The sequence below is a fragment of the Doryrhamphus excisus genome, chromosome 9, assembly GCF_030265055.1.
Source record: "Doryrhamphus excisus isolate RoL2022-K1 chromosome 9, RoL_Dexc_1.0, whole genome shotgun sequence".
Taxonomy (NCBI): domain Eukaryota; kingdom Metazoa; phylum Chordata; class Actinopteri; order Syngnathiformes; family Syngnathidae; genus Doryrhamphus; species Doryrhamphus excisus.
The window spans coordinates 17,215,179-17,276,126 of record NC_080474.1 but is presented as its reverse complement, the minus strand read 5'-3'; the positions used below and the strand labels follow the sequence as shown (position 1 = coordinate 17,276,126).

The 60,948-nt window shown below is 39.4% G+C and overlaps 4 protein-coding genes across 6 annotated transcripts; all 4 read right to left on the bottom strand.

Annotated features, from left to right (window-relative positions):
• Positions 1–917: 917 nt before the first annotated feature.
• Positions 918–14,048, bottom strand: LOC131136258 (inhibin beta B chain-like). The gene is made up of 2 exons (XM_058082924.1): positions 13,236–14,048; positions 918–4,189 (listed from the first exon to the last, which is right to left on the bottom strand). The coding sequence occupies exons 1-2, from the start codon at positions 13,723–13,725 to the stop codon at positions 3,372–3,374; spliced, it is 1,308 nt and encodes a 435-aa protein (XP_057938907.1). The 5' UTR covers positions 13,726–14,048; the 3' UTR covers positions 918–3,371.
• Positions 14,049–14,338: 290 nt separating this feature from the next.
• Positions 14,339–24,529, bottom strand: si:dkey-3d4.3 (actin-fragmin kinase). Of its 3 annotated transcripts, none has more exons than XM_058082948.1 (8): positions 23,780–24,225; positions 22,529–22,721; positions 21,493–21,575; positions 21,299–21,377; positions 20,419–20,465; positions 19,210–19,330; positions 18,897–19,086; positions 14,341–17,380 (listed from the first exon to the last, which is right to left on the bottom strand). In XM_058082948.1, the coding sequence occupies exons 2-8, from the start codon at positions 22,686–22,688 to the stop codon at positions 16,753–16,755; spliced, it is 1,308 nt and encodes a 435-aa protein (XP_057938931.1). In that variant the 5' UTR covers positions 22,689–22,721; positions 23,780–24,225; the 3' UTR covers positions 14,341–16,752. The 3 variants fall into 3 exon arrangements, with proteins under 3 accessions (XP_057938932.1, XP_057938931.1, XP_057938930.1); XM_058082947.1 differs by lacking the exon at positions 23,780–24,225 and adding an exon at positions 24,235–24,529 and having other exon boundaries at positions 14,342–17,380; XM_058082949.1 differs by lacking the exon at positions 23,780–24,225 and having other exon boundaries at positions 14,339–17,380; positions 22,533–22,682.
• Positions 24,530–28,264: 3,735 nt separating this feature from the next.
• On the bottom strand, positions 28,265–31,922 carry slc10a2 (solute carrier family 10 member 2). The gene is made up of 6 exons (XM_058082535.1): positions 31,270–31,922; positions 30,875–30,993; positions 30,715–30,803; positions 30,472–30,647; positions 30,009–30,166; positions 28,265–28,780 (listed from the first exon to the last, which is right to left on the bottom strand). Exons 1-6 carry the CDS (start codon positions 31,665–31,667, stop codon positions 28,587–28,589), a joined length of 1,134 nt encoding a protein of 377 aa, XP_057938518.1. The 5' UTR covers positions 31,668–31,922; the 3' UTR covers positions 28,265–28,586.
• A 3,965-nt stretch (positions 31,923–35,887) lies between these two features.
• gtpbp8 (GTP binding protein 8 (putative)) lies at positions 35,888–42,613 on the bottom strand. The gene is made up of 8 exons (XM_058082422.1): positions 42,525–42,613; positions 42,039–42,231; positions 41,791–41,944; positions 40,839–40,937; positions 39,955–40,085; positions 38,792–38,891; positions 37,060–37,178; positions 35,888–36,586 (listed from the first exon to the last, which is right to left on the bottom strand). Exons 2-8 carry the CDS (start codon positions 42,206–42,208, stop codon positions 36,496–36,498), a joined length of 864 nt encoding a protein of 287 aa, XP_057938405.1. The 5' UTR covers positions 42,209–42,231; positions 42,525–42,613; the 3' UTR covers positions 35,888–36,495.
• Between the last annotated feature and the right edge of the window lie 18,335 nt (positions 42,614–60,948).

The window sequence follows — 60,948 nt, the reverse complement described above, 5'->3', positions numbered from 1 at the left end:
CTGCTGTTGATAGAAGTAGCATAAGTTCCTGTGCCTCGTAAAGAAGTTTTGTTAATGTTTCAAATTGTCAAAATATGTCAAGATACTATAAAGGGCAGTTTTCCTTTAAGCTACTCTAAACATATTCTGTAAAATACAAACATTGCATTTAAATCCAGTGCAAGAAAGTTGTCACATTTTTCAGTCACCTTATCTAAAAGTACATCCAGTATTTCTGCAAGCACAAATGACGCTGCAGAAAAGCCAGAATGAGGCAGGTATGTGAATCCGCAGCGCACATTCCGCTGAAACCCTTCAAATCGTAGTTGCAATTTCTGTTGCAGCTAACGAGAGGCAATCATCCTGACAGATGGCAAGGAGACAAGTCATGTGTTAAAACCAGTAGGGTGTTTTCCTTGTACTTCCCAACTATTTTAGCCACACCTTTTTAAGTTACAATCAGCCCAAAGCGCCTTCCATCAGAAATCAACCTCTGACAGATTTAACCCATAAAGTGCGTCAGCAGTTTTTTTTTTTTTCATGGCTTTTGTCACAGTAGTAAAAATGCAGAAAAGACACTCAATAAAGTTATAGGGTATTTTTTTCAATTCAAAGTAAAATTTTTGATTCAAAGCACAAAAAAGTGTTAAGTTCACTTCTTTTCAAATAAGTAATACTTACAATATATATGAATGATGTGCAATTATTGGAGGCAGGTGAGGTTTTTAATATTTTCTTAAATAAAAATTGCTGAATTTCTCCATCAAATACCTAAGATGAGCAATGAGCACACACTGAGTTGCATCATGGTGCCTGCCAGATTGTCACCATGTCGCCAATAAAATAACTGCAGGGACATTTATACTTGAAATGGTTTTGGCTTCTTATTGGTGAACAACACACTGGAGCAGGCATCCTCTGTAACAGAAAAGTACACACAAGTACACATAAAAACAATTATAGAGTGGTAAAATATTTAAGAAAACATTTTATTTTACATATGCTGTACAGATGACATTGTTTGGCTAGGGTGATTCTTAAACAGAAACTAAAAACAGTGTTTTATTAAATAGAAAACAGAAACAAAAATAGAATTAAAAGATGAAAAATGAAATGTGTATCGACAAAAAGATCTAAGCAACAAAATCATGTATTGTACCCTGATACAAGTAGGCCTTTTGCAAATGATCAAAACAGTATTATTATACACAATAACTCAATGACCTCTTGGTACAATAGCTAAAAAAAAATCATGGCCTCTTTGGTTCCATTGGTTATGTAAAATACATCTGAAACATATACTTACTTACTATAAAAATAACTTTTCAATGGCAGTTTTTGTTTCACTAATCCTGCAACTTTTCAGTGCAAACATCACAACAATCATTCGCTTGAGAAAGGATTGCGAAAGATTACATTTCAAGTATTGATTAAGAGTCGAGGATTGACGAGCGAAAGAGTGAGAAAGCAAACACAAGAAAGACAGAGACATTCAGAAAAAGAGCGTTCGGTAAGGGGTGGGCGGATCGATTCTAATATTGACGGTGTCAATACCTGGCGTGGTCTGAATAGACGGAGAGATCCATGCTTTTTTTGTTGTTTCTCATATTGTGACATTGTTATAGGTGGGGGCTTTTGAAGGATTTGAACGACAACCAATTGTAGAGCCTTATTTTGCAGTATTGACAATATTTTGCTAAATTGAATGGAAGAAAACTGTATTATTTTGCTTTTTTTTTACAATTAAGTTTATTAATACAGTAAACCTCGGATAAATCGGACTCGGATTTATCGGAAATTCGCTCACAACGGACAGAAAAAAAAGAACCAATTTTTCTGTAATGCATTTCCAATAAAAATTCATTGCATATATCGGATTTTTTTATAACGGATTTCGCCTATTTCGGACAAAATCTCCAGTCCCGTTCCAATGCATTTCCATTAAATTTCCCTCGCATATATCGGATGGCCGCATCGTGGCGCTCCGATTCGCCGAATCGTGACAGGCCGCTATACGACGTCATTTGCAGCGTTTGCAGCGTTGCCTGCGCGTCCAGGTACATTGGAAACATAGTCAAGGAAGTGCCTTTTTATAACGGATAAAATCCGATTTACGCATATACCGGATATAAATCCGATATATGCGTAAAACGGACATTTTCCGGAATACGCATATAACGGATTTCGCTTATATCGGACAAAACCAGTGGGAACAATTGAATCTGATATATCTGAGGTTTACTGTACAAATATATATTGTTTGATTGCCTAAAACATTTGTCCTGCTTTTTATTCTAAAAATAGCAACAAATTAAAGGCAAAATCATTCAATAATTTCAAAGAATTTCAAGTGTCAATATCGGCAATACTGGTGCTGTATTTGCTTGATTTCAGATCAATACCATAATTTGCAGTATCGCCCACCCCCCCATGTTCAGTCTAACAGAGCGTGTTGTATTACGGGTAGAGTTGACTATACATTGCATAGCTTGTGGCACTTATTCCATGATAGGACAGGACACTCCTTAAAAGGCAATTCTTTAAACAAGTGCTAATCAGGGTGTGCATTTCAGTTTCTACAAGTGCTGCACTGCACGATGGCGACCCACTGGATCGAAAAACAATTGTCCCACAAAGTCTTAAATGAGCAGTATAGGAATGAGTTCGGTTCCCCGGGGTCTTACTCCCGTGCACTATCGAAGTGCACTTCTGAGATGTGTCTAGTCTTGGTCATCTTGGTCTCGCAGGGCCTGCAGCACTCAGACAGGCAGGAAAGTGAGGTGCAAGGTCTGGAATTAAGAGTAAAAAAAAAAAAAAAATAGCGGAGGACTTTCTGTTGCTGCTGCGGTGCAGAGAGAGTAAATCCTGTGAGGCATTAAGCGCTGCTGGTATAATTCCACCAGAGGACGGTCAGACTGTGTCTGTCGGCATACTGGTGAAGTGCTTGTGTTCTGAATTGTATAAGCTGATGAATTGTCAGTGCTTCAAAAAAAAACAAAAAACAAAAAAAAAAACAAGTCTCTCATGTGCTTAAAGTACTTAGGGGGTCTGAGGAGCAGTTCGATTGTGTCACTTCCCTTAAATGCTTTGTATCTTCTTTCAGTTGGCAATGCCAGGCCGTTGCGTTTAACCAGAAATGGCAAACAAAAGCAAAAAGTACAATTTGGTGATCATCATTCCCTTCTCCTCCCGATGCCGTCCGCTTCAAAGCGGACAACATATCACTCAGTCTGATAAATACATACACTCATATGGACATGTGCAACCAAAAAATGATGATACTTGATTGTACTACAATGTGTCTTGCCTGCGCGTGCAGATGTTTTTGTCAATGTATACAGTACAAAAATGTCCTGTTTGTACAAAAAGGCCTTTAAGGGACAAATTGGGACTCAAGCACAGCCACATTCTTCCACAATCATGTTCGGGACATCTCTTTTAACGATGTTGTATTCATCGTCAAAGTAGAGCATGGACATAGTACTCAGTTTGGTGGGGATGCAGCAAGAGTTGACTGAACCGGGACTAATTCCTCTCATACGATATTGGTTGACGACGGCAGTGTGGAAGGATGACGCCGATCCCGGAACGCCGGCCATGTATGCCGGACAACTCCCCTCGCAGTAGTTGCCGTAATACCCCGCCGGTGCGATGATCCAGTCGTTCCAGCCAATAAGACGGAAGTCGATGTAAAACTGCTGCCGGCAGCATAGCCCCCCGCTGGTGCCGTCGCACTCCAGCCCCCGCTTGCGAATGCGGTGCTTTCCGTCCACCTGCCGCGCACGTACAACTAAGAAGGGTCGGTGGGACGGGTCGCCTGGGTCGACGAGCACCGGAGCCACTCCAGCTGTCTCGCACTCCTCACAGTGGATCTCGAGGTCCTGTCGACGGCCAACTTTACCAAACACGGCCCGCACCGCCTCCAAGAGCGGGAAAGTATGCCAACCGCTGCGTTTCAGATCCACGCGCTTCTCCACCGAGGCCCAGCGACCTGCGCCTCCTCCGACGTGTCCACCCGGGCCTCCTTCTATATCACTCACAGATTCTTGGTAGCGGATTTTGACCGTCACCTTCCTTCGGAGTCCTTTTTCTGGACCAGACGGCAACACCCGGAAGAAGAGCCACAGGTTGGCTTGTGACACATACAGGTTTTGGTTGCCTTCGTTGGAGATGAGGAAGTAGAGACTGGACTTTGGGGATGTGTACTCATCTGCGGAGACAAAGTAGAAAGGGACAAAAAGGGAATTAATACAGTACAAAAGTGATGTTTTTTCAAAAGTATTACTAATATGTTATGTTGTTTATCCTAAATGTACACTGTCATTCAAACAATTTGTGCGCGACAAACTTGTATTTTACTCTTAGGTAAATTTAATATTATGGTATTAATAAATATATAGACAGACTACTTCCAGCATTGCTTTTTGATTGAACAATCTCAGCTCACACACCCAACACGAATCTCGCAAGTAGTTAGTTTAGTTTCTTTTTTTTTTTTTTGTCCCGTCCAGCTATTGGGGCAGATAGTATTGTTGATCTAAATGCCTCAGGAAAGGTGTTGGCTACAGCTTCCCTGTACCATGAAATTTTATTTGCCGTTATTTGATGTTTTTGTTATACGCATTTGGAGCAACCGAATCGGAGCAAGAAGAAACACAGAAAAGAAGAAGAGAAACGGGGGCGGGGCAGTAGAGAGAGAGAGACAAAAACAGCAGCAACAACAACAATTCCCATAATAACAACAGTGACAAACAGGACTGCATGAGTTAAATGTCAATGATGGCTAATTAGGGGTCACAATGGAGATGATATCAGTGGCAATAGTAACAATGAAGACATGATAGTAAACAGAATTATAGTTACAGTACAGTTTAGTTTAATTTCTATATTTTGTGCTGTCATACTGTCTTGCACTGAAAATGGAGCTGCTGCAATTTCATTCTACTTTATGTAAAACGACAATAAAGGCCATTCTGATTCTGATTTAATTTAGGCTTTGCTGGAGTGCATCCAGATCAGGGACTTCATGAGTGCACGTCAATCATAAAGATAGTATCAGTACCATTTAGCGTACTTAAAGTATTCTTATGGGTTAAAGAGTGTTTTTTGCTATAAGCTCGAAATCACTCAGTCGGGTGTTCTGTGGCAGTTTTTGGTACGTCTGCAAGATTGGACAAAAGATCATGTTTGTTTGTGGCGAGACCAAATGATGATAGATCAAAGAAAATCAATCAATCAATCATTTTGGAATGGCCTTTATTGTCATTATAGAAGATGTACAACAAGATTTTCTACCGCTTTTTCCTCACAAAGGTCGCAAAATTTTTCAACAGGTCTTAAAATTTTGATCAGGAGGGTATATATGTCCAATTCACAAATACACCTCCACATGTGTGTTCTGGAACGCCAGAAAATACACAATTCATGCAAAAAAATACAATAAATTAAAAAAGTAAATGCAAACATATGAATTCAACTTAAATTATATGGTCTTTGAAAAACATGATTAAAGTGTAATTCAAATGTTTTTCTCACAAAATTTTATTGGTAAACAAAATTTCAGACGTGTAGTAATCATGTCATCATGATTCATTCATTTAAAAACTGATTCACCTGATTACAAAATGATTATATTGTATCACATTATATTGTGTTATTATTATTCATTCATTCACTTGCAGCTTAATTCTCATTAGGGTCACGGGAGTGTATATGCTGGAGCCTATCCCAGCTGTCTTTGGGCGAGAGGTGGGGTACACCCTGGACTGGTAGCCAGCCAATCACAGGGCACATATAGACAAACAACCATTCACACTCACATTCATACCTATGGACAATTTGGAGTCGTCAATTAACCTAGCATGTTTTTGGAATGTGGGAGGAAAACGGAGTACCCGGGAAAAAAACCCACGCATGCACGGGGAGAACATGCAAACTCCACACAGAGATGGTCGAGGGTGGAATTGAACCCTCGTCTCCTAGCTGTTCGACCGCCGTGTCGCCCATCAAAGAAAATAAAAAAAAAAAAAAAACAATAGCTCAAGGAAAGGTGGGAGGGTGGTGGACATGGCCAAGACCCCTGCGGGGTTCATTGAGTTCGCTGTTAGCACCCCACTGAACCTCACCCGTTGCCTCCTCCTTCCAATGCAAGTACCCTCAGAGTGACAGCACAAAGCATCCTGTGAGGCACTGGGAGACAGCCGCGCAGCAGCCCGGCATTGAAACACGTGGCTTTCCAGCAAAATGCATGATGAGGGAAAAAATAAAAGCAATTTACATGACACAAGCCACTTTCTAAAAGGGCACAATGAAGAGATTCCAGAAGTCTAAAGGTGACGACGGGCTTAGAGGAGGAAAAAAAGGGGGGGAAAATACTGCCAATGAGAGTCTAATTATGTCTTCCAATTTACCCAAAGGCATCTTGAAAGGTTTCTATTTCACTCGGTACATGTTCTCAAGCAGAGTGGTGCCCTAAAAGTGGCCAAATTACTTTGTTTGCTGACTGATTAGTGTTTGTCAGTGTCAACATGTGGATGCCAAAAAAACGGGCCTCCTCTTAAATACGCCTCACGCCCCTTCCTCCCGTAAACCACAGCTTTACATTCACACACGCCGGACTTGTTCAGACCAGCTCGCCACTGTCGGGCTCAAGCGTTTTGCATGCACACATTTTCTATCCATCTGTGCACACACCCGTTCCCATGCGGAGCATTAATACGTACAATAATACCACGTCGCTTATCAAGTGGGCACTGAGTACATACTGACATAAAGGATTCCGTTTAACCGCCACTTTTATCCGTGATGGTTGTAAAAGGACCCGTGAGCTGCAGTTCATGTAACCTCACCTCGTTCAGCACCATTTTAACTTGCCTCAGCGGCTCCGATTGCAACTTATAGGGGAGCTTGAAACGAAACAAGAATACAATTACAGTCTGATGAACTGTCAGAGATACAGCAGTTTGCATTCACACCAGGATAGTCCCGGGGGGGTGGGGGGGCTTTATGACACAGACACCAACAACTGTATCTTAACTGCTCCTCAACAGATCCAATCCCAAACTGTCATAATAGAAAACATTAGAAGGACTCTATACTCATTCATAAAGTCCATACGCATAATAGGCATAAAGGGAGGGAGGATGGATGGATGGATGGATGGATGGATGGATGGATGGATGGATGGATGGATGGATGGATGGATGGGTGGGTGGATGGATGGATAGTCCAAAGAGTGAAGTTATTCCTCCTGTTTTGACTGGCGGGCATGATGAACTGTAGCATCGTCCTGTTGCCTTCAGTCACGAGGGCTGGCCCCTGTAACATCTCTCCATAGTCACCGGTCGTTTGACGCCCCTGCACAACTTGAATCTCCATTGTTCCAATGACGGGAATAGCATGACACTCCCTTCACTGTACCGTGTGGGAAACATCTCTGGTAGGATCTCCTTGTCATGTCAGTAAGGTTGGAAGTTATTAGGACCAGCAGGGTTGATTTTTTTCTCATCAGAGAATAAAACTTTATTCCACCTTTCAATGTCCCACACTTGCAAATTCCAAATAGCCAATTTTGTGGCATTGAAGATGTTATTTGTTCTTAAAAGTTTGTTGTTTCACAGATGCCGTCTGATGGTTATTTGGACTGCACCAGTAAGAACCTTCATTTAGGCTGAAGACCGCCCCATATCTTCTCAGACAGTCATTGGCTAAGGGCCAATGAAATTTATTTAGACTACCATTTTACTTTTCATTCCATAATGCTCACAATCTTCTAAAAATATATATTTTTAAAATGTTTAAAAAGTCTTACTGCGTCCAACTGCACACTGCTCGAGGCCATGCTTACGCAGCTCAACAATACGACCCCCTTCAAAGAGAAAAAGCTTTTTTGCCTTTGCCATCGAGAGCTCATCACACTGTCAACACCTGACAAAACAATGACATTGAACCCACTTTTTTGTTAAGCTTTTGTATTTTAAAGGCTGTGGTCTTTAAAACAACCTATTTCACTTAAATGGTTGTTTGCAATAACTTGCTTACTCAAACATTTTTTTGTCTTACATTTCTTCTTTTTGTATTTTTAAGCTCTACTTAGAACCTCCTTAAGACCTAACAGTGCAACATTTTTCAACAGGTCTTAAAATTTTGATCAGGAGGGCATATATATCTCCAATTCACAAACACACCTCCACAAGTGTGTTCTGGAATATGCCAGAAAATACACAATTCATGCATGAATACAATAAATACAAAAAGGAAATGCAAACATATGAATTCAACTTAAATTATATGATATTTGAAAAACAAGATTAAAGTGTAATTCAAATGTTTTTCTCGCAAAATTTTATTAGAAAACAGAATTTCAGACGTTTAGTAGTCATGTGATCATGATTCATTCATTTGAAAACTGATTCACCTGATTACAAAATGATTATATTGTATCACATTATATTGTGTTATTATTATTCATTCATTCACTTGCAGCTTAATTCTCATTAGGGTCGCGGGAGGGTATATGCTGGAGCCTATCCCAGCTGACTTTGTGCAAGAGGTGATGTACACCCTGGACTGGTGGCCAGCCAATCACAGGGCACATATAGACAAACAACCATTCACACTCACATTCATACCTATGATCTTCTGACTGTGTGGCCAACATGCTAACCCCTAGGCCACCAATGAAAGCACTGAATATGCAAGGATGAAGTAAGACATTTGTTGACGCTGCATTCATGCATGATGTACTAACTGAGCCCAGTTTGTCGTTTTCTCTTTAGTTTGTTTTTATACAGATGTTTGTGCCACATAGAAATGTGCAGCTATCCAAATTTGTACGGTTTCTGGTATCATTTCATTTGATTCTTATTAGTGAATTCATTAAGACTAGCCTGTATTACTTGTTGACAGTCAAACATGTTATTTAAGTAAACAGTAGTATGACAAAGTATCCAATTCTATCCAATTCTTCTTTACTGATTGTGTTATGCAGTTCAGCCCCCTGCACCCTTGCCAGTGCTCGAACCCGCGTCCACAAATCCTCTCTAAACGAGAGTTAAGTTGAGCAGCGCTAGGCAACAAGCTAAAAGCCCAAGCTGTCAAGTCATTGTCCGGGGCAGCTCTTTAAAGCGTCAGAGAGTGAGCTTTACCAAACGTTCCTTTTGCACAGCCACATCAGCTGGCATCCATTCCATTTGCTGATAACCATGAACACGTTACCGTTTCAGGGAGCTATATGCATCTCTGAGAGCTGGAGGCAAAAATCAACTCCTCATCGGCCAAGAGGAGAAGAATGCAGATTTACCCTGTACACAACTTGATATTTTGTTAAAAAGCGTACAGAGTACACCAAGCCACCAAAGAAAATTACCTTTTTGCCACTGATGGTCCCTTTGAGGACAGTTCTTTTCATGTATACTGTTTAGAACTGGCCCTGACACGTCTTGTCTGACCCAGCAGGGGGGAGGACACCTGGGTGGGCTTGCATGAATAATGGGCTGCTTCAGCTTGTCCTCACCTGTGCCACAGACACGGGGACAAGGGGCTGTGGATGCAAGCAATTACGCTTAGAGAGGTAACTTATCACTCAAGGCTGCTTGCCAAGGCGACGTGTTGTGGAAGTCAAAGGGTGTGGCAACGGCGTATAGTAGGTCTAAAAGGGTGAGTCTTCTACCTCGGATTCAGTTTGGGGTGAGGAGGTGATGGAAAGAAATGAGAGAGGATGGAGGGGCCAGGGTTGAAATGCAAAACGTTGGTGCTGACGTTTAAACCACGATGGCATCGCTTCTACATTGACTGCACTTGAAGTAAACTGGAGATGCGTTTTTCATAATGTTCATGAATCATGTATTGGATCACGAGGTAGACAAAGAAAGGTCAGCACTGAAACATACACTCATGGCTGATTGTGGAAAATGTCTGGAGAAGGTCCAAGAGTGCCATGAGTGACAGGCCCTCGTGAAAGAATTGTGTCCTGAAGTAAACCTACCCACCTGATCCCTCATAAGGACCAGGGTTGTAGTTAATGACCACCCCCATAATTAAGCCTCCTCTCACCACTTGTTCACTTATTCCAGACGGTGAGAACTCATTTTTCGACTTTCTGTTGACCTCGCTCTTCACAAACAATCACGTTTCCATGCACACAATTTTCATGTATTAACCAGAATTTGAATATTCAATATTAGCCTATATAAAAATGTAAATAGTGGAATATATAACGGTTATTACGCAAGGTAGAAATAGCGTTTTTTTCCGGTCTTTCTTTTGGTGTTTATACTGTTTATACCATGGAACATAATATTATGTGTGGTACTGAAGGGATAGTCTTTTGAAAAATGGCTGGGATTGAATGACAACTGAGGTCTCGGGTCATTGAAGACAATTTTTTTTTATTTAAAGTCATCTATAATCGCACCAGATGACAACAGAAGTAATTTAAGAATACCTTTTATATACATTATTCTCCCTCTTTATCTTATTTACATGACGGCATATCATTTCTGTCCCTACATGCTCACAGTTTGACTTAGTGGACTAATTTGAAGTCTTTCTATTAATAATGTGTGCAATGACTTGAGGGGAAAAAAGGAATTTGTCTCTGAAGCAAAGACCGACAAATTCCCAGCTTTCCAAACTTTGGTGCCAACAAGAAACCAGCTCAGGAGAGTAGAATCCGAGCAATGAACCATCAACCATTGCCCCACGAAACCACATCAGCATCCTCTTTAATACTCATTTGGTGGCCCACCATACTCCACGTCTCCAACTGGCCTCATCTCACACTGGAAACAGCATCGGCAATTGAGGTTTGCCTGGCTTCCTGAAGACCTTGCCTCTGAGCCTTGGCCCAGCTGGCAGTATGTGATCTGTGGGTCGCGAGCCAGCTGGCCAGGAGGCAAACCGGGACTAGGGAGCAAGGGACCCAAGCCAGCTCCGTGGTACAATACCACACAAAGGCTCAAAGGTGTGAGGAAGAATAGAGCTGAACGGGGGGAAAAAAACAGAAGAAGAAGCAGCAAAGAAGGCCAGTGGACATTTAGAATGACAAAAAAAAAAACATTCTTTGCAACACTGCATTATGCGCACATACACAACATTACCCCAGCACTCTCCATGGACCCAAATGTCACATGCATTATTCTGTGCAATTTCTTTTCTTTTCTCACTTTTCTTCTCTTGTCGTTGACATGACGAGTTCAGCAGGAACACGTAGTGCTCTTATAATAATGGCTTGGTTTTTGTTCCCTTGTCATGAGGGCACTCAGATCATTCCATGACAGCAGCCCATTGAGTGGAACTGCCATGGCTGGGCCAATGAGAAAAGGCAGACACTGAGTATGCGTGTGCGTCTGTTTATGTCATTATAGTTCTAAAAATCTCATTTTTGACCCCCCCCCCAAAAAAAACTGCCATACCACAAGGCTGGGGTTGTTTCTATGTTGCTATGGTAACTGCTACGCAACGCTTGTATCAATACACAATATAAATCCATGTAATCAGCAGAACGTCAGCTAAAAGTGCATAAAAATGATTCTGAAATAATTCCAACCAGTAGCGCTTTCAATGAGGAAAACAAGCAAAGAGTCCGAGACCTGCAGAAGTCATGAATCATGCCTGGTACAAGTATCATTCCTCTACCACTAAAACTCACTGAACAAGCAGCTTCCTTTACGTTTATGCACAGAAAAAAAAACTCATTTATTTAGTCTTTGAGCATAAAGACTCAGAGTTTAAGAGGTTAAGTGTACTCAAGTGCACAGTGTTTTGGTTAAAATAATACGCTAGCGCCGATGAAAGACATGTGGCAATCATTAAAAAATGCACAAGAAGGAATAAACACATTGAATATGATAAATAGACTGTAAAATATGTTCTTTGTCCTCCCACAACCTCTTGCTGTGCCACTTGGGGTTCTACCCCTCCTCCTAATTGCATGTCGTGTTGAAATAATTAGTTGGTTGAGATTTGATACACATTATGGCTGCATTTTTTTTGGAGTCTTCCAAAAATGTGAATCACAATGATTTCCTCACACGCGGCACGCATGCACAAATCAGTAGAACGACTGAAAGTAATCCATCACGTCACTCATCACTACATAGTATTTACAGTACATGCAACTAATAAAGACAAGTCATGAAAAGTCAGTTAATTAATGCAATCACTTCTCACTGGGGGGATCCAACTCACCCAGGTTGGCAAGGATGGCTGGGGCACGGGGTGAGTGAGTAGGAAGTGTCAGCCATCATACCATGAGTACAATGACACGTATGTTTATGTTGCATCTTGTTAAGTAATAAAAAGAATAGTCATTCCAAAATTAAATCACATTTTTTTTGGGTGATTTTTTTTTGTGTGCAGCAATACACCATTCCGGAATACAACCATAAACTTGAATGCATCCTCTCAGAAGGTAAAAGTCAAAGTTCTACTGTCCTATAAATGTCCTTTCATTCATAAAAAACGCACTGACCACTGCTACGCACACATCACATGTGCATATTTTCCATATACTATTGATCATAAATCCACTCAGCAAGTTAGACACATCATTTGAACAAATAGATAACTAATGGTCCTGTCTGTTGTGGCACAATAGCCAATCAACTTCTCTTCTTCCCGCGTACGTAGCTTGGGCCAATTACATCCAATAATGATGACCGACCCAATAACACTGATACATGTTGGTCAGCACTGCACCTTTTTTCTATGTTTTGTCTTTATTTTAAGAAAAACAATGTGACAAAACGGTCGCGACAAACAAGATACAGTATCAGGAAGCCATGGAGCTTTGTTTGTATGGAGTTTTTTGTGAAGACTCTGACCTAGTGTGGCCAAGAGCGTCCAAAGGAAAACCTGGTTTTTGTAGTATCATTGTCAGATTTAACATGGGATTAAGTCAGGAGTCAAAGTATGGCCTTGTTTTGTTTTCCAGTCCATAGCTCCAAAGGAGTTATTTTGAAGGCACATTTTTCAGTGTATTCAAACTCCAATTTGTCACTAAGACATATTGTGACTGGTGGAGATCTCGTCGAAAGGGTTCAAGGACAGATTTATGAGTACATTTTTGAAATATGTTTAAAACCCCACAACAGAAGGGTTTAGTGGGCTGAATCCTGGAAATGGAAACTGTGTCTTATTTATCTTATTTACTTGTCAAAATGTGAATTTCCTATCAAACAATCCATAAAGTTCAATCCAGATATTGATGGAATAATGATTAATATTATGATTAATAATAATGATTAGAATATTACCAGTTTCTGCGAAGCTGATAATCTCCGAGGTCTCGGCTAGAACCTCGTTGTTGAAGGACGCGTGTCCGTCCAAAGTGGGGATCTCCACCCGGCCGTCCTCCCGCACTTTCCCGGCGTGCAGCCTCCTCAGCGCGGTCACCATCGCTGCCTTGGGGATGGGATGAGTGATGTTGGGTCTCTCCCTCATCTGCAGTCTGTTCAGAATGTGTCTCTTCACCGCCTCCAGGAAGTCCACATTGATGCGCTCCGACTGGTCCGGAGCCCTGATGCCGCACGACGCGCAAGACTCCGCGGACGAGCTTTGAGTCTCAGAGCGCGCCGAAAGAAGGCAGAGAAAAAACAAAACCGCTGCAGAGGAAGTCATCTTCATCGGCGTGGACGTCATATTCCGAGCAGGGAAAAGCTGGAGATAAAATCCAAAAGAACTCCACGGTGGGTCAGTGAAATATCCTCCAAACCTCACTAGAACACACTCCCGAACGTCACTCATCCACTTTACGCACGCGTAAAATAAAAGTTCAGTTGAGCCACGATATAAAAGTCTCCAAGTCCAGTTGTCCTTTCATTCAAACTTCTTAGTCATCCTGAAGATAAGGAACAAGGTTCGCCGGTAGATTGCGCGCCGGTACCGTGCGCCCTTGTGTGCGTGCATGCAAAAATGAGCGGCTCGGTTTTGTCTTGATGATGATGATGTCTTGATGCTCCAGACACAGAGTCCTTTCTCCCTCTGCAGTCGCCACAACAAGACCTCCAAAGTTTTTTTTTTTTTTTTTTTTAATAGGAGACGGAACCACGTGGGGATTTCCACCAACTAGACGCCAGGGATTAACACAACCCTTTGTTTCTCACCAACCACCACACTGGACATTACACATTTCTTTTTCTTTGGCTTTTACTCTACAAATTATTCATATACACACAATCTGTTCCTAAAGGCTGGATACATCATAGAGACATATAAATCATACAAAAAACTATAATAAGTATACAAAATTATAAATATTCTTATATATTTAAATGTATTAGAGAAATAACCACAAGTAACAAATCATTTCATTTAATATTTATGTATTTAGTTAATAAAATGAAATGTATATACTGTATATTATGTGATTAGCATATTATATGTCCACTCAATGACAACCTGCAGATTTGTTTTTCATCTCAAACTGGTGAAATATTATATTATATTATATTTAAAAGGGAACTGTTTGCAACACAACATAAGCTGTAAGGGTGAGACATTGTTGCGCTGTCATTGTCACTCGAGCGTCTCCAGCAGATATCTGCAGCTGTGTGTCAGGGACCCAAAAACATTGCACAATGCAGCAAGTCAATAGCACAAGGTGCATCAGGTTATTCCATTGTTTTGTTTTTTCCCCCAGACACTGACCCACCAGATGAAAACCACTGCTGTAGATGGTAAGTTTTTATGGTGGTAGTTTTGTCATTTAGGATAAATAATTAAAATAAGTGTTTTTTTTTATGTGTTGTTCTGTTGAAAATGTGCAAAACTGTTATTTCCATGGCATCAATGTTGTCTCTGTTTCATTAAACTGTGATTCTTCTTTAGCTTTCACCCATAAATACAACACCTGTATGCAAACATGAACATACAGGGTGTCCTTAATATCCGGACACACAGGAAAAATGCATATACAGTATTGTACAATTATTTGTATGTGTATATTACTTAGTATATAATACAGTATGTTCAAACAGACTGAAAATTTGAGTTGCACATAGAAGTAACAAGTCCACGTGCCGTTGCTTGGTTATGTTTGCTAATGGACAACACTCCCATCTAGTGGTCGTAAACAGTCATTACAAATTACACCAAAGAAAGCTATTTCTTGGTGGGAGTGCAAAACACTCGCTGTAATAAAGAGTACATTGAAATGAAATTGAATGCGTTCAACTTCCATTGAAGCCCCGTAAAATTGTGTCAATGAAGTCCTTGGTATGATGTTTTATGTACACAATGTGTAAAACTCGGCACAAAGGCTGTCCATCTTGGTTTTTGAAGCGTAGGTGCAGACACGGCGTTAGTAGTGACGAAAAAGCTAACAAGAAACGTACACACAATGAACCGCAAACCTGGAAACCGCAACCTTAGGTGTTCCTGGTGAGAAAGAAGCTCTTATGAATGAGGTTAATTGCCAATTATATCCACCTGCCTTTCTCCAAGGGGGTGGAGCTACACGTGGTGGGCTAGGTCGCTATTGGTCACTCTCCGGCCACGCCTCTAGACCATCTAGACCACGTGCCAATGCAGGGCGAGCCACTTTAGGTTTACTCCACAAGCAGCTTCTCTGGCAGGTGATTTTAATTGATAAATCACCTTCGCAAGGTGTTATTATTAATATCACCTGTATGTATTTATGTATTGCCTGATATTTCATAGATAGCCTTTATACATGGACATACATGGATTTTTATCGAGGAATGCCACATTGTCTATGGCAGGGTTTCTACAGGGTGTAACTGAAGGACATAAACATAGATTCAATTTAAAAAACGTGCATTTTCTGTTGTCATTGACCTGAAACCTTTAAGTGTGACTAATGCAAAACAAAAAAAAAAGACATCAAGAAGGGGCCAAACACTTTTTCATATGTCCTAATCCAGCACTGTAGTGATTGTTCTTGAGGAAGTCACACATATTTTGGAACAACAACAAACAAATATATTTCTATTTGCTGTGCACAAGCGCCGTCACTCAAGGAAAGTAAACAAAAAGTAAACAAAATGGTTCCAATAAAGGAAGATGCGCGTTTCGGCTGCCCACACCAGTCGGAATTGTGACGTGCATGGGATCTGTTAGATTTGTAATGGAACCCACCCAACGGTGCTACAAAGAGGACAAATAAGTTCCACTGAGTGGGGAGAGATAACACCAGAATCCCTGCCAATTCATATGTAGCTGGCGATGATTATGGCATGCCATCAATGTTTCCTGTAAATATTAGTCTCCCAGGAAGCAACAGGCTGCAATGAATAACTACAGGTATACTAACGCTAGACCTTTTGAAGCTGTGGTGCGTTTCAGAACTTGAAAGGATTGGGACTCATCATTTTGGGAATGAATAAAAAGCATGAAAATATGCATTAACGACCACCCTTTGGATTGACTATGGCACACGACATAACAAGATATTTATGGATTAGCACTTGAATAGCACAGAAGAGACTGGCTATTATATGAAGTCTTGCAAAAAGTGGAGGAATTGAAGGCTGTTATACTGTTTAATACTGCTTATCTTGCTTTGCTTGTTTTTTTTAGTATAACCTCACAAATGTGTCATTTACATAAAAAGTCCCTATATTAAGAGGGACGTTAGCGAGATTTACCATTTATTCACGTGCAATCTTATCATTGTCTGTGCAGTGTGATAAATAAACACAGCTAAACAAATGTAATACGGTACAAAATATGTGGTGACAATATTTTAAGCGGTAATATGACACAAATAACACTGTTTTCTTGCCCGTTCTCTCGCTCCTTTAAAATGTGCTGTCAAGTGTCAGCCAGAGTCATTTGCCACACGGAGATAGCTTTATGTCCAGCGCACGGTCTGCCCCCCAGGACCAGTAAGAGATCTGGCAAATGTTGTGATATGTCTTCATCATCGAATTCCAGCAGGTCCTCCTCCGTGCTGCTCCAGTGTTTGCTGAATGCTTTGTTTTCATACGTTAGACAGCTTCCCAACTGATGCTCATTTTTGACCAGTAAGACACTCTTGTCCGCTTCCGTGGCATTACTGCCAACTTTGCCCTTCTGACTTTTGTCCAAGTTGAACGTCTGAAGCTCTATCGCGCTCTCTGAGCCCAGAAAAGTGAGCGGAGCGGGAAAACATTTGTTTTTGAATGGCCTTAACTTCTCATGCTGACGGCCTGTGTAGGTTTCTGAGCAGATGCTGGTGGTGTTGGTTGTGTAACTGGTACCTAAACCAGCACAACAGTGGTGCATCTTGTCTGGAGCGCTTGATCCCAGCAGTGTGTTCACCTGTCCCCACGTATGCGTGGAAAAACTGTATCTCCACAAACAGTTCTTTGGATAGTTCTGGCTCTCTCCTCCCCCGAAAAGAAGCATGCTGTCCTTGTAGGCTACAGTTGAGTGGCCAATGAGTTTAGAGGGTCCCAATCTGGAGGAAATGTCCACAGGCACTGTGTTAGAGGGGCTTTGGAATTCTGTAATGCAGTTCATGACATGAATTCATGATGAGATGAGTAGATTAGATCAGGCATGGTCAAACCTTTAGGCTTTTTAATCCGGACCAATCAAACTCTTACATACTATTTCATTAAAACACAAGCTGTCATCAGTGACAGGATTTGCAATGCTATTTTTAAAGTACAGTCGTCCCTCACCACACTGCAGTTCAGTTTTTCAAAAACATATGAACAAATCATTCTATTTTGTGCTTGAATACAGTCTTTTATTAAACAATATGCCCATTTCTGCAAATTTCATCTATGTTTGGCCCAAATATATACACATATATGTTGCATATTAAGGAAGCTCCAATCAGGTCTTTCTGCTGCCGATACCAATCATCCATGAGTGAAATCTGCCGATAAAGTGTGGATGTTTAACTGTACTACTGGCTGTATCAAGGGTCATCTTTTGAGAGCTAATTTTACAATATGAAAAAAATTGTTAGGTATTTTAAAAGCTTGTTTTGAGCCAAACAATGTGAAAATGTTTGTTTTACCAGAACATTAATAAAACATTAATAAAATATTTATTTTGTATTTCAGAATGCATTTCATTCTAGTGTCCTCACGTTATTAACTGAAAACCTGAATGAAAAGCAGGGCCTAAATGTGGTCGTGGGGCTCCCTGGTGCCCGTCAGCACCATGTTGGTGACTCCTGGGCTATACCATATGGAAGGGGGAATCACAAAATTTAGACACAAACATATTTGACTTACTTTTTCAAAATTGATAGTGAAACTTAGAGGATCAGGCACCTTCTTTAAGGAAAATTTATAGGAAAAGCCTATATGTGACTATAGCTGGGTTATTTCATGTCTAACTGTACTTTGAGGATATCCTACTTATTCACATATCACGGTCCAGTCATATTGAACCATTTGCAAAATAATTAGAACACTGAGATGCTGAGTGCTTCTCCATCCCTCTTTCCTACATAGACTTAGGCTCACGCTCCTTTGTAAACAAACCCCCACTCTGCTTTATATCAAACCCTCTTCTTGTTAGAGCTGTAATATTTATTTTTAATTCAACGAGAAAGTGATGGAATTATTCCAATTGAGCAAATGGTAGTTGGTATGGTTGCCGATATCAGCTTTGGTCTTGAAAGAGTTTTAATAAAGTAATTTGGAAACGTTGGGTGGGCCAGATTAAAACGCTTAATGGGCCGTAATTTGCCCATGTCTATCATACACCATGAGGAATAATTGCCTTTTTATATGTTGGGAGATGTCAATGTGAGAGGGCTGCACAAACGTGTTGCATACCAAAGGAGTTTGAGTTCCTAAAGGCCGCACTTGAGGTGTTTGTAAAGCAAATAGACATTCTTCCCCACAACCAGCCAAACGTGTGTACTTAAGTCCGTAACAGGTCTTCGATTTTAGTGTCATTTTGCTGTTTTAATACCTCATGTAAATGACATAGAAAGATGAAATTTGACTTACTTTGTTTTGAGTGAAGTCCATGTATTGCTGATAGAATTCCACTTCCAGAAGTCTCTCTGCTCTCGCAGGCCTTTCAAGCCACCAAACAAGTACATGCAACTCTGGTAGACCATTGCAGAGTGACTGTGTCTTGGGCCTGGGTTCAGGGATCCCTGCTGACAACCATTGAGCAGCGACCAAACCATGGTGTCTGTCAAGCATACACACATATACTAGTATAATATACTTAAAACATGCCTACTCCTGTATATTTGTTTTTTTTTTTACCAAATAAAGCAGATACAGTAAATATAACTATTTCATATTCACTTACCAAAATCCAAACTCCAGAACTCCTGAGATGATCCTTTAATGTCTATGAAGCCGCCGTACAGAAGCATGGATGAGCCAACCACCACCGCACTGTGGCCTTTTCTGTTGGTCGGCATTTGGGTCTGTTTCCATGGAAAAAAACACATCCACAGTGTCAACTGTCAACTTACTTTCAAATCATATATATTCATCATTCATCATTCATCCCCTCGTTTATCACAGTTAATCGGTTCCACACCTGACTGTGATTGTGGTGAATTTCCACAAAGTAGAAGTCCTTCTTTAGAAATTGAATATTTGGAGCATTAAAAACCTGTTTACAACCTTCTCAATATGATTTTTAACATTATTAGAGCCCTTTAGATATACAAATATTGTCTTATTTTACAATAAGGTACACACAAAATACAGTAGTTACTGAGGGACTAATGAAGAACTCATTACTAAAGGGATACTTCGGATTTTTTGACATTAAGTTGTATGACATGGTCGGATTTCGGTGCTGAGGAAAGTAGCATAATACATTTGCATCACAAAAATGCCTAGTCGAAACAATCAGACCTCACAAATCGCTCTGTGTTATTTTCTCTGCCGTCGTATCACTTCTTGCTCCTACGACGAAGGTTGTGATTTATAAAAATAACCTTTGCGTGAGAATGAGCACACCAGTAATTTCTATATGGTTGGCTTTTCTTTTGTTGTGCTATGAAATCACATACATTAGATAAACTGATTTTGCTGAGCTTATATTCATCTATATGCTATCGATTGGGAAAAATGGGAAAAATGTAAAAACAAAAAATTGAAATGTGTGCCTTTTTAGTCTTTGGCTTCTGAGCATCCATGACTCAGAAGAACCCAGTGAAATGCAACAAAGGCTCATTAAATACGGCCACAGCATTTATGAGGTACTTTGCATTGACCATTTATGGTAAAATGTGGGTGTGTCGAGGGCAGGATGACAGTATTCAGGGAAAATTGCATGCATGTGTGCTTTATAAATCTGAATATTTTTAGGCGTACAGCATTATCAGCTTTTGGGCTACGCACACTTTTAATATGATTTCTATGCAATGTTTTATAAATGAGGCACCTTGTCCTTAGAGATTTAATTTTACACACTGGCAAATATAACTTCGGTAAATAAAATATTTGTGTGAGTGTGTCACAGTACCAGTTTTAAAAATGCCATTTAAAAAAAATGATGTACCTGAGGAGAGCTTGTCTTTCTCTGACAGGGCACCCATTTCTGCTTTGCTGAAACACACGGAAGAAAAACATAGGATAGCGTGACTCCAGGGGAAAACATGAACCGACAAGTTGTGGAATCTATCAAACAGTAAACGTTTTGGCACCGGTTTGGAAAAGTACTTAATAGATACTAGTAGAAACCTGAGATGTGTGAAAGGCTGCACCATGTATCAGCACAGCACCATGTCTAAATGGTACTGACAATGACGAGTAACACTTTTAATACACTTAAAAATTACTTTTTTAGGTTGACCTGTATTTTTTTTTACATTTATATTTTTAATATTTATTTTCTACAGCCTGTGTAATATCTTTAATAAGACAGTTCACTTGGCATCCACGTCTATAGTACACCCAGTGTGTATGTGTGCTGTACATACTATATTATGTACTATAATATGTGTGTAATTTTTACAAGAATGCTAAAATCAAGTATGCTGTCTTAAATAAAACAACCAAGACCTCTGCCAGTGCAAATGTGTGAGTCTATGTTATGTCTTATTGATGTCTAATATGTGTTAACCATCAATAAGACTATATTGGGTAAAACGGGTGTAAACATGACTATAGGGGTGTTATTTCATGACCACAGCGCTCTAATAATGTTAAAACCTGTATTTAGAATGCCATCATGTTTTGTCTCAGTGCAATAGTGCAAATAGCATCTGCTGCTAATATTCCAACATGACTATAGGGGTGTTATTTCACGGCCACAGCGCTCTAATAATGTTAAAACCTGTATTTAGAATGCCATCATGTTTTGTCTCAGTGCAATAGTGCAAATAGCATCTGCTGCTAATATTCCAATCATCATGTCCTCACCTTACTGAGAAACTCACCAATATCAAACACCCAGAGAGGACATCTCAGCACGGTATATGCCGAATCCAGTGTGCCTCCAAACACGTATATAAAGCCCTTCAAAAAGTACACATCATTTGAACAATGAGCAGTAAAACATTTGTGTTTATGTGTATATACATATGAATAAATAGATCACATTTTCATGTAAACATGAAAATAAAATGTACACCTTATAAACGACCATCGAATGTTCCTCCACTTCTTCTGGTGCCGTCTCGCCTGTGCAGCTCAACTCTGTCCATTCGTTACGCACTACAAAATTGGAAATTAAAAAACAAACACACGAGCGATAAACGTATTTTTCTCAAAATTGTTTGAAAATATTTCTCATCAATTTTTTCCACAAGAAATAATGCAGATCCAATTAATCCTGTTCCAGAAAGCCAAAAATGTTACCACGAACATGTTTCATAATTTTGCGATTATAACTTTACATGCAGAAAACAAATTGGAATGCATATAAATGATGAATGAAAAGGATTCATTCATTTTCTACCGCTTATCCTCACAAGGGTCACGGTGGTGCTGGAGCCTATCCCAGCTTTCTTTGGGCGAGAGGCGGGGTAGACTCTGGACTGGTGGCCAGCCAATCACAGGGCACATATAGACAAACAACCATTCACACTCACATTCATACCTATGGACAATTTGGAGTCGCCTGGAGTCTAAAAGTCACAATGTGGCAGCGAGAATAACACCTTCCTGTTTTGCCATGAGTTATTTACTTAATTCACGTAAAGGTAAAGGTAACCTTAAAAGTTGATTTATGCCTTTCATTCATCATTTATATGCATTTGGAATTTTTTTATGCATGTAAAACTATAAAAACGTACTCTGTTAACATTTTTGACAGTCAACCCCTGGTGACATGATAGCTGATTCCCGGTTCCACTTCCCATGCAGTGGAAAGCTAATGAGTACTTTTGTTTGGATAGATATAATGATAAAAATAGCTCATAAAAGGTTAATTTAAGAGCTGATATCGAGCAACTTCCAAGGTTTTCTTGATAATTGTTACACCAATAGCTATGGCATTGTACCGCCAAAAATTTAACTCCTATGAGCTGTTTTTTGTTGTCATCATTATATTTGTCCAAATAAAATCACCTTAAGTTGTGCCAGGCATTAAAATGAATAAGAAACTGATGAAACCAAGGTGGCAACTTCAATCAACTACTAAAGAGTTAGGAGCTACTATGTCTTACCTACACTATACCTCCAGAAGTCCCTCAGGGTCCTGTTGTCTCGTCCTCCCAGGACGTAGATGTTTCCATCGTAGCTGCAGCATGCATGCTTGCAGCGGTCACATGGGGAAGTGCTACTCTGGGGAACCTCGGTCCACAGGCAGGAACTATTTTGACTCATTGCTGATGTACACCAACCTCACTGGAACATTTTCTAAAAGAGACAAATCAAGCCAAATCATACACACACATTATATACATATACATAAATAAAAAAGGCAAATCTGACCAAAAAGAAGTAAATGGCCGTATTAAGTTTGGTGAGGATTTGTGACTGGAGTTGGCAAGCAACTTGTTGGATTGCCAGTGTCCTCTGAGGTGAAATCGGCATTACGAGATGCGGGTCAGAAGCAAAGACTAGCGGGAAAAAGTTGTTTTAAAGGGATTTTCTGATGCAAAATGGAGAAAGGTGATGTTAATAAAAAGTATCTAAAATGACCAAACTCCATACAATTATAAAAAGCATGGGCTATTACAATATTTATTAAGTTTGGTGTGTGATTCCTCTTTAGCGTGCCAATTTTCCACAATGCATTATGTATGACCACAACTGTTTCCTGGGGTTTCTGCACAGTGACACCCATCGATAGTGTGTCAACATGATGTTTTTCCTACTACTTATCAGTGTCACATGAGCAAACAGCACTCAGGACACCACCATGGCATACCACAATGCAGCTGATAGTTAATAACTGACCATTTAGATGTAAATACAAAAGAGTTAAATATTGTTTGAAAGCTACATGAGGGCAGAGGTGTGCAAACTTTTTCCACCATTCATTCATTTTCTATACCGCTTATCCTCATTAGGGTCACGGGTATGCTGGAGCCTATCCCAGCTGTCTTCAAGCGAGAGGAAGGATACACCCTGGACTGGTCGCCAGCCAATCACAGGGCACATATAGACAAACAACCATTCACACTCACATTCATAACTATGGACAATTTGGAGTCGCCAATTAACCTAGCATGTTTTTGGAATGTGGGAAGAAACCGGAGTACCTGGAGAAAACCAACACACGCATTGGGAAACACGAGATGCCCGAACAGAGAATTGAACCCAGGTCTCCAAGCTGTGTGCCACCCCTTTTTCCCACCTAGCAAAATCAATTCAATGTAGGTCAATATATAATAAACTAGCTGAACAAAATATCTTAGTTTTGAGTTATTTTTGGTAGAATATGCCAAGGGCCAAGAAAAAAAATTCTGTACCTTAAATAGTCCCCCTGGGTCCCAAAATGGACACCCCTGCTGTTAGGGGGTTACAATACACAACAGCAAAGGGACCGTTTCCTGACGGTAGTAAATGTTACATTCGGGGAAACCAATTTCAATTGCGTAATCAATCGACGTATTCATTATTTGTTTGGGTTTTTAACCGTTTTAGCAGACGGTTGATGCATCAAAGTCATGTGTGAACGGCGAACCGGTGACAATACACGCTATTAATTTCACATGAATTCCACAACGGGTACACAATTTGCTTTTAACTGAGAAGTAACCAAGTTTGACCATAATATAATAATAACGGTAGGTTGAAGAAAGTGACGTGTAGGCTTCCTTGTATCCTTTTAACGATGACAAAAAGAGTTAGGCTCCAGTCCAAATACTAAAATAGTTGTTATGGCAATAGCAGTAAAAAACGTTTTTGATTGTGAGAAACTCACCAAATGATCGCTGCTCTTCCGTCGATTGTTGCCTTCTGTAAAACGGTACAGCGATGCATTCATGTCCCCTCGTAAACATACCCTACCACAATCATTTCATTTAGATAAGTTTTAGCCAGCATACAGTCTGGTCACCGTTTGGACATTTTTTTAAGTATTCGCGTGAACATAGTAATTAATTTTCATTACGTAAACATTACTTGCACTTGGTTCAATTGAAGTTTATGGAATTTTCCGAAGACGGTGAAGGCATCTGTACTCATGGAGGCGGGGCGAGTGGCAGGACGGAAGGGTGTTGTTTGAAATGTTCAGAAGTTGACACTTTAGGACGTGTGACACAAAAGTACACTTTGAATTGACAGTTAAACGTGACTCATACATGACTTCCCGTTAGTGTTGGACTTAAATTTAAGTGGCACAGTGACAGTAATTAAAAAAAAAGTGTGGTAGTAGATTATCACACGTACATGAATTTGACTATACTGTTTGGAAAAGTACCATCATGGATGTTCGACCAAACTTTACTAGCTTACTTTACACCTTTATTTAAAAATGCTTAAACTACGCGTATTATTGCAATTGTAGTTTTCAGTGTTGTACAACTGTACATCATTTTGTCCAACCAAAACGAGGATACAAAACAGCCCATAATAACACACGCACAACATGACGGGTGAGCTGTCCAAGTGTTTGTTGTAATGCTAAGTGTTACCTGTAGGTGGTAGTCAAGTATCAACTCAACAAGGGGTGCTCACACTTTATGCCTGCGAGCTTCTTTCAAAATAACCAAGTCCCAAAGATCTACCATTTACTTTAACTATAGAAAATATATATTTACTATATTATGTATGTACTATATTTCTAGACACTTTTTCAAAGTCAAATTGATCTATCTCTTAACATGCTGTACAACATACTGGAGATAAAATATAACCAGTACACTTCAGAACTACTATACTAAATAATAATGCTTACAGGTAATCAAAGTAGATATGATTAAATAATTCACATATCAATTCAATATGCCAATACATATGGCATCCATTTCTATGCCGCTTATCCTGATAGTAGGGGTATGCTGGAACCTATCCCAGCTGACTACAGGCGAGAGCATGTAGAACATGTATGTACATAGAGACAGCTCATTACAACCGACATATGTATGTATGTATGTTTACGTCTCACATATGGATTGTGGGTGATGGACAAAATTCCAAAACCAAGTGCAGTTTACTTTTTAAGTCAGCTGACTGATGTCATATGACATCTACAAAGTGACGTTTATGGAATGGACCCATACTATGTTCAACTGGTAGCTGGTGTTCAAATATGCATTTTTCCAGATATTCCAGAGTTGATGTCAGGTGAGGTATATCATTTTTACACAAAAAGTAATAGCATGACATTTCCACTCAAGTCTAAACATTGTTTGTTGCTTAGTAACTAACAATATTTATATCTAACTGTATCTTAACAAGCGACAATACTTTTGCATACCAGTGGTCTCTGCCGTCTTCTTTAATTACCATCAGTGCACGTTTTCCATTAAGTGTACAATTAGTCTCTGCATAACTACCTTGTTCATATCATCAGGTATAAACATGTCATAGTAGTAGCAGGGTTATGAAATGATCATCATAATCATCATAATAGTATCAAAGTTTTGAAATACATGCATCAGTGTTTTAAGCTTTGGTGTCTTTTATTCTATAGAGTCCATCTAAAACCAAATCATACGACCCGTTGGGATATCTTGATTGTGAACCACTCTTTTAATCTGAAGATACAAGTAACTTGGACGAAACTCATGATAAAAAATAACATTGCAAAATAAAGTAACGACATAACAACTGGAATGAGACCTGAGAGTGAAAACAAAATACTTGAAACTTCTTTTATTTATTGGGCAAGAGATGGATGCTGTAAGGATTGAAGGTTCCCGACGACTATGCCAAGAAAGTAACAATCCTGAGTGACGGAGGACCAAGGTCATTTATTGTTAAGACAAGAGGAGCATAATGGAGAAACAGGAGAGGCCTGTTGACAACACAGGACACAGGGAATCAATCAACCCAAGTAGTTTGGAACAGAACAGCAAAAGGCAGGGGTACCGCTTGCCATCAGGAAGGAAGGCAACTGCTTGAGGTCACAGCCTTATAGTTGGGGGCCACCATGGGCACCTCGTTTGTGGTAACAGCTGGGATTTTCAACAGGACAACACTGCAGGACTTCTTCAGGGAGAATAATATCACTCTATGTCACTGTAGCTCTACTTAAATCCTCTTTAAGATCCAAATGTGCAAAAGGTAATCTTAAGATTTTGATATATGGTCTCTATTAATGTCTTTCTTTGTTGCTCTGGCCGTATGTTTCACTTGACATGATGGAAGACCCACCATGACCCGCTAAAGCCAGGAGGTTCTCATCCAAGATTCTGTTATACATGGCACCGTTCAAAAGGCAGTGAATAGTATTATCTGTAGTATTTTAAATACACCTTCAATTATCAGCAATATAAAGTTTATACATTGGACTGCTGGTAGCATTATGTGCAAAGTACAATGAATTAATAAATTAGTAAAGTTGTGTTTAAAGGTCATAAATACAGTGGCGTATACAGGTATATATATTAAATTTGTCACAATAAAAATCACCATTGCTTGGAATAATTGTGTCTAAAAATGTAAGGAATCGTGAGGTAAGCTCACAACATATTATCTTAACGTATGAGGTATAAAATGTGGCAAGTCAGTGAAAAAGCAGATAATAGTTTTAATTGGCATTGATAACTTGCTGCATGTAGAACATTATTTGTAACTAGAGAAGGCAATTTGTGGAGAGTTGCCTTGAGATGTGATTCACCTTTGCATGTTCTGAAGGTTTGAAATTGAACTAAAATGCTGAAATGAGGAATTACTGTAGAGGTGGGATTTTTTTTGGGATGTGGAAAATCCATCCATCCGTTTTCTATGCCGATTATCCTCACGAGGGTCGCAGGGGTATGCTAGAGCCTATCCAAGCTGACTTTGGGCGAGAGGTGGGGTACACCCTGGACTGGTCGCCAGCCAATCACAGGTCACATATAAACAAACAACCATTCACACTCACATTCATACCTATGGACAATTTGGAGTTGGCAATTAACCTAGCATTTTTTTTGGAATGTGGGAGGAAACTACACTCACGCACTCATGGGAAGAATATAAACTCCACACAGAGATGCCCAAGCGGAGAATCGAATCAAGGTCTTCCCGATCACACCTGACTGTGTGACCTCCATGCTAACCACTTTGAGAAATGTGAGAAATTTATATTTATTTTGATACAAATTTTTGGTCCGGAAAATGTAGAATTCTGGGAAAAATGATAAGTTTTGGAATGTGGAAAATAAACTTTTGAATGAGCCTGAATGAATTGATGTTGGAATCAGTTGAGAAAAATGAGAAGTGTCACAGAAACTGTGGAATTACATAAAATGGGGGATATTTCTAGCTGGCCATCGTGTTCCGAATGGGCTGAACATTTTGATGTTGGACAAGGTTGGTGCAGCTCTACATGTGTGAATTCTCTTAAATTCTCTGTGCATGTGCATTTTCACTGCTGAGATAAATCGAACAACTACACCACTTCCACACTTCATGCGAGCATATAAGAATACAGTTGAAACCAGAGGTTTACTGAGCGGTAGGAGGGCTGGAATTCAAATGTTGTCATTTGTCATTTAACATTAGAAACTTCCAAAGCCATGTCATCATGTGGAATTTCCCAATTGCTTAAAGACATTGTAATCTCGTGGACCCCGTAAAACGGGGTTATAAGGGACAATTTTCGGGAAAATGTTTTTTGAACGATTTGTTCAAGAATATATGCTACTTTGAAAAAAACAACACAAAGCAGCTTCCTGTTTCAACATAAAAAGGCACAATTATATTTAAAACATATTCCCGAAAATTGTCCCATATTGTCCCTTATAACCCCGTTTTACGGTACATAAACTTTAGACTAATGAAAAAAATCTCTAAATATTCTTAAGTAATTGCAGCATTTAACACATAGAAATAATTTAGGTAATTCTAACTGACCTAAAACAGAAAAAAGTTTAGTCTGATTTAATTTCAGATAGCGAGTGAAACAAAGATTGTGTGTTTTTACACAGTGTATGTAAACTGTCTGGTTTCAACTATATATATATAGCTACGAAAACAGAATATTTAACAGTTGCAAGATCACACAACTTGCAAATATAGTAAAACTGTAGTGCACATCACCAGCCTGCAGAGCGTCTTCACAGCTGGTAGCTTGTCAGCAGCATTGCCGTGCTTGTGTGCAGGTCACGCTGGTTGTCAGTCATCTCACAGTTGGGTGTTCTTGTCCAAGTGCTCAGCCTTGCCTTTACTGACATTGTTTTCATTAAATTCAAATGCTCTGTTTTCCACATAAGCGTGCTTCCCTTTTGCTTCTTCGGTGCGGCCTTCTTCCAACGATGGCGAGTCACTGTCTGTGTCAGCTGTTCCCCGACCACGTGACTTTTTATAGGCTTGGTAACCTGCGGAGTGAAAAGCAAGAAAACTCAATGACTGATCTGAATGAGTGATCAACATCTCAGCATCTTCATCAAATGAAATTCATTGAATGATGGAGCTGATGGAATTCCCATCAGGCCAATTTGAACTTGAATAACTGTGCATTTTAAAAGGTATAATGAATAAGGAAATAATTCTACTGCAGTGACCACAGCAGGGGAATTAGCTTTCCACCCTGTTATTAAATACAAATATTTTCATCTCCATGTTTGACAGTGGGGATGCATTCAGCATTGCTCTGCTTCCAAACACATTGAGTCCACTTCTGAAGAGCAAAATTTTGGTCTCACCTGACCGCATTACATTTGCCCAAGCCATGTCTGTTATTGAACTAAATTTGCCTTGGCAGAGTTGCATGTGTAAACCATCTTGGCGTAGACGACAACCTTCCCAAAGGTATGTTTTATAATGCTTGTGATTACACATTTTATTGCCATGAACTTTGATCAATGTCCGTGAACTTACAGCAACTAAGCCGCCTTGCCATATTCTCTGCAGGTTTTTATCATTTTATAATGCAGTTATACATCTACACCTTCAGTGCCAACTCTGCATTCGAGGCGCATTTCCACTCCAGGTGGTACTTTTCTTACAGAGCAGGTATTCAATTGTGAAATTATGCATGTGCATAAATAAATGTTTACATCCCGATGGGATTGTTTCAGAGTAACTTCATTAGTCCGTGTCTGTTTTATTGACTAAGACAGTAGGAGAGACTAATGAGCTCTCTTGGCATGTAGCCAACTTTGGTTGGTTCTAGCCCACATGTAAAACCACTTTTGTGACCCCAAAATCAAAATTATCATGAGAGGGAAAACCGGGTTTCCCTGCTTAGGGCGTGGACCCCAGATAATGAATGGACGGATCTAATATAATTAACCTATCCTAACCTAACCTATATCTGGACTGTTCATAACTTTGTAAGTTAAGGTTCAAATACTTATTTTCCCCACTGCATGGCCTACAATAGAATGGTAAAAATGGCACCAATTAACTCCCAGATTCAATTTACAGTGACCCCCCCTGAGTATAGGTTGCCAAACACATTTGAATGTAGAGCTTGCACACACTGCATCTCATTTATATAATTATCAAAGGCTGCTATCCCCCACCTTTTGGTTATTAATGATTTACTAACATCACCGATTTATTGAGAAAAGAACATTAAAAAGCTTTAAGATGAAAGCTCACCTCCCACAAACAGGACGGCCACTACCAGCTGAAAGATGCTGTAGATCAGCGGGAATGCAAACATCACCTCCAACTCAGCCGGGCTAAAGGACAGCTGGACAATGGTGCTGCACAACTGGGAGTTCTGAAAACCAGTCTCCAGTGCAATTGTACGACACCTGAAAAACACATCAGGATAATAAGTAGTGTTAACATGTTGCGGAAATTAAAGTAAAACTGGAGAAAGCCATGTCTGTAGAAATTGTGTGTGAATGCTGAGTTTAAATGCTGTAAGGAAAATGAGGAATTATGATAAAATTGGGAATTTTTGAATGTGGAAAAATGTTAACCCGAATGCTTTAATGCTGACATGGTTTGGTTTGGTAATATGGATGAACAGCTACGATAAGTGTCAATAACTTTGCAAAACAATCTAAAAATCTGTTTAAAAAATTCTTTTTTCATTGCGAATCCATCAACTTACCTGTACCATGGTTGACCGACAAACCGGGCTAGAAGGAAACCCAGCCCAAAACCAATGAATGGGTACACTGTTCCAATTATCCATAGGGAAGGGGCAATAGTCCAGGAAGACTGGTAAAGAATTCCTCCAACCACCGCAATGATGATAATGAGTACAAACCCTGTAATGGACCCAACCTTCACACAACATTAAGTGTCACTTTTTATGACGGAAAGAAGTAATTCCCTTGATGTGTACACATACCTTGAGGATCTTTTTAGCCAAGTGGGGCCATCTACGTTTAACATATATTCCTGCTGCGATTGGGACAAGGAGGGCCACTAAAGTGATACCTGAGGAATAAACAGATTTCATGTCAATTTTGTCCATTTTGTTCTGAATGTACCTTGAGTTGTCTACTTACCAATGCTATCATATGGGATTTGGATGGTGTCTGAAGATGTCCAGATGGAGGTGTAAATAAGCAGACAGAGTGGCATCATTCCCAAGGCAAGGATGGACGAACAGGCTGTCATACTGATACTGTGCGAAAGAAATTAATACTGTTCTGTTAATCCTACAACCCTTTATAATGATAACATGTTTTTTTTAAGCATAATAAGAAACAGTTATCAGTTTTTTGCACAATGACAAATGCAGTGCAGTTATGCAGACTCAAATATTAATCCACAAAGGTTGGTTCATCAGGAGCAACATGACAACTTGGACATGGTCATGGGGGAACTGGGAATCAAACCCAAAACCATCAGGTTGGGAGACAACTCACACGCTCTTCACATAGCCCAGACAGTTGCTTACCTTAAGTCCATATCTCCGTCTAGCCAGTAGCAGATGATATTGGAACCGGAGCCTCCTGGACAGCAACCCATGATAACGATGACAACGGCCTGAACAGGCAGCACACCAAATGCAATCGATAAGGCAAAGGCCGTGAAAGGCATGATGCCAAACTGGCAAAGGAAGCCAATAATGATGCCCCATGGTCTCTTGATGTGCCCCCAAAGTTTTTTGGCATCGACGGTGCAGCCCATTGAAAACATGACCATAGCCAGCATGATGGTAAGCACAGTACTCAACACGAGACTCAGTGTTGCATTGAAGTCACTGGTTGGAACCAGGCAATTAGTGCCGGAGCAGATCGTGGCCTCAGCGACGCAGGCGCCATGTCTTACAGTTGTTTTCCCGAATAAAGACATGTTGGAAATGTGACAGCCGAGGAGAATTATCCGTTGCAGTTACCGTTGAGAGACAAATGGAAGTGTGCCTTCAGGAGCTTGTAATTTGTAGATTTTAGTGTACTGACTCATTTCCCGTTCTTTTGGTTATTCAATAACACGATGACCTAACAGACCAGGCCCACTGCTTCAAATACAGGGGGAAGGAAATTTGTGAGAAAAAGAAATTAACCACTGTCGTTTTTATAGGGTCAGTGTTCAAAAGCACATGCATATAAAAGAATCGTTTTGAAGTGTGATTGTGCCATCATTCATTGAAAGGCCCTTTGGACTCTTAAACTTTATTACACAGTTAAACTTAAGCTTACTTGTAGCATCATGCCCTGTGAATTTAACTCATAAGAAAGTCATCTTGACACCAACACTTTATATGTGCCAACATGTGTCCCATATAGCTTGGAATCGACATGAACTCGTTGACTCCCCAAATGACTTATAGGAAACATTTGAGTGGTTGTCATGTGACAATCCCAGGATATGGTTTTCCAAAAATGGCAAACACAACTTGAAAAATACCACGATCAGGCTTTTAGACTTAAAAGTGACATGACCTCCATCTTCTACCACTTAGTTGGTCTTCCTTGATGCCTCCTACCAGTCAGACATGCCCTTAACACATCCCCAGGGAGGCGTCCGGGAGGCATCCTGACCAGATGCCCAAGCTACCTCATCGGGCATGTTTTCGGGCATGTTTAGGCCCTCAAAAAGGCAATCATTTTGTCGGAAGAATAATAATAATAAGAAGAAACATTACGATTACAATAGGGCTTTCATACTGTCAGTGCTCGAGCCCTAATGAATGCTCATTGCAACAAATACTCTATGTGACTCTATATGAGAAAATAACAGGAATGTACTGTATTATGTGTATATGTGTATTATGTGTTCCGCTAGGTCTGTCACATGGCTCTGCCTTATGATGGGTCAAAAGAGCGGCCGCTTGTACTCCACACAGAGTACACGTTGTATGCACATAAAGGCACACATAAAATGTACTTTTTATGATAAAAAAAAAAGTATGACTGTCTTTTTAGGGTTCACTCGGTGCAGGTTAAAGCACTCCCCGGTGAAGATAAATGCATTTTGATGCACTGTGGGTTCAGTCACAATCTTTGTAAAGTTTAATGAACAAAATATAATACTGTATAAGGGGGCTGTGCCTTATCACATAGAGCTCTAGTCATTTATCTATTTTTAATAATAATAGTGTATTGTCTAAAAACATTTCAGTGTAGAAACAGGGCCTTGCTGATGGATACTTTACAGCTCTGAAAGGAAGGGAACTGTCCAGGTGCTAGATACCCGAAGATCATAACATCCCATATGATACCCCTTCTACTGAATTCAAATTCTCTTCACTGTTACAGGGAGGAAGAAATACAATTCATCTTAAAAGGGGACCTATTTTGCTCATTTTTCGCGCCTTTGTATTGAGTTGTAGACTCCTATAGAGCAGCTATACACAATAACCAGCACACAAAGCTTTATAGTTCTTCCAGAATCTGCACTTATTCAGCTCTATTTCTTTGGATTTTGTGGTTACCGCAAAAAACTTTTAGGTTTCACTTCCAAGTGCACAAACCTCATTATCTGAAACTTTTGCATCATTTAATATGAGAATACAACATTCTAACCACATTTGTAGGTCAAAAAAAAGTGGGGGAAAAAGTTGAAAAAGCATACCCTTTAAACAGTAAATTAGAGTTTCTCCCCGTCTCGTTTAAGCTATCATGTAACATGTGTGAATTCGACAGTATATAGTAATCTTATTTATGTCTGAAATTGTTTATTATTAATCTTTTACTATATTCTGCAATACGAGTGTAAAAGTGACTATGGGGTCATATTTACAAGTTGGTAAACAGCTAGTCTATGCTCTTAAGTATGAAAATATTTAATTTAGAAATATGGCATCTTACTTTGCAGAAATGAACTTATTGTTGGCTCTGCAGCCAATTAACTGTGATAAACGAAGGATTAATGTAACACTGTGTACCTATAAAGCTGTTCTCAAGACACACAAAAATTCTGAAAAGTTGGATGGGGACCAATATGTGACTTCATATTGTGTTCAATAAGACCAGAAAAAGTCCAGAGATTTGCTGCTCGTCACATTTTTAAGGCAACAGAATCTAGAGGGGTGTAAATACTTTCTAAATACAGCCACTACGTCGATACATAGGAAAAACTGCATATTTTCAGCGAGACCAGGTGTGTGTCAGGTGTGTTAAGAAGCATGCTATCTACTGAACAGAGTTGGGAAGACCTGCCTTGGAACTTGGAACTTGGAATAATTTGACTATTTCAAGTTTGAACAACTTTTTCTTGTTACGTTTCATTAAATGTTAAATTTACATTGCACCACAAACCAATAAAAACTAAGCACAAGCCACAAATGACTGTTGACATACTAATGAGGATCAGAGGAGAATGTACATAAAATGAAGTGATCCATATGACAAGCCTCTAAATGTTTTAGTCACCCTCATGAAAAGGTATTTATTTAAAATACACTTTTGATTTTGGTATGCGGTATGCCAACACGGGTAATCAAATACTAGAAGTAGGTAGCACTACAAGAGTCTTATCTAATCTTTATCTCACTCCATCTTCCTTTATCTTTCTTGTTCCTCATTCGGGATGCTTTAAATGTGATGTCTGTGTTCCCGGGTTGTTAAAATGTGAGAATTTATGTCATGTCATGGTCATTTTCTTAAGTGAGCTGATTGTAGATAACACATGAAACATCCTGAAGGGAAGACAATGCAGCTGTGAGGTGCAGGTCACTGTTTAGATTACCTTTTTATGAAGTGACAGGAATGACAGCACAAAAGATTTTAAAGCTATTACCTTGACCCCTCAAGCACTTGTTTCTATAAAAAGTTATGACTGCATTTAACTGCAGTTAAATCAGTTTTTTTCTTCATTATGTACTGTTAAGTAACACAATCATCTGAGGTGAACTAATTTGAAATTTTATTTAACCCCTCCCCATTGCTACTGATTTTGTGACAAAGCCTTGGTTTTACGCAGCCTGGCCTTGTCGTGTTATACAGTATGTCGTTGGAAAGCTTTGTTTGTCTAGATTGGAAAGATATACATGATGTGACAGCCCCTGCCATCAGGGTTGGGTGCCGCTTGAGGGGGCTTAAAAGCCATAGCCTTATCCCACACATGGAGAGAGACTGAGATGGAGAAAGAACTGGACCTAAAACCTAGTGTTGTGCTTTTACTCTGTCCTTCATTGTTGGCTGTAAGGCATTGGCCTTACAGTCAGGTTAAGACAAATGAGGGCTTGTCCAGAATTGACCTCTTGCACCCTGAGCGAGACTCATACGAGTAGGCATACATCACAGCTGCAGGCTCTGTAAACATTAAAGGAATAGCATAAGGGATAGTCCGGATGAGGAAACAATGGACAGGCACCAGATGCACAATGATATGACGGGAGAGAAAGTAACGCAGAGAGACTGTGAGGTCTGATTTTTTTATGTAAATGTATTTCTATTTTGAATGCATATTGTTTTGAGATGCCAAACTCTTTACTTAAGTGGCCGCACCAACTAACCGGAACTATGTTCCTCATCACCAAAATCCGACCAAAACTCGGCTCATGGAATGAAATGGGGGGAGTCACAGTTGATGCACAACATTTCTGAGGGAATGTCATACAACTTTATGTAAAAAAATCCAAACTATCCCTTTAATGGTTGACCAGTGGCAAACATTAATCCTTGCTGTATTCCAACAGTAGACAAAAGTCCGACGAAATAGTCTTGTGATGTTGGCAATGGTCCAGTAAATGTTCGTCCACACTAAACCTTACACACAGATAATATATATATATATATATATATATATATATATATATATATATATATATATATATATATATATACACACACACGCGTCAAAAATCGCGATGGAGAGTCAGTGAGTGATGTCAGAACTGCAATGTAGCGAGTTACGACTATACTCAATTTTTGTTTTATCATTGTCAAATTTGAAATGACGTTAGATCCAATATTTCCATCCAAACCTCCAAACTAAAACATGTAGACAAATCTTAAAAAAAAAAAAACCTATTTCAGTGTATCCAAACTCCTATTTGTTAGTGTCAGTCGCACTTCGACATGTTGTGATTGTTGTTTCAAGAACAGCTTTGCATATGACTTTATTTCACTTCTTTTTTATTTAAAAGTTATTTAATTCAAAAAGAATAAAAAAAACAGTATCACATAAATGCAAAAACTTTCTAATCCAGAATGAAAGGGAGCTGAAAGATGTCTTATTGTCTTTGTCCTTTTCATCCCCAGAATCCAGCCTCAAAGAAAACAATAAAAAAAACACAAACAAAAATATACATATAGCAGCCGGCCACAACTCCTTAGTTGCCACAGTTACAAATTAGCCAATGTCATTTCCCGCAACAAAAACAACCACGGTATGACAATCAAACATATTTCCTCAACATACTAGCTTCAAACATTCTTTTAAATGTGATGTTTGACTTGGATTCTTCAGTCGGATTTCATATATCCATCCATTTTTATACAGCTTACCCTCACTAGGGTTGGGGCATGCTGGAGCCTATCCCAGCTGTCTTCAGGCAAGAGGCAGGGTACACCCTGGACTGGTTGCCAGCCAATCACAAAAACACATTACAAATGTGAACATATCTTCAATCTTCAACTGTGCATTTTTAAAAATACGTCTTTGGAGAGAGAATAACTTGAAAGTACCTTCACCAAGACTGAGCCTCACTCTTTCAAACACAGCTAATACCTCGTCACTCTGGAGAGGTGTCCGTAATTTGGATTTGTCCCGTCACATGAGCAATGAAGCACCTCAGAAGGTAGATCCCCGAAAACTGAAGAGAGCTGTTACGGAGGGAGGGAAAAAGGAGAGGTCAAAAAGGTCAGCAAAGTGAATTGTTATTTTAGGTACAGATAATTATAGTCAATGGCATGTGGGTGATTTTCTCCACGGTAAGTTCACAGCAATTTACAGTGGGAACAGATAAGTATTTGATCCCTTACTGATTTTAAGTTCAACAGTCTAGAATTTTTGTAGTAAATTTATATTGAACAAATTCCAGAAAAAAATAACACAAGACAAAGGTTATATATTAATTAATAAGTATCATGATGTAACAAGTACTTTGCAGAAATCGAACTATCATGGTCAGGTGTGGAACCAATTAACTGCGATAAACAAGGGATTACTGTTTATGACTTAAGCACTGTGATTTAGGATTGATACATTGTTAAACTGAATTTGCTGGACTTAATAAAAAAAAATAAGACATCACCACACAAACAACCTTGAAGTGGGCGAAGAAAAAGACACTAACCTGACCAGAAATGGTTGGGGAAAGCAGCTTGTTGTCTCTGTTTTAATGACATCTTGGAAATTCAGTAGGTTTGTCAGCAATCGGCCACGACCACATTTATCAATCTTGGTCACCACCATCTGTGAAAACAATGTTGTCAGATGTTAACTCAAATTACGACAGATGGTTGAATTCATCTCATTTTTTGTACTGTATTCATCAGGTCTTGTTTTGACACCTGCTGGCCAGATAGGAGTACTGCAATGAAATTAACAAAAGAAGCAACTGGAGTGCGAATGAGGTGTGATTGATGATTGAAATGTGTGACATTCATTTGTGGGATGGGCAATGCTATGTGCATTACATCCATTTAAAATGAGCCAAATCTCCATGGCCTTTGCCAAACTGTCGGGACAACAAGATGCACACCAACCTATTCGCCATCACCCTCCCTGAACTTGTGAAGAACCGTGTCTCGTAAGGGAAATGTTCAGTGTTTCATTCAAATGCTAAATGATGTGTTGTTCAACCAATATGAGTGTTTACTTCTTTTATTGCCAACATGCTCAACCTGATATCGATCTCTGTCACACTGTCACACTGTCTACATTACATATTTATTTCATTTATTTTAACACATTTGATCTACTTGAGAGACACGACATGTTGTGTTTCCTAAATTAGCTTAAAATAATGTAAGTTTTTGTTTTGTTTGTCACTGTTTGAAACCAAAATTTGTTACAAATAATCATGTTTCATTTGAGGAACAAATACAAGCCAAATACAATAAAATCCCAATACAAATAAAATAAAAATTCTAAATTCTAATAATTATTTCCCCCTTTTTCTGTAGTTAGGTAGGTAGAAGAGGACCATTTAAACTCAAAGATTTAAGTTTTCTTTTTTCTCCCCAGTAATAGTCCATCTTTCCTAAAAGCTGTGCTGTCAGAGCCTTAATGACGGTTCAAACGTTTAATAGCCTGAGAGCACGAATAATTGACTATAGTGCCTAAAGAATGGGGCCGCTTCATTATACAGTCACAGCGGGGGCCTTTCAGAAAGGGTCGAGAGTTTTTAAATAGCTGAATGAGCACGTTCGCCATTAATTCAGTGTTGACGTCAGAATCAGGAGAAAAATGACAAAAATGTTGAAGCAGCAATTTGAAGAGCATTAAGAATAGCATTTCCTCGACCAAATAAAGGAAAAACTATCACATATTTGCTTTTTAAGATGAAAAATTCATTTCTGTCCAATACATGTGTAAATCGTGGAAAACGGAAGTGACAAATGAATAATTTCAGATGCACACTGAAATATTTTGAAGTTCTCTTTTTATTCTCTCCCACCAGACGATGATGCAAATGCCAAGCAAACCGTGCCAAGACCGAGAGCTGCCATATGTAAGCTAACTATTGTTTCCTCCAGACTATAAATGAAGGACTGCAGCAACATGGAGCCTAATTTGCTGGCCCATTGGCTCCGGCATTCGGACAGCTTATGCTAAAATCATGGGCATTGCTTAATGGAAGAGGTTTGTGACAAGAGTAAATTATTGGTTCACTCTTGGATATTCAAAGTCCGTTCTAAAAATTCTGACTGCATTCTGAGTGCATTCAAAATTGAAATATTTTCTAGTTTGTTCTCTGGCTGTACCTAAAATGAACCGCAGTGCAATCTTAAAACAGAGGAAGGTACACAGTCATGATAATGGATAACCGTTACTCCCCCTATTGAACAGGGTGACTCTCTTACCACATATGGACATTGTGTCTCCTCACACATTTCAAGGGCGATCCGATCAATCCTCTGCAGACCAACACTGCCGTCGACCAACAAGAATGTCCTGACAAGACTAGAAGAAACCAAAGATACAAATCTGCAAATCAGGTGACAACTTGAGGATATTCAGATTTTGGATACATTTTCAGGATGAACCTAAAAATGCACTATAACCTTGACATGCAAACTTAATATGACCTTCTCTAAACTTTTGAATGCACATGTTCAATGTTTCAGTACTTTTACGCAACTTAGCCTTCTCCAGCAAGGATCTGAATGGCAACAGGTGTGATCCAAAAATCAACTGATATACTTTGACAGACAGGCAAACGGTAAAAGCCTGTTGTTCCGGCCATCAAGTCTAGTGCATGTGTGTCTCACCGAACATTACAGTAACATTATTGACTGTATTTTCAATATGTTTTTCAAAAAAACGTGATAAAATGAAGCCACGAAATTCAAACTACTGTGGATCCAAAACCGGAGGAGAGATAGGCTCTCGGCTCTCTGAACAAGCCATGTACACATACAGGAAGTACTGTATTCTAATTGCAGCCGCTCAACGTAACACATCCTGCTACACACAACAACTCAAAACTTAAACCAGCGAAATGCAACAAAATGCATACCTGGGAAAAAAACGTGATAAAATGAAGCCACGAAATTCAAACTACTGTGGATCCAAAACCGGAAGAGAGATAGGCTCTCGGCTCTCTGAACAAGCCATGTACACATACAGGAAGTAATGTATTCTAATTGCAGCCGCTCAACGTAACACATCCTGCTACACACAGCAACTCAAAACTTAAACCAGTGAAAGGCAACAAAATGCATACCTGGGAAGCAGTGAAGCATACAATCATATTCATGGGTCAAAATGGATGGTTCGTACAGAAATGTGTACCTGTTGCCAAGTCTGCCTTGTGAATATTACCGTTCAGCTACTTGCTGTCAAGCAAAACGTAGGTTAATCCTACTAACTTTGAACTTAAATTCCATGTAATGTCTATATAGATGGTAAGTGTATTACTAGGATAATTCACTTCCCTGGTGATCTGATGAGTACTTTTTTTGACTACTATCCAACATTCCATTTCACACACATATTCTACCAAGGAGATAAATCAACATCTTACTTTTTCCTTGAGTGGAGATATGGTTCCACCATATCCACAAAATCTCTGGGCGCTTTGTGTCCATAACCTGGCATGTCCACGAGGGTGAAAACCTTGCCCACTCGGAAGAAGTTCATCTTTTTGGTGTGACCCTGAAATGATTTTTTTAAAAACTGTAATTAATTTGATTATTACTGCACAAATTTAGTTGCTCTTTTTATAGATCTGCAGTCATTCATGTCAGGCAGTCCAAATAATATAATGCACAATATAATGTTGATCCACTTTATTCGACGGGGTTACGTTCCAAGACTGCTGAATAGTGAAACTCCCCGTAACATTTTACTCAGCTTACTCACTTACTCAGCTTGCGTGCTACTTTTTAAATAACTACCAAGTATACATCACTCACTAACTGTACTACAAAAAGGTAAATTAGAATAATGCACAATGCTGGAGAACCTTTTATTCGTAAAATCAATTATTATTATCTTGTCTATTATTAATAATTAGACGTTCTAAGTAGGACTTCAAATTATTGCACACTTTCTGTAAATCCTATAAACTTAATATCACTTCTCATCTATCAGTGTGTTTGTCTGTTATATGATATATTTAACTGAAATTGCTGGTCCCAACAAGCAGTTATTTATTAAGGAAAATCTTGAAAATGATCAGGGTTGCCCAAGTCTTGAGACCAATTTTAGAAATCAGATGTTGTTCTGTCTGTCTTTTCCGCAACTGAGGTGATAAGTATCTCTCTCAAGTGAGACACCAAAGCAGCACAAATATTGATTGTTTGAACAACTATTATTTTGCACAGTTTGGCACTACTGCAAATAACTGCAGTGGATGTGAGAGACACATGAAAACCGAGCACATCCTTGTCCGTCAGGACTACTCACAGGGGTTTTGGAGATTCTGACTTCCACATTAGGACTCAAGGAGAAGAGTGCTTTGATAAGCGATGACTTTCCCACATTACTTCGCCCGATAAAACATACCTGGAGATACAAACAAACACCATGCAAATGAAGCGGCATTGCTTGGAGCAAAGCACATTTGTGTACACCTTCCTTTGTTGACATACCGAAGAGTTGTGTTCTTTTTTAAATAAAATATCAGCCTCATTAATGTTTATAGAACCTTAAATTACATCCAAAACATTTGTAACCAACATGATAGCTGCAGTGGGTGTGACCGCCAAACCCTTCAGGACACAGCTCTGGCTCATCCATCTCTTAGACACAAAATAGATTGGTGGAAGAGCTTTCTGCCAGTAAGCTATGAATACATCATCTCTTGACCAGTGTAGTGTTGGCACTCGGCATGCCAAACAGCCCTAATCAGTAGAATCTTGTTCTAAAAGCCTCTAGTCAACACCACTGTCAATAAGATTTTTAATCTGTTTCTTTATCATTCAAGATTTACTAAAGTGAAAAAAGTTGTGGAAAAAATGACATTTTTAATGTATTGGTGAGAGGGCTCAATCTCTATTCACGAATACCAGGACAGGGGTGGGACAAAATAAGTATCATAATATATTGCATTATATGTAATAATTTTCATTAGCTCCCGTGCTCCTTGCTCCTGAGCGTGTCATGGTCTTACAGATATCGTTTAAATATAAGATTGGTTACAGTATTGACACCTGGCGTACACTTCAAACCAGTGACGTGGTATTCTCTGCAAGTAGTTGCAAATTCAGCAATTTTTACTTAAGAAAATGTTTTAAAAAATTATTATGATCATAATGCCACAAAATCAAGCATTTATGGTCGAAACAATCACAAGACAGAAGAACTTTCAGGGATGACAAGGGAAGAGTTTGCAGTGTGTCCAAAGCGTTCGACTGACCTCTGGTTGTCTGAGCGTAGGCGTGTGGTCCATCCTCTCAGCTGACATATAGTAATCAATCTTATGAGATGGTGAAGAACAGAAAAGCTTCTCAGCTTTTAGAATGTCCTCGACAGAGGGATGGAAAAGCTGGAACTGTGTTCTATCCACAGAACTGAAAGATTTAAGACACAAACAGGTTGTTGTTTATGTTTGCTTGGTTTTAAACTGTTGAGATAGGAGTGAAATTATACACAAATCATAAATACCTGTCCATGTAGGCGTCAATGTCAGAAAAGGGGTAAAGCAAGCTTTTGACTTTATTTGAGGGTAGAGTTCTGGCTTCTTGCAGTGAGGCCAATTTGTGAACTTTCTGGTGAGAAGAAACACAGAATGGAGCCCTTGTCCGAAGCCACGAATGCCATCGCAGACAAATCATCTTCCTTTGAAGGTCAAAAGTGGCTAAGGTGAATAGTAAAAGATCACAAACAGATATTAGTTTGACATTGGGATAAAATACCGATTTCATTATTTATGTTTATATGCTTGCAGCGTCTTTAATTCGCAGCATTTTCCCTTTGCATGTGTTTTGTTTTGGGTCCTTTCTGTGTGTGGAGCGTCGGACCTTTGCCTTATTTGGCCACCGTAAATTAAAACCCACAATAAAAATACATCACAGAATACAAATCAGAATTATTGATTGTTCGCCCGTGTTTGCAGAATAAATGAATATATAAGGCCAAAATCTGTCTTACCTTGAGATTAAAACTGATCAAAAACTCCTCTCTCCTCCATGATGGGTGCAGCGCTCAAATAAGTCCTTCTAAAACAACGTCGGTTCAATATCTGTTCCGTCTGTTCCATGGTTGCTTCTTTACAAGAACAGTACTAAACAGGACATTCAAAGTGATAGGGAAGCATGTAAAATGCTTTTGTAATTATTGTAATGTATCTGAAAGTATCAATCATGTCTTAATTCAATGCAGATAGTTTCAGTAACATACACAATATTAATTATTTTGTTCAATCTCTACTTCTTGTTCTAATTCAATGATAAAACTCAGTGAATAATACAAGACTTAATTCTGCTTTAATAAGCATAATCTCTTTCCATATAAGCTACTATTTCTGATTCTCAATGAGAATAAAAGTGAAGTTAATGTTCAAAAACAAGCATGTTAGTTTAATGTTGATAATATTGTTTGTCTATATGTGCCCTGCTATTGGCCGGTGGGTGTACCCCGCCCAAAATCAGCTGGGATAGGCTCCAGCATATACTCACAACCCGAGTGAGAATAAGCGGCATAGAAAATGGATGGATTGATTGCTTCGGACTGCTGTTGTGCTGAAACACCCATCATTGACTCATCTTCTCTTCAAGAGAAATGGGGGTTGGTCCATAATTCCATCTTCCCCTCAATGTGACAGCTTTGTGCCGTCCCCTTGGCTGAAACGTAGCTCCAAATCCTGATGCTTCCAACACTATACTTGACGGTGGGGATGATGTTCTTTGCACGTTTAGTTGATCCCAAAAAGTTCTATCTTAGGTTCATCTGACCACATCAGCTTCTTCCAGGTCTTTTCTGCATTAGTGGCAAAAGTTCAGGTGGGCCTGTAGGGACCTCTTCTTCCATTTTATGATAACTGGAATGACAATTGATGTTTTATCTCCAAGTTGCTTTCCAATTTTCTTGTAGGCCATCCCAGCTTTGTCCTGGCCAACTGTCTTGTCCCTGATGTCCTTTGACAGCTCTTTGGTTTTGCTTTTGGTGGAGATGTTGGCCAGTTGTTTGGATGTCAGCAGGTGATTTTTTTATACAGGTAACGTGGTGAGGCAGGTGTATATAAGGAAATAATTAGTTGAGAATGGGGGTGTGACTAACTCCAGAATATTTGCTCTTGACGCTAATAAGCGTCTATAAACCTGGAGTCTATATTTTATATATTTTTCCTTACCCTCTCAATAGTTTTCTGATAACATTCCATAGTTTGTTACCAGCACAATTTATTTCAAGTGGACAGAGACCCACTGAAATCACCAGCTGACTGCGGCCAGGCCATCAGAAAAGTAGAACAATAAATCCCTAGATGAAATCTTTAAGTCTTATACAGCAGCATGTTTTCAAGAGGCACTTGTGTAAGAAAAGCGACACAGAAATATATATGGCAGGCGAGACAGATGATGGCTGAGCAAATAGGAAAAGATAAGAGGGGGAGCAATGGGTGCTTTCATGACTCCATCACCCCATCCTTCATCGAGAGCTGGAGGATCAAATGCCAGAACAATCAATCATTCGCCAAGCACACATCTATAGCACAGACCATTATGACATTTACCTCCCCGGTGTCCATATCAATAAAATAAAAAGACATATAAAAAATATATAAAATGGATTGTCCCAAAACAACCTGCAGACCCGCGCCTCTCGTCACCATCATCATTTGTTCTTTCGAGCAGTGATGTTGTGCTGCAGTTTTTGGTTTCTATTTATCTCCTGCTGCAATTCCTTCACTGTGTGCGATTAAACGTTCAACAGACATAACTCATGGGCTGCAATGATGCTCAAGGAAAAAAAAAAATCTGCTTAAAAACTGGCCAGTCACGTACAACCTCACATTCAAACCAATGAGGCTGGAATTTGACACTGAATTATCACAGACACTGACCTTCATGACATTTTCAAGATTAATTCAACCACTGCTTTATAACCATGGACTGCGAGCACCGCGTATATGGCCACAAAAAGCTTTCAGGTTTGCATGTGTAGACCATGGGACTGCATACTGTACATCAAAAGTGTCCAAAGAGCGAGCCTTGCCGGTGGTTTCTATCATTCATCAGCTCACGGGTGGAGTGATAGCAATTAATTAATTGACTTAACTTGTCTTTATTATGTGAAGGAATATACTGTCAAGTGAGTGAGTGTGATATGTTCTTGAGATGAATTATTTTCAGTCTTGGTATGAATTTATTATTAAGACGTTCCCATCAACTGTCCTTCCTTGACCTCCCAATAGAGGGATAGTTCAGCTTTTTTTTTTTTTTACATCAATTTGTATAACATCCCCGTCTGCAGTGTAGTCCATCAACGGTGATTCACCTCTCACCTTGTCTCCTAAGTCCAGTTCTGGTTGGATTTTCATGATGTAGAACGAAGTTTAAGGGAGTCGCTGGGGTCTCACAAGTAAGCAGTTTGGCTTCTCAAAACAATATGTGTAATGTGTAAAAGAGTAATACTGTGCAGTATATTTGCATTACAAAAAACGGCTACTCACCTTCCGAGCATCAAAAACTAACCGCACTCTGACAACTTTTTAAAGAAACATGTTTTGCAGCATGCAAAACTAATATCACTCACACAAAGACAGGAAGTTCACACAAGGCAGACATGCTTGTTCTGGATGCTGCAGTGGGGGCAGATCAGCGAAGTGGATCGGCGCTATATAGAAAGTATCGGCCGATATTGATAACATGCTTTTTCACTTTTTCACTTGAGAGAAATGTAAAGGTGGCAGAAGTGCATTTGAAAAGAGGTGAGAAAAGAGACACATGACCTGACAGGAAGAGGAAGTCCTTGCACAAAAGCAACTGTTACATTGCGTACCACACACACAAAAAAAATTGCATTGTAAGGACATTTTAACACATGCACACACCCCCACACACATAGTTCATTTTCAAATGTGATAATATTGTAAATAGTTGATGGTGTTATATTGTAAATAAATTGTTATTTTGATGAGCCCTCTTTTTTGTGTTGTTTATGTAATGGTAATGGTAATGGTTTTATTTCATTTGAACATGCATCAGATTACAATTGAATGCATCACATAATCAGTTCACAGTTCCACATGTCCAAAAGGAGTAGGAAGAAGCAAAGCTTATTAAATCCTACCCCTCCATCTGGTACTTTTACAATCAGTAACTGTTACATTTGTTCACTTCCTGCTTTCCTAATATAGTTTGAGTATTTTTTATTTTTATTTTTTACATTTTTTTTGTCACGTACGTATGTGATGATATGACCATCCAAACATAATGGGTACCATAGTAAGTGTCAATATAGTGATATGTATAGCACATCATGACTTCAAGACTCTTCATCCTTTCATTTTTAGGTAATTGGTTATTTTTAGCCTTATGCATTATTTTAGCTGTTTGAAGATGAACTATATCAGCAAGTTTAAGTATTTGTGATTTTAGAAATAAGGAGTTAGTATGCTCTCTGTAGGCGGCATTATGAATTATCCTGACTGACCTTTTTTGCAGTACATTTAGCAAGTGAAGATTGCTTTTATAGTTATTACCCTATATTTCCACACAATAAGTAAGATATGGTAGAACCAGAGAGCAATAAAGAGTGTGGAGTGATATTGCACGTAATATATGAATTTGCAGATGTGTATTCTCCTAGCTGTACGTATTGCTTCCTGTCAGCTAAGTAGCTTTTGTCATGGTATAGTTTTTCAGATATTTTCTCCCTTTTCTAGTCAGCACTGATATTTTCCTGGAATTTACCTATATTGTATTGCTGATTACTAAAGAATGAAAAATGGTAGAAATGTGTTTTTTCTTTCTGATGAAGGACAAGAGTCTAATCTTTCTTTTGGTAGGTTCCATGTTTATATAGCCATAGAACACAATATTCTGTGTGCTTAGAAATATCATTGTAAATCATCTAAAATGGCCAGCACGGAAGGAGTTGTCTTTTGAAAAATGTCTGGGATAGAATGAGTTAAGAATGTCGACACTCAGTACCTCCCACTGCGACATTTTAGACGCACAGCAGGGACGTCTGCCTGCACAGCGACAACTCCCCCCCCACACCCTTGTTTTCTGCTATTGTTTGTCCACGAGGATGCAGTACTGAGAAGTTCATCAAGTCAAGAGGTCCCAGCATCAATTAATCTCATGCAAACACAGACCGAGCTATGAGATCCACGGAGCATGTTTGCATTGTGTCGCCATCTGGAAAGGCGTAGTGGTGGTCTGAGTACACACCTGTGAAACATCCTCCAATCCAAAAGCAATCAGCGTGATGGGAAGTTGAGAACTTGGCCTCTTAATGCAAATGCTGTTTTGTCAAACCCGCCAGTGTTTTCTCTCAAGTAAACACAACAAAGAGATATCTGCACTCCTTGTGAAAGAAGAAAGACCTTGTTCGAAATGAGGCTATTCACCCTGATCTAAACGCCGCATCAATAACTCACTCTCATCAGCAACACATGAACTGAAAGTGAAAGAAACGCTGAGCTGCCATTAACTTGTACAGTACCTAACATAATACGCCAGTGTCAGTACTAGTCAGTGTTATATTTATACTTGTGATATTCATGACACAATGGTTGATTTCTTATCCGTCTAAGTTACCCGCTGTGTCATTCCTTGTCATTCTGGGTGTCCATGTGCCATGAATACAGCATAAACATTTTGGCAGTTGGTGTTTGGAGGATATTAGAGCACAAGCACTAAGCGCTCGGGGATATCGATTTTGCTTTAGTGGCCAAAAGCCATGGATCTACTAGCATCAATACTTCAAGCAGAGGGAGCTGAATGAGGGGGAGTGACCTTGAGCTGGGAAGCAATCTTGGCTGATAAGACCCTGTACTGAAATACAATGGGAAAAGGACACATGGGTAGGATGTAATGATGTGTGGGGGGGGACTGGCGGGGGTGTGTGTGATGATGTCATTCATTGATTTGTGGATTTAGTGGATAATTTGTGTTTCTGAATTTTTTTGCTCAAGAAGCCACTTTATTCTCACAAAGGGCATAATGGTGGCGGTGGTGAAGTTGGCGGGGGTAAACTGGTTTTGATAGATCGACTGTATCATTCTTAACAAAGTTTATTCTCTTCCGGATCTTCCATTTTCGTGTTCAATAGTTGATCAGGCTGAATTTGTTAACCAAAATGAAGTCATTGAGTGTAATTAAACGCTGAAATTGAACACTTAATGTGTATTACTGGCGGCACGGCGGTCGAGTGGTTAGCGCGCAGACCTCACAGCTAGGAGGACCGGGTTTCGACTCCACCCTCGGCCATCTCTGTGTGGAGTTTTCATGTTCTCCCCGTACATGCGTGGGTTTTTTCCGGGTACTCCGGTTTTCCTCCCACATTCCAAAAACATGCTAGGTTAATTGGCGACTCCAAATTGTCCATAGGTATGAATGTGAGTGTGAATGGTTGTTTGTCTATATGTGCCCTGTGATTGGCTGGCGACCAGTCCCGAAGACAGCTGGGATAGGCTCCAGCACACCCGCGACCCTAGTGAGGAAAAGCGTTAGAAAAGGAATGAATGTTTATTACTCTGCATCTTTGTTGTGGCCTCTTACCAAGATATTGCAGCTTCTGTCACAGTCTACACTAAACTTTGAAGTCAAGTACGAGGAGACAAAATATGGTCTGGCCCGTGGGCCATGAATTTGAAATCGCTGCCTTAACCAGAGATGAAGTGGTTGCAATTGAATGCACCGCATTAGCGAGCTAGCACAGTTGCTCGAGTGTGAGTCAATTAGCCTATAGGGTTGTTGTCATGTTGGCCGTGTAGCGGTACTTTATGTGCAAAGCAGTCGAGTGCAAGCCAAGTGCAATTTGCGTCTCAAGGTGTGTCAGGAGCATTGGACGTTTCAACACAACAACTACAGTAGGCAGTATGCATGCAAGTGCTGGTGCTAAATAGAAGAAAAAAATATTGTTATTTGTATGTTAAGATTGAAAAATTAATTCAGTTCAATTCTGTATCTTATTCACATGAAACTCACTCAAGAACAATCTACCATACCAGAAGGCAGTGTGTGCCTGTTCAGCTACAATGAGGAAGAATAACTGAACTATATAATAACTGAACTATATATAATAACTATTGAGAAGAAGAATAAAGAGTAATGGATCCTAATGATTGGTAGAGGGGTCATGGATTCTGTGCACTGTTACAATGAGATTTAGGTCATTCCAGACTAGCTTGGGACAATTTACAGATGTGGTCTCACTGTGAAGCGCTTTAGGTAACGGCACTCTGTAAATCAAATTCATTAGCATTATTCATTCATCCATTCATTCATTTTCTACTGCTTTTCCTCACGAGGGTCGTGGGGGGTGCTGGAGCCTATCCCAGCTGTCTTCAGGAGTGAGGCGGGGTACACCCTGGACTGGTCGCCAGCCAATCACAGGGCACATATAGACAAACAACCATTCACACTCACATTCATACCTATGGACCATTTGGAGTGGCCATTCATTAGTATTATTTTAATATAATATTTTACTGGGGTGGCCAAGATAAGACCATTACTCATATAGGAGTGGCAATAGTTGTCAATAGGTGTCAAACCTGTGCCATGGAGGGCTAAGACCCTGGAGAAACTGTTTGGAGGGATGGATGGTCAGTGGGAGCAACCATGGCCACCATTGGCCACCACGAAGCTCTGCTCCTATACAAATCTGCAGTTTTTAAAATTGAACATAAAAAAATGGTTATTTCTAATTTTATGTACGGAGTAATCCCCCAAAATGTCCCCCCCAGGTCAAACTTTTGACAGCCCTGGTTTAGGTTAAAAGCTTTCTTTGCAACCGTCATTCAATTTCCAACATGATGGCAATAGGAGTCAACCATCAAAAAGAATCCTTCCCCGTGTGTGACCAGCAGGTGGCAGTAGAGGACCATGCATGAAGCTGCAGTCAAGTGATTTAGTTTTTACCATCTGCTGCTCAGCAAGTCATCTGGAGATGCCAAAAAATGGCCTGACCTAATGCTTGTTCATCAGGCGCATCCCTTTTTTTCTACAATTATCTTCAAATTAATTTTCCTCACAGGTCTCAGCCCTGTTTTATTTAAACTTGCTTTGTAAATTACGTTTTCAGTCAAGGAGCCTGAATGCAACCCAACCGTGAAGCCAAGAGAAAATAAGATAACATTGTTGACTTTTTATAATGAATTCAAAACCAAAGGTTCCTGTATAACTGCTTCATTTAAAAAAATAAAATAAAACGTTGGTATCGTTTTATTGTTATTGTTGTCTAAATATTTGTCTGTAGTTTGGATTTATTTCTTTATAAACAACTAAGGTTTAATTACGTAAATAAAGGAGGTGTAGTGTTAGTGATAGTTCATGTCTGGTGGGCTCGATGTTAAAACAAAGCATTTAATAGTTTGGAAACAGTTTTTTTTGTGCTATAATTACAAAACTAGTCCATTTATACAGTATATAAGGAATCCTACTTCATGGAAACTGACTTATGACCTGTAATAAATGAGGGATGTGTACACTTATACAGTCATCCCTGTTATTTAGTGTGGCTGTGCGAATGTACATAGGTAAACGCCACCCTCTTAACAGGCGTTGGCTTTGGTTCTCATTCCGAAGGAAGTTGGTTTGATCCCACGAAGGACTTACCTGTACTAAACTGCCCTGGACCGTAATTGAAAAAACGAGAGGAAAATGAGAACAATTCAGCATCTTCCTTCCACAGCCACTGTGTATTTGAACGTCACTAATTGGGAAGCGGCTGCTTTGTCTGTGTAATGCAATGTTGAAATATTTCCCAGGGCTGGACTGAAGCACTCAAAAAATGTTGCTATATGTAAGGCTGTGATAGACTGTCAAAAGGTACATTCTGATCCAGCGCTGAAGGAGGACACATTAGTCGGCTTCATTCGGAGGAGCCTTCACATTTTATCAAATTAAGACAGACTGCAATGACATCGGCAGCCCTTAAATGCGCACTATGACAGGTGCAGACCCTGAATTTGGAAACAGCCATTGTCCTGAGTCACATTCAAAGCTAGTTTATGTCTTCTGCACATCATTCCAACATTAATAAAGACACTAAGAAAGCCGCCAGTCTAAAATAAATTCTATGAGTAATCCTCCCTGTCTTTCTCTCTCAATGCATGTTCCACATTTCTCAGCTCATTCATACCATTTTAACATTAATCATCCGCTCCTTTAGGAAATTCTGACAAACAATATTCGACATCCCAAACATTCCTACTTTTCCCTAAAATCCATATTTTCATAACATCCTTTGATGATGTGAATTCTCACGACTTTCTCAACCAATTCCAACCATTTCAACATGAAAAGCTCTTTCACAAAATTCAGGCACAAAAATTCCCACTGAAATGAATAGATTTTTTCCACACATATTTCAACACATTCCTTAAACTGTATTATGGAAAGCAGGAAGTGAACAAATGTAACAGTTACTGATTGTAAAAGTACCAGATGGAGGGGTAGGATTTAATAAGCTTTGCTTCTTCCTACTCCTTTTGGACATGTGGAACTGGGAACTGATTATGTGATGCATTCAATTGTAATCTGATGCATGTTCAAATGAAATAAAACCATTACCATTCAGGCTTTTCCACATTCCAAAAATTCCTACTTTGCCCATAATTCCACATATTTCGTATAACATTTCAATTCAGTTTCAACAGAAACCTCTTGAGTTCTCTACTCCACAAATTCTGACAAACAATATTCGACATCCCAAGCATTCCTACTTTTCCCTAAAATCCATATTTTCATAACAATCTTTGATGATGTGAATTCTCACGACTTTCTCAACCAATTCAAACCATTTCAACATGAAAAGCTCTTTCACAAAATTCAGGAAATTGAATTTCATCATTCCAAATGTTCACAGTTATCCCACAATCTGACATTTCTCTTCCAAAAATTCCCACTGAAATGAATAGATTTTTTTCATACATATTTCAACACATTCCTTGAACTGTATTATGGAAAGCAGGAAGTGAACAAATGTAACAGTTACTGATTAGGGGTTGGATTTAATAAGCTTTGCTTCTTCCTACTCCTTTTAGACATGCGGACAACTGTGAATTGATTATGTGATGCATTCAATTGTAATCTGATGCATGTTCAAATGAAATAAAACCATTACCATTCAGGCTTTCCCGCATTCCAAAAATTCCTACTTTGCCCATAATTCCACATATTTCGTATATAACATTTAAATTCAGTTTCACTTCTTCTGCATTCACAGTTTCTACAGAAACCTCTCGAGTTCTCTACTCGAGTACCTTGTGTTTTGATACTGCACGTTTGGGTATGTATTATGGGTATGAAAAAATGGATGGAGGGGATGCCAAAGGTAAAGCAATAAATGATGTTGTTTCGGGAGATATGAAATAGTTGAAGGAAAGAGCCTGAGTAGTCCTTTCCTCCAAGGTCTGTGGTTGAGGGTGTCTTTCCAAGCTTAGCAGCCTGCGCAAAAGAATGAGCTCATTTTGGTAGTGCTGTCATTTTTCTCTCTATGTGTCAATGTAACCTCACTCACTACAGCCCAGAACAATTTCTGGCTCTTGGGACAGCTTACTCATCCCCATTTGGCACCATACATTTTACAAAAAGCTTTTAATCCTCCACAATCAGCACAGCAAATTTTCAACAATCTCTGGTGAGAAAAAAAAAAGCAACACTTTGTCTTGCTGAATGTGTGAACACTTTTGATTCATTTCCTCCATTTCTGTAAAAAATAAAAAAGTGCTTAAAACTTTCTTTTGAAATAATGTGTGATTTATGGGAATACAAAAGACTATAGTATTATTTTAGTTTCCAAGAATGTGTAAAATTCAACTACTGTATATGTAAAAAAACTCATATTACTTGTACATTTACTTTTTTGTTGTCCTTTGGGGTTTGCTATAAAAACTGTGGCCCAAGTCAAACTAAAACTCAAGAACATTGACCAGGATTTGCAAGGCTGGACTTTTTCAAAATTTTAAGACCAGTTTTAAAATTACAAGAATTTACATTTTACACTGTTGGATCATAATGAGGTTCTAAGTAGAACTTCAAAGAAGACCTGGCCGTGAGACAAAAACACTGAGTAAGCAATTTATTTCAACAACCATTCTGTGCCATCCCTGTTAATCACCTCCAGAAGGCTAAGAAAATGTTGCTCCAGGTGGTGAAGATGGCTTCATGGAGGGCATCCACTGTCTGGAACTGATGTCTATTTTTGTAACCACCCATGCCATCCATCCCCAAATGTTCTCATTTGGATTTCGATCATGGGAACACGCAGGATGGTCCAAAAAAGTGACGCTATTTCTCTGGCCCACTTAGTCAGGCAGGCATAGTGAACAGCAGTGTTGTCTTGTTGGAAAACCTCAGTCATTATCATGAAGGCTTTCAGTCATGAGGAATGCCCCCGTGCAACATCTCCACATTGCCAGCTGCCGTTTGACGTGCATTTTTAATTGGTCTTAAAATTTTCATCAGGAGTGGACATGTCATTAATCTAAGGGTCTGTGTCGCTGCAGCTCAAAGTAGACAAGACTTGAATGCTAAGCAGAGGATGGGTTTTTCCGTGTGAGTTTGTGTGACGAAGAGGAATGGACAACTTTTATTTGATTTGATTTTAAGTTCTTACAAAAAGTGATATTTTGTTGAATATTTGTGAATGCAAATAGGTTTCTATAAACACAAATTTACATGCCGCGTCATAAGTTTCACCATTCAAGTGTACTTCCACAACTCAAATCAAGCAAAATATTACTGAGAATAACAAATACTGTATACAAAACCTTTGGTGAGACTAGTGATGTTGTTTGGTCTAGAGACAGTGCCACTGAGGAAAAGACAAGAAGGAGAACTGGAGGTAGCAGAGATAAGGATGCTGAGGTTCTCATTGGGAGTGACCAGGATGGATAGGATCAGGAACAAGTACATCAGAGGGACATTTCATGTTAGAGACCTTGGAGATAAAGTCAGAGAGGCCAGACTGAGATGGTTCGGACATGTCCAGAGGAGAGATAGTGAATATATTGGTAGGAGGCGTAGAGGAAGACCTAAGAGGAGGTTTATGGATGTAGTAAAGGAGGACATGAGGGTAGTTGGTGTGAGAGAGACAGATGCAGAAGACAAGGTTGGATGGAGGAGATCTGCTGTGGCGACCCCTGAAGGGAAAAAGCCAGAAGAGAAAGAAGAAGATGAAAAAAAAAGAATAAATAATTTTACCTTTGAGGGTACAAGTATTGGGTGCACCTGTAACATGGTACAGACATGGCACACAAATTGCGCAATCAAGCTTCAACATCTAAATAAAAATAATTCCCTGTCCACTTGTACCTGGTGGAGAGTCTCCACAGCATCTAGTGGATGTTGTCATGCAATATATTTTGCTGCAGAAGTTTAAATAAATGTATTAATTTCAGTAACATGAACACACACAGGCCTGTAACGTCAACACCAACGTCAGAGGTCAAAAGTAGGGATTGCAACGTCATTGTTTCACAAAAGTAGCAAATTTATTGCCCGCAAACGCATTGTGGGATTTATTGTGGAAGCAATTTTGAAACGAAGGAAAACCATTGCAGATTCACTGGAAATGTTTCTCCCATTATTACTGCTCCTGCACACCCTAAGGCTCCTATATACCACAACATCTGTCATGCTGTCCTTTGGGCGAAATATATATTTTTTTTTCTTCTAGCCTGTCCTGTCCAGCAGCTTAGTCATGCAGTACGGGTGTGTATCTTGCCAAAACAGATTTGTTGTAAAAAGGGTTGAGTGTGGGATATTCTTCCTGCTCAATTTGTATTGCAGTTTTATTTTTTACGGCCTTTGAACAGTACAAGGTTTAAAGGAGGACAAACAAAGAGGAAAGAGAGAAAACAGTGATAGAAAATAACATCAGTCACGTTAACATTCACTGAGATTGGAGTTTAGATGGGTCAGATAGGTTGGTGCAGGGATAGCAGGGATCTAGTTGTGGGATCTTATTGGAGAACATGGGGTTGAGCACGGATGGGATTCAATCATCAGCTGTAAGTGCAGTGCTTATTCATTAAGCCAAAATACATGCCAAAATATCTGCTCCTATGAAATGGACATTAAAAAATAAGCAGTGTAGTGGTCTCATTATTGAGAATCCCAATAGGCCTTTATCTCCCTCTCTTGCAACGCCCCTTTCAGTGTGCAAGACAGCCATTATTTATATTATTTATTCATTCATTCATTCATTTTCTACCGCTTTTCCTCACAAGGGTCGCGGGGGTTGCTGGAGCGGGGTACACCCTGTACTGGTCGCCAGCCAATCACAGGGCACATATAGACAAACAACCATTCACACTCACATTCATACCTATGGACAATTTGGAGTAGCCAATTAACCTAGCATGTTTTTGGAATGTGGGAGGAAACCGGAGTACCCGGAGAAAACCCACGCATGCACGGGGAGAACATGCAAACTCCACACAAAGATGGCCGAGGGTGGAATTGAACCCGGGTCTCCAAGCTGTGAGGTCTGCACGCTAACCACACGACCGCCGTGCAGTTGTTTTTTTTTTATTCATTATTATTTAATCTCATAAACATGTCTTAAAATGCTGTCTTCGGAGCGGAACGTGTTTGTAGATCAAGCATCTCCTGCACATTGAGCGCTTACCATAGCAATACCGAGACGACTCAGCAACCCCAAGTACTGGGGTGCTACTCTTTATAAAGGTTAAACAAGATTGTGTCATCACAGGTAAAACACCAATCACAAGGGACGGCGTTGATTTTGTGAAAATTGCTCAGACAAGCATTTTGAAAAAACCTGCCACGACTAAATGTGTTGCTAATTCCCCGTTGGCTAACTGTTCGTGCTGTGAGAAACGTTGAGTCATCAAAATATGACAGCTTCATTAAACCCACAGTTGGCAGAGCAGGTGGAGAAGAACTCGAATAAATATAACGCTCACGGAATACGATGAAGGCTATAGGAACTTTTGTCAGAATGTATGAGTGAATGAGTGAATGCATAGCGTACGTATGTTGTCCAGCTGAATAATGAATAATAATAGTGAATAATATCAAAATGGTCCCACGTTATCTTTTGTCACACCCTACCATCAAGTCATCACTATGTATTGTGTGACCTGGTCTCCTATTTATAGTTATATATATATTTTTAACCATACGCCATAACATCGTTAATTAATTGCTTGAGACTCTGCTTGAGATGACACTAAATATCAAAGATATTTATTTAGTAGCCACTCTTACTGTAATAAAATAGCTATATTAAACTACGACTGCAGTATTATCATGTCACAAGCAAGGGATAATAAGCATGCAATATTCTGTTTTATATGATTTTTCACTGCACATTATGTATGTTTTCAAATTAGACCTTTGGAGTCTATATATTATATATTATATATATTATATTTCACATAGCTTTGGTTGGTCTCCTGACATATTCGTCTATTATATCTATATATTATATATTGATATCTATATATCATCTATATATTCACATTCATCATAAGTCAATAGCCTAAAATCCCAATTGGGAAAACATACGTACACATTTATGAAAGAATAAAGTTAAATAGAAGTCATGCATTTACAATTTACCAACTATGTAAATGTGACAGATGTTTTATTTATGAATTAATTTCACCAAAATCCCTACCCTGTAACTTGGTTTGGTTTCTTCCATTAATTTCTTAAATAATTGAATCTCCACCAGTAGGCGTCACTGGTATTCATCAGGAAGGGCATCCGGAATATAAAGTGCTCAAGCCAAAATCTGTATGCAGATCAAAAGATCTGCTGTAGCGACTCCGTAATCAGGAAAAAGCCAAAAAAAACAAACAAAAACTTGTCCCACTTGTGCCTTCTAACTTTGGGTGAGAGGTGAGGTACACCCCTGGACTGGTCCCCAGCCAATTGCAGGGTACACACACTTTGGTTTGGTTTCTTTGCATATTTAAGTGAGTTCCTGGTCCCCGGCCACCTCTTCCAGTTCCACCGGGAGGACCCCAAAGTGTTTCAAGGCCAAATGTGAGAAATAATCCCTTTGGTGTGTTCTAGGTCTGCCCCAGGGGCCTTATCCCGGCTGGGCATGCCTGGAACACAAGTCGGAGAGGTGTTCGGCCCACCTCAACTGACTCCTCTCGATGGAACAGCTGCTCTAGTCTGATCTCCTCCTGGATGACCGAGGATGACCCTATCTCTTAGGGTGATTCCAGCCACCCTATGGAGGAAACTCATTTCAACCGCTTGTGTGTGTGTGTGTGTGTGCATCCATGCAATTTTATTGGTTTGTGTTAGGCGTGTATGGATGTAGATGAGTTCACACACGTCTAAGTATGAGCAGACCTCATACAAACAAACAATACGTCCCATTAAAAAAAAAAAAACTGCATTTGATTGACCCCCCTCCTGAATTCAGTACTGTTTCTTACCTTTTTATTTTTGGCAATAATTTTTCTATGAGGGCGACATGGTGGCATGGCGGTCGAGTGGTTAGTGCGCAGACCTCACAGCTAGAAAACCTTCAAAAAGCAACTCAAAACCCACCTGTTAAAATCTTTTTTAATGTCTAACTTTTTATACTTGACTAGTTTTTAGCACTGAATGAAGAATGTTGTATTTTAATGTGTTTTTTACTGTTTTGAACTCAACATTATTCACTGTAAAGCGTCTTTAAGCGCTATACAAATAAAATAAATAAATGTATTATGATTTTGGGCTGCACGGTGCAGTGCAGTGGTTAGTGCGCAGGCCTCACAGCTAGGAGATCCGAGTTCAATTCCACCCTCGGCCATCTCTGTGTGGAGTTTGCATGTTCTCCCCGTGCATGTGTGGGTTTTCTCCGGGTACTCCGGTTTCCTTACATTCCAAAAACATGCTAGGTTAATTGGCGACTCCAAATTGTCCATAGGTATGAATGTGAGTGTGAATGGTTGTTTGTCTATATGTGCCCTGTGATTGGCTGACGACCAGTCCAGGGTGTACCTTGGTTTACAATTTACACCATTTGAAAACTTGTATGAGGGTTGAAGTCAGCACTTTTGGCATGATTTGATACTTGGCATTCTTAGTGACGGTGTGTCATCATGCTGTGCAATTTAAACCCAACACAGAAATTCAGTGACTCCAGAGTCAGTGACTCCTTAAACATGCATATTTATTCAATAATTGATAGAATTAAGTGAATTTAGACATTATTTTAACTGCCCTCTAAAAAAAATACTTTCAGGTCTGCCTAATGCAAACAGAAACGTTGCAAAATTTGGATGTCCTTGTAAAGGTGAATTTCCTCATTTCACAGTCGACCCATCACACCGTCCTTCATAGCCTTCAGACTCCAGCTATCGTCCGTCCTCCTCATCACTTTGTGTCCGCAGCGAACCTGCAGGACAAGAGCACATTTTGTTTTTCCCTGCTGATTAGCCTCTCCCTGCCCAAAGGGAGGCCACATATTGATCTCTGGATGCGCTGTCATTATACAGTATATTCTCAAAATCTTTCAGCGATATGCAGCAGCTAAGAGCTCTGCTGTGACTGACATCTTGTTAAGAGGACATCATGGCTGTGAAATGGGATGAAAGGCAAAACATAGCTGAGTGCATCTCACAGCAATCGTACGAGAGCGCAAGTCAAGTATTTATGGTCGACTGCAGGTACTAAAATTAGAAGTACGGTGCACATATGTCATCACTTTCTGTTTGTTATTTGCGTTCCTAAGACTTTTTGGACTCTGTATTTGTACTTGTATTTCTAGAGCATTAAACCTTGCATGCTTTTAACTGCATCCTCATGTTGTCACTTTAATGTTTACATTCACTAAAAAATATATATATATTGCAAGAGCTGGGTTGAAAGCAACCTTTTAAAACTCATTTAAGACCTTAATTAGGTCATGTTTGACTTGTTAAAGGTCAGATAAACACATGTAGACTATGTGGGATCCCAGATCTAATATTCACTTTGATTACTTTGATCATCGCAGCATTCCACTCTCCATGGAAGACTAACAGTGCAACATTTAATTCACAAAATAGGCAGAGGAAGCTGGAAGGAGGGCACATGTTTACATCAACAAGGAGACAAATTAAAGCCACAGGAGCTGAAATAAATCAATATTTTTTGTTAATGGATAAGAGGACATGATGTCTAAACACATCCTCATTGTGTAGAAATATAAAAGCAGTCATATTTTAACACCAAACCTTCATTTGTTTATTAAAAAGGAATGGAAATCAAGTGAAAACAATGCATGTGTATTTGATTAGTCAGTGATAAGTAAACAACAGCGGCAGATAGCATAACAATTATTGTATGTCTCTCATTGCCCTGAATAAAGTTGATATTTTTAACATAAAGTTGACATTTTTACTCCTATGGTTGTATTGCACACTGGAAGGGGCGTTGCAAGGGAGGGAGAGAAGTCTCAGTAATGATGCCACCATTATTTTTGTACAGTATTAAGCTGAATATAAGCGGAATAAGCTTTGCTTCTTCCTACTCCTTTTTGGACATGTGGAACTTTGAATTGATTTTGTGATGCATTCAATTGTAACCTGATGCATGTTCAAATAAAATTAAACCATTACGATTGAAACGCAATACTTTTTCCCAAATGGAATTAGAGATACATGTAAATTGGGACTTCACATACAAATGTAAAAAATTGAGCAATTTTGCAACTGCAACATAGTGAATGTCAGGTATGTCAGATTATCTGCCAAGCCTGACTGAATTTGCTGTTGTTTTTGGTTAAAACGACTCATGGGAAGGATTTAAACTCAGTGAGCATGCTATGTTTTGGGAAACGAAGTAAAAGACAAATCAATAATGCTGTGCAGCAGCATCACGTTAGAGTCCCACATGGCTGTTAGTAAGACATGGCGGCGGGTGTGCCCGGTCAACATGCCAGGACCTCCCCCAGCAGGAGTGATGGTTTCCATATTCGATAATCAATTGTGTTTTTGTTGCCTGGGTAGGTGGTCTTAAAGAATGATTAGTCAGTGAAAGAGTGGGAGACGTGGGATAGAAAAACCTCTGTTTTCACAGTTCATCCACTGTGGTCTGCGCTGATGTGAAACCAATACCATTATCCTGTTAAATCCGCCGCTGAGTGCTTCTGCTCTGTCAGAATAACGGCAGTTGGAGGCTTCTCCATCCGTATCAAATTACTCTGTGTCCATTCTGAATCGTCACTTTCCTAGATTTGATTCATAGCCGTCTGAGCAGTGTTTATGCAGGATAGCTTAATTCATATCAAGCTGCACAGCCGTTTAAAGCACAATATGGGGGCGATGGTAGAACACGACAGGTGAATAGAGCGCTGTATACATGATATAACACCCCTATAGTCACCTTTTTACACATATTACCTCATACAGAAGACATGAAAGCCACAATAATACATAATAACTTACTGTTAGCATTGGGAAAGTTGTTGTATTACAAACATAATGTGGGTTAAAAAAAAAGATTGACATAAGAATGTTGTTTTTTTAATGCTATACATTATGTACTGTATTTTTTATTTTAATTTGACAATTGCATTCATTTGAGAATTTTTTTGCCATACATTTGCATTTTATTTTTTCGTTTAAAAGTCATTAAAGCAGAAAATCAAGGCACAATGACGTTGTGACCTTGAAACTGAGGTATGTACCAAACCACAATAATGGCATACTGGTACACTCCTAATAAATTGTGGAGAAAAAAAAATCCTCGTGCCTTTAATAAGTCCAGAGTTCACACAAGCACAGTGATGCTAATTACTTGGTTTAATTAAAAGGTTTTCAAGATCCGCGTTTACATTCCCTTTTAAAAATTACAGTTTTTCCACTTCCACCTTCCTATTTACATATCCCCTCCACTGTTTTCCCACTCCTCCCCTTCAACACATACTTGCATCGCAGCAGGCATGGCATCTTTTGTCGAGTGTGTGAAAAACCCGATTAAGGTTTAAGACGACTGAACTTGAAGGTTGAAATCTGGATGCATCTCTCAACAACCCAATTAACACAGAGTCAATAGAGAGCAAATTAAAAAGCCCCCAGGTGGTGAACCTTGCCATAAAACGCCAATGAAATCAAGACCGTCAAGGCCAGCACAATGACATGAACCCTCTGGTTCTGTGCAATCCTCCTGAGCTCTCCTGATTACAGCAAAGGGGAGATTATTTAGAACCTTGTCTTCAGTGGTGAGGATAAATGAGGAGAAAGGGTATCCATTGAAAAAGGGGGAAAAGGCTGGGAAAACGAATTTCGCTTAGGAAACATTGAGGCTGCTCAGCGAGGTGTGAACAGTCGACCTCCCAAAAAACATCCACAGTGAGAAAAAGCATCTCAATAAAATTGGAAAGCCTCCAGTGGAGTGTTAACAGAAACACTCGGAAACAAATCAAGTAAAACTGTAGC

What these genes read in the sequence shown, in the direction of transcription:
- LOC131136258 (XM_058082924.1), bottom strand. Translation starts at nt 13,725, where the DNA reads ATGAGTGACGTTCGGGAGTGTGTTCTAGTGAGGTTTGGAGGATATTTC. An exon ending in TATCAGCTTCGCAGAAACTG is followed by an intron (nt 4,190 to 13,235) that starts GTAATATTCTAA and finishes TTGTCTCCGCAG; the next exon opens with ATGAGTACACATCCCCAAAG.
- slc10a2 (XM_058082535.1), bottom strand. Translation starts at nt 31,667, where the DNA reads ATGTCTTTATTCGGGAAAACAACTGTAAGACATGGCGCCTGCGTCGCT. An exon ending in GACGGAGATATGGACTTAAG is followed by an intron (nt 30,994 to 31,269) that starts GTAAGCAACTGT and finishes TCTTTCGCACAG; the next exon opens with TATCAGTATGACAGCCTGTT. An exon ending in TGGCTAAAAAGATCCTCAAG is followed by an intron (nt 30,648 to 30,714) that starts GTATGTGTACAC and finishes TGTTGTGTGAAG; the next exon opens with GTTGGGTCCATTACAGGGTT.
- gtpbp8 (XM_058082422.1), bottom strand. Translation starts at nt 42,208, where the DNA reads ATGATTTGTCTGCGATGGCATTCGTGGCTTCGGACAAGGGCTCCATTC. An exon ending in ATTGACGCCTACATGGACAG is followed by an intron (nt 41,945 to 42,038) that starts GTATTTATGATT and finishes TAAATCTTTCAG; the next exon opens with TTCTGTGGATAGAACACAGT. An exon ending in AGACACAATGTCCATATGTG is followed by an intron (nt 37,179 to 38,791) that starts GTAAGAGAGTCA and finishes TTGTTTTCACAG; the next exon opens with ATGGTGGTGACCAAGATTGA.
- si:dkey-3d4.3 (XM_058082947.1), bottom strand. Translation starts at nt 22,688, where the DNA reads ATGAGTCAAAATAGTTCCTGCCTGTGGACCGAGGTTCCCCAGAGTAGC. An exon ending in GTTCTGGAGTTTGGATTTTG is followed by an intron (nt 19,087 to 19,209) that starts GTAAGTGAATAT and finishes TATGCTTGACAG; the next exon opens with ACACCATGGTTTGGTCGCTG. An exon ending in TGGACTTCACTCAAAACAAA is followed by an intron (nt 17,381 to 18,896) that starts GTAAGTCAAATT and finishes CATTTCCTCCAG; the next exon opens with ATTGGGACCCTCTAAACTCA.